This window comes from Rhopalosiphum padi, unplaced genomic scaffold, assembly GCF_020882245.1.
Source record: "Rhopalosiphum padi isolate XX-2018 unplaced genomic scaffold, ASM2088224v1 scaffold1, whole genome shotgun sequence".
In the NCBI taxonomy this organism is placed as follows: Eukaryota; Metazoa; Arthropoda; class Insecta; order Hemiptera; family Aphididae; genus Rhopalosiphum; species Rhopalosiphum padi.
The window spans coordinates 11,160,068-11,232,156 of NW_026869996.1; the positions used below are offsets into that span (position 1 = coordinate 11,160,068).

General features: G+C 25.5%; 2 protein-coding genes, 2 long non-coding RNA genes and 2 pseudogenes across 4 annotated transcripts; 4 read left to right on the forward strand and 2 right to left on the reverse strand.

The window, feature by feature from the left end:
- The first annotated feature begins 2,268 nt into the window (after positions 1 to 2,268).
- On the forward strand, positions 2,269 to 6,671 carry LOC132931368 (uncharacterized). Its single transcript, XR_009662536.1, has 3 exons — positions 2,269 to 2,332; positions 2,397 to 2,525; positions 6,321 to 6,671. It is a non-coding gene; the product is annotated as an uncharacterized LOC132931368 (long non-coding RNA).
- A 371-nt stretch (positions 6,672 to 7,042) lies between these two features.
- Positions 7,043 to 11,992, forward strand: LOC132931379 (uncharacterized). The gene is made up of 3 exons (XR_009662566.1): positions 7,043 to 7,106; positions 7,171 to 7,299; positions 11,642 to 11,992. It is a non-coding gene; the product is annotated as an uncharacterized LOC132931379 (long non-coding RNA).
- Positions 11,993 to 26,925: 14,933 nt separating this feature from the next.
- LOC132931159 (beta-1,3-galactosyltransferase 6-like) lies at positions 26,926 to 27,925 on the forward strand (annotated as a pseudogene).
- A 116-nt stretch (positions 27,926 to 28,041) lies between these two features.
- On the reverse strand, positions 28,042 to 29,673 carry LOC132931224 (inhibitor of growth protein 5-like). Its single transcript, XM_060997346.1, has 6 exons — positions 29,454 to 29,673; positions 29,159 to 29,397; positions 28,988 to 29,096; positions 28,808 to 28,912; positions 28,486 to 28,736; positions 28,042 to 28,306 (listed from the first exon to the last, which is right to left on the reverse strand). The coding sequence occupies exons 1-6, from the start codon at positions 29,488 to 29,490 to the stop codon at positions 28,205 to 28,207; spliced, it is 843 nt and encodes a 280-aa protein (XP_060853329.1). The 5' UTR covers positions 29,491 to 29,673; the 3' UTR covers positions 28,042 to 28,204.
- A 14,971-nt stretch (positions 29,674 to 44,644) lies between these two features.
- On the forward strand, positions 44,645 to 45,673 carry LOC132931156 (beta-1,3-galactosyltransferase 6-like; annotated as a pseudogene).
- A 112-nt stretch (positions 45,674 to 45,785) lies between these two features.
- On the reverse strand, positions 45,786 to 47,383 carry LOC132931222 (inhibitor of growth protein 5-like). The gene is made up of 6 exons (XM_060997344.1): positions 47,198 to 47,383; positions 46,903 to 47,141; positions 46,732 to 46,840; positions 46,552 to 46,656; positions 46,230 to 46,480; positions 45,786 to 46,050 (listed from the first exon to the last, which is right to left on the reverse strand). The coding sequence occupies exons 1-6, from the start codon at positions 47,232 to 47,234 to the stop codon at positions 45,949 to 45,951; spliced, it is 843 nt and encodes a 280-aa protein (XP_060853327.1). The 5' UTR covers positions 47,235 to 47,383; the 3' UTR covers positions 45,786 to 45,948.
- Between the last annotated feature and the right edge of the window lie 24,706 nt (positions 47,384 to 72,089).

Below are 72,089 nucleotides of genomic sequence, written 5' to 3' on the forward strand. Positions count from 1 at the left end.
TATTTTCTATTATGAGTGTAGTTTGTCTTTTAATTTTTGTTTGATTGTTTTAACTTCTAAATTATTCAGTGTAGTGTTTCCCACACACTAGTTGTCATAAAAAGATTTTCGTTCACCTTATGGTGTGTAGTAGTGACATTTTATCCTCCAATTATTTTACAAATTTAACTTACTAAATTTTTTCAGATGACAGTATAAAGAACACTCGATGCATGCTGAGACATGAATTCACATTTCTACCACTTAGGAAAGTATCAATGTCCTACGTGGAAAATGGACTAGAAAATACTGATAATATTAATGGTTTTATGCAATGTACGTTTAATGGTTATCGAATGTAATTGATAGTAAATTAACATTAGTGTAACAAAAAGTTAGTGCCAAGAAACTCTGACCATTAGATTAAGAAAATTATACAAATTTTCTATTATTAATTTTCATTAATTTCACTTAAGCTTATACTTCATAAACACCTTAATACGTGTTTTTATATGATAATTTAGACAAATATTAAAAATTCATATTTTTAACTCCTTATAGAACACTCAATTCTCATGTTAATGTTTTCAAGCTCAGACCATTAGATTAAGCAAGAAATTATAATTTATTATTATTAACTTTCATTAATTTCACTTAAGCTTATACTTCATAAACACCTTAATACGTGTTTTTATATGATAATTTAGACAAATATTAAAAATTCATATTTTTAACTCCTTATAGAACACTTAATTCTCATGTTAATGTTTCCAAGCTCAGACCATTAGATTAAGCAAGAAATTATAATTTTCTATTTTTTACATTCACTTATTTAATTAAAGCTTATACTTCATAACACTTTAATACGTGCTTTTATATGATAATTTAGACAAATATTAAAAATTCATATTTTTAACTCCTTATAGAACACTCAATTCTCATGTTAATGTTTTCAAGCTCAGACCATTAGATTAAGCAAGAAATTATAATTTTCTATTTTTTACATTCACTTATTTAATTAAAGCTTATACTTCATAACACTTTAATACGTGCTTTTATATGATAATTTAGACAAATATTAAAAATTCATATTTTTAACTGCTTATAAATCACTCAATTCTCATGTTAGTGTCATCATACTAAGACCATTAGATTAAGCAAGAAATTCAAATTTATTATTATTATCTTTCATTATTTCACTTAAGATTATACTTCATAAACATTATAAAACGTGTTTTTATATGATAATTTAGTCAAATATTACAAATCCATATTTTTACTGCTTATAAATCACTCAATTCTCATGTTAGTGTCATCATACTAAGACAATTAGATTAAGCTAGAAATTCTAATTTATTATTATTAACTTTCATTAATTTCACTTAAGCTTATACTTCATAAACAATATAAAACGTGTTTTTATATGATAATTTAGACAAATATTAAAAATTCATATGTATTTCATATTGAAAAAAAACATCTGGTAGATTTGTACTTTCTTTTATTATTTATCATAATTATTGTTTCTCCAACTATTATATTTATTTAATTGACTACTTTTTTTTAGATGGCAGTACAGCAGATCACTCAAGGCTTGCTGAGACATGACTTCGCATTCATACCACTTGGGAAAGTATCATCATCTTACATTGAAAATTAACTGGAAGATACTGATAATTATATAGGTTTTATGCAATGTACGTTAAATGATTATTGAATGTAATTGATAGTAAATTAATAGTAGTGTAACAATTGAAAATTTGTTAAAAGTCTGAATAAAGGTTTGGGAAACACCGTTAGCTTGTAATGTTAATTCATAATACTTGCCTTAGCTATAAAAATCTTTTAATATTATTTACTACGTTTAATTGGTTTTACTTTAACCATAACCCAAAGTGATTTAATTTAAATTGTCAAGTTTCAGTAGATGTGTTACGATGATTTATTCAATTATAATTTCATATTATTATGTTCAAATCAGAATTATTTATGAAGAATAGTAATGTCATATGATATTGCAAACAGTCAATTTTATATTATCCTATGATTGTATTTATATGATAAAATTATTTTACATTCAAAGTCAACAAAACATCTGGTAGATTTTTAATATCTTTGATTGCTTATCATAATTAATGTGTCTTATCATCTGTTTAATGATTATATTTCATATCTTTTTGCATTTATACATTTTATTTGTATTTATGTTTTAACTGTAAAATTTATTCAAATATTTTCTATTATGAGTGTAGTTTGTCTTTTAATTTTTGTTTGATTGTTTTAACTTCTAAATTATTCAGTGTAGTGTTTCCCACACACTAGTTGTCATAAAAAGATTTTCGTTCACCTTATGGTGTGTAGTAGTGACATTTTATCCTCCAATTATTTTACAAATTTAACTTACTAAATTTTTTCAGATGACAGTATAAAGAACACTCGATGCATGCTGAGACATGAATTCACATTTCTACCACTTCGGAAAGTATCAATATCCTACGTGGAAAATGGACTAGAAAATACTGATAATATTAATGGTTTTATGCAATGTACGTTTAATGGTTATCGAATGTAATTGATAGTAAATTAACATTAGTGTAACAAAAAGTTAGTGCCAAGAAACTCTGACCATTAGATTAAGAAAATTATACAAATTTTCTATTATTAATTTTCATTAATTTCACTTAAGCTTATACTTCATAAACACCTTAATACGTGTTTTTATATGATAATTTAGACAAATATTAAAAATTCATATTTTTAACTCCTTATAGAACACTCAATTCTCATGTTAATGTTTTCAAGCTCAGACCATTAGATTAAGCAAGAAATTATAATTTATTATTATTAACTTTCATTAATTTCACTTAAGCTTATACTTCATAAACACCTTAATACGTGTTTTTATATGATAATTTAGACAAATATTAAAAATTCATATTTTTAACTCCTTATAGAACACTTAATTCTCATGTTAGTGTCATCAAACTCTGACCATTAGATTCATAAAAGATTTCTAATTTTCTATTATTAACTTTCAATTATTTTATTTAAGCTTTTACTTCACTTACACTATAAAACATGTTTTTATATGATAATTTAGACAAAAATTACAAATTCATATTTTTAACTGCTTATGAATCACTCAATTCTCATGTTAGTGTCATCATACTAAGACCATTAGATTAAGCAAGAAATTATAATTTTCTATTTTTTACATTCACTTATTTAATTAAAGCTTATACTTAATAACACTTTAATACGTGTTTTTATATGATAATTTAGACAAATATTAAAAATTCATATTTTTAACTCCTTATAGAACACTTAATTCTCATGTTAATGTTTTCAAGCTAAGACCATTAGATTAAGCAAGAAATTCTAATTTTCTATTTTTTACATTCACTTATTTAATTAAAGCTTATACTTAATAACACCTTAATAGTTAATACGTGTTTTTATATGATAATTTAGACAAATATTAAAAATTCATATTTTTAACTCCTTATAGAACACTTAATTCTCATGTTAATGTTTCCAAGCTCAGACCATTAGATTAAGCAAGAAATTATAATTTTCTATTTTTTACATTCACTTATTTAATTAAAGCTTATACTTCATAACACTTTAATACGTGTTTTTATATGATAATTTAGTCAAATATTACAAATCCATATTTTTAACTGCTTATAAATCACTCAATTCTCATGTTAGTGTCATCATACTAAGACCATTAGATTAAGCAAGAAATTCAAATTTATTATTATTATCTTTCATTATTTCACTTAAGATTATACTTCATAAACATTATAAAACGTGTTTTTATATGATAATTTAGTCAAATATTACAAATCCATATTTTTACTGCTTATAAATCACTCAATTCTCATGTTAGTGTCATCATACTAAGACCAATAGATTAAGCAAGAAATTCTAATTTATTATTATTAACTTTCATTAATTTCACTTAAGCTTATACTTCATAAACAATATAAAACGTGTTTTTATATGATAATTTAGACAAATATTAAAAATTCATATTTTTAACTCCTTATAGAACACTTAATTCTCATGTTAGTGTCATCAAACTCTGACCATTAGATTCATAAAAGATTTCTAATTTTCTATTATTAACTTTCAATTATTTAATTTAAGCTTTTACTTCACTTACACTATAAAACATGTTTTTATATGATAATTTAGACAAAAATTACAAATTCATATTTTTAACTGCTTCTTAATCACTCAATTCTCATGTTAATGTTTTCAAGCTCAGACCATTAGATTAAGCAAGAAATTATAATTTATTATTATTAACTTTCATTAATTTCACTTAAGCTTATACTTCATAAACACCTTAATACGTGTTTTTATATGATAATTTAGACAAATATTAAAAATTCATATTTTTAACTCCTTATAGAACACTTAATTCTCATGTTAGTGTCATCAAACTCTGACCATTAGATTCATAAAAGATTTCTAATTTTCTATTATTAACTTTCAATTATTTTATTTAAGCTTTTACTTCACTTACACTATAAAACATGTTTTTATATGATAATTTAGACAAAAATTACAAATTCATATTTTTAACTGCTTATGAATCACTCAATTCTCATGTTAGTGTCATCATACTAAGACCATTAGATTAAGCAAGAAATTATAATTTTCTATTTTTTACATTCACTTATTTAATTAAAGCTTATACTTCATAAACACCTTAATACAAGTTTTTATATGATAATTTAGACAAATATTAAAAATTCATATTTTTAACTCCTTATAGAACACTTAATTCTCATGTTAATGTTTTCAAGCTCAGACCATTAGATTAAGCAAGAAATTCTAATTTTCTATTTTTTACATTCACTTATTTAATTAAAGCTTATACTTAATAACACTTTAATACGTGTTTTTATATGATAATTTAGACAAATATTAAAAATTCATATTTTTAACTCCTTATAGAACACTCAATTCTCATGTTAATGTTTTCAAGCTCATACCATTAGATTAAGCAAGAAATTATAATTAATTATTATTAACTTTCATTAATTTCACTTTAGCTTATACTTCATAAACACCTTAATACGTGTTTTTATATGATAATTTAGACAAATATTAAAAATTCATATTTTTTACTCCTTATAGAACACTCAATTCTCATGTTAATGTTTTCAAGCTCAGACCATTAGATTACGCAAGAAATTATAATTTATTATTATTAACTTTCATTAATTTCACTTAAGCTTATACTTCATAAACACCTTAATACGTGTTTTTATATGATAATTTAGTCAAATATTACAAATTCATATTTTTAACTACTTATAGAACACTCAATTCTCATGTTAATGTTTTCAAGCTCAGACCATTAGATTAAGCAAGAAATTATAATTTATTATTATTAACTTTCATTAATTTCACTTAAGCTTATACTTCATAAACACCTTAATACGTGTTTTTATATGATAATTTAGACAAATATTAAAAATTCATATTTTTAACTCCTTATAGAACACTCAATTCTCATGTTAATGTTTTCAAGCTCAGACCATTAGATTAAGCAAGAAATTATAATTTATTATTATTAACTTTCATTAATTTCACTTAAGCTTATACTTCATAAACACCTTAATACGTGTTTTTATATGATAATTTAGACAAATATTAAAAATTCATATTTTTAACTCCTTATAGAACACTTAATTCTCATGTTAATGTTTTCAAGCTCAGACCATTAGATTAAGCAAGAAATTATAATTTTCTATTTTTTACATTCACTTATTTAATTAAAGCTTATACTTCATAACACTTTAATACGTGCTTTTATATGATAATTTAGACAAATATTAAAAATTCATATTTTTAACTGCTTATAAATCACTCAATTCTCATGTTAGTGTCATCATACTAAGACCATTAGATTAAGCAAGAAATTCAAATTTATTATTATTATCTTTCATTATTTCACTTAAGATTATACTTCATAAACATTATAAAACGTGTTTTTATATGATAATTTAGTCAAATATTACAAATCCATATTTTTACTGCTTATAAATCACTCAATTCTCATGTTAGTGTCATCATACTAAGACAATTAGATTAAGCTAGAAATTCTAATTTATTATTATTAACTTTCATTAATTTCACTTAAGCTTATACTTCATAAACAATATAAAACGTGTTTTTATATGATAATTTAGACAAATATTAAAAATTCATATGTATTTCATATTGAAAAAAAACATCTGGTAGATTTGTACTTTCTTTTATTATTTATCATAATTATTGTTTCTCCAACTATTATATTTATTTAATTGACTACTTTTTTTTAGATGGCAGTACAGCAGATCACTCAAGGCTTGCTGAGACATGACTTCGCATTCATACCACTTGGGAAAGTATCATCATCTTACATTGAAAATTAACTGGAAGATACTGATAATTATATAGGTTTTATGCAATGTACGTTAAATGATTATTGAATGTAATTGATAGTAAATTAATAGTAGTGTAACAATTGAAAATTTGTTAAAAGTCTGAATAAAGGTTTGGGAAACACCGTTAGCTTGTAATGTTAATTCATAATACTTGCCTTAGCTATAAAAATCTTTTAATATTATTTACTACGTTTAATTGGTTTTACTTTAACCATAACCCAAAGTGATTTAATTTAAATTGTCAAGTTTCAGTAGATGTGTTACGATGATTTATTCAATTATAATTTCATATTATTATGTTCAAATCAGAATTATTTATGAAGAATAGTAATGTCATATGATATTGCAAACAGTCAATTTTATATTATCCTATGATTGTATTTATATGATAAAATTATTTTACATTCAAAGTCAACAAAACATCTGGTAGATTTTTAATATCTTTGATTGCTTATCATAATTAATGTGTCTTATCATCTGTTTAATGATTATATTTCATATCTTTTTGCATTTATACATTTTATTTGTATTTATGTTTTAACTGTAAAATTTATTCAAATATTTTCTATTATGAGTGTAGTTTGTCTTTTAATTTTTGTTTGATTGTTTTAACTTCTAAATTATTCAGTGTAGTGTTTCCCACACACTAGTTGTCATAAAAAGATTTTCGTTCACCTTATGGTGTGTAGTAGTGACATTTTATCCTCCAATTATTTTACAAATTTAACTTACTAAATTTTTTCAGATGACAGTATAAAGAACACTCGATGCATGCTGAGACATGAATTCACATTTCTACCACTTCGGAAAGTATCAATATCCTACGTGGAAAATGGACTAGAAAATACTGATAATATTAATGGTTTTATGCAATGTACGTTTAATGGTTATCGAATGTAATTGATAGTAAATTAACATTAGTGTAACAAAAAGTTAGTGCCAAGAAACTCTGACCATTAGATTAAGAAAATTATACAAATTTTCTATTATTAATTTTCATTAATTTCACTTAAGCTTATACTTCATAAACACCTTAATACGTGTTTTTATATGATAATTTAGACAAATATTAAAAATTCATATTTTTAACTCCTTATAGAACACTCAATTCTCATGTTAATGTTTTCAAGCTCAGACCATTAGATTAAGCAAGAAATTATAATTTATTATTATTAACTTTCATTAATTTCACTTAAGCTTATACTTCATAAACACCTTAATACGTGTTTTTATATGATAATTTAGACAAATATTAAAAATTCATATTTTTAACTCCTTATAGAACACTTAATTCTCATGTTAGTGTCATCAAACTCTGACCATTAGATTCATAAAAGATTTCTAATTTTCTATTATTAACTTTCAATTATTTTATTTAAGCTTTTACTTCACTTACACTATAAAACATGTTTTTATATGATAATTTAGACAAAAATTACAAATTCATATTTTTAACTGCTTATGAATCACTCAATTCTCATGTTAGTGTCATCATACTAAGACCATTAGATTAAGCAAGAAATTATAATTTTCTATTTTTTACATTCACTTATTTAATTAAAGCTTATACTTAATAACACTTTAATACGTGTTTTTATATGATAATTTAGACAAATATTAAAAATTCATATTTTTAACTCCTTATAGAACACTTAATTCTCATGTTAATGTTTTCAAGCTAAGACCATTAGATTAAGCAAGAAATTCTTATTTTCTATTTTTTACATTCACTTATTTAATTAAAGCTTATACTTAATAACACCTTAATAGTTAATACGTGTTTTTATATGATAATTTAGACAAATATTAAAAATTCATATTTTTAACTCCTTATAGAACACTTAATTCTCATGTTAATGTTTCCAAGCTCAGACCATTAGATTAAGCAAGAAATTATAATTTTCTATTTTTTACATTCACTTATTTAATTAAAGCTTATACTTCATAACACTTTAATACGTGTTTTTATATGATAATTTAGTCAAATATTACAAATCCATATTTTTAACTGCTTATAAATCACTCAATTCTCATGTTAGTGTCATCATACTAAGACCATTAGATTAAGCAAGAAATTCAAATTTATTATTATTATCTTTCATTATTTCACTTAAGATTATACTTCATAAACATTATAAAACGTGTTTTTATATGATAATTTAGTCAAATATTACAAATCCATATTTTTACTGCTTATAAATCACTCAATTCTCATGTTAGTGTCATCATACTAAGACCATTAGATTAAGCAAGAAATTCTAATTTATTATTATTAACTTTCATTAATTTCACTTAAGCTTATACTTCATAAACAATATAAAACGTGTTTTTATATGATAATTTAGACAAATATTAAAAATTCATATTTTTAACTCCTTATAGAACACTTAATTCTCATGTTAGTGTCATCAAACTCTGACCATTAGATTCATAAAAGATTTCTAATTTTCTATTATTAACTTTCAATTATTTAATTTAAGCTTTTACTTCACTTACACTATAAAACATGTTTTTATATGATAATTTAGACAAAAATTACAAATTCATATTTTTAACTGCTTCTTAATCACTCAATTCTCATGTTAGTGTCATCATACTAAGACCATTAGATTAAGCAAGAAATTATAATTTATTATTATTAACTTTCATTAATTTCACTTAAGCTTATACTTCATAAACACCTTAATACGTGTTTTATTATGATAATTTAGACAAATATTAAAAATTCATATTTTTAACTCCTTATAGAACACTTAATTCTCATGTTAATGTTTTCAAGCTCAGACCATTAGATTAAGCAAGAAATTCTAATTTTCTATTTTTTACATTCACTTATTTAATTAAAGCTTATACTTAATAACACTTTAATACGTGTTTTTATATGATAATTTAGACAAATATTAAAAATTCATATTTTTAACTCCTTATAGAACACTCAATTCTCATGTTAATGTTTTCAAGCTCAGACCATTAGATTAAGCAAGAAATTATAATTTATTATTATTAACTTTCATTAATTTCACTTAAGCTTATACTTCATAAACACCTTAATACGTGTTTTTATATGATAATTTAGACAAATATTAAAAATTCATATTTTTAACTCCTTATAGAACACTTAATTCTCATGTTAGTGTCATCAAACTCTGACCATTAGATTCATAAAAGATTTCTAATTTTCTATTATTAACTTTCAATTATTTAATTTAAGCTTTTACTTCACTTACACTATAAAACATGTTTTTATATGATAATTTAGACAAAAATTACAAATTCATATTTTTAACTGCTTATGAATCACTCAATTCTCATGTTAGTGTCATCATACTAAGACCATTAGATTAAGCAAGAAATTATAATTTTCTATTTTTTACATTCACTTATTTAATTAAAGCTTATACTTCATAAACACCTTAATACAAGTTTTTATATGATAATTTAGACAAATATTAAAAATTCATATTTTTAACTCCTTATAGAACACTTAATTCTCATGTTAATGTTTTCAAGCTCAGACCATTAGATTAAGCAAGAAATTCTAATTTTCTATTTTTTACATTCACTTATTTAATTAAAGCTTATACTTAATAACACTTTAATACGTGTTTTTATATGATAATTTAGACAAATATTAAAAATTCATATTTTTAACTCCTTATAGAACACTCAATTCTCATGTTAATGTTTTCAAGCTCATACCATTAGATTAAGCAAGAAATTATAATTAATTATTATTAACTTTCATTAATTTCACTTTAGCTTATACTTCATAAACACCTTAATACGTGTTTTTATATGATAATTTAGACAAATATTAAAAATTCATATTTTTTACTCCTTATAGAACACTCAATTCTCATGTTAATGTTTTCAAGCTCAGACCATTAGATTACGCAAGAAATTATAATTTATTATTATTAACTTTCATTAATTTCACTTAAGCTTATACTTCATAAACACCTTAATACGTGTTTTTATATGATAATTTAGTCAAATATTACAAATTCATATTTTTAACTACTTATAGAACACTCAATTCTCATGTTAATGTTTTCAAGCTCAGACCATTAGATTAAGCAAGAAATTATAATTTATTATTATTAACTTTCATTAATTTCACTTAAGCTTATACTTCATAAACACCTTAATACGTGTTTTTATATGATAATTTAGACAAATATTAAAAATTCATATTTTTAACTCCTTATAGAACACTCAATTCTCATGTTAATGTTTTCAAGCTCAGACCATTAGATTAAGCAAGAAATTATAATTTATTATTATTAACTTTCATTAATTTCACTTAAGCTTATACTTCATAAACACCTTAATACGTGTTTTTATATGATAATTTAGACAAATATTAAAAATTCATATTTTTAACTCCTTATAGAACACTTAATTCTCATGTTAATGTTTCCAAGCTCAGACCATTAGATTAAGCAAGAAATTATAATTTTCTATTTTTTACATTCACTTATTTAATTAAAGCTTATACTTCATAACACTTTAATACGTGCTTTTATATGATAATTTAGACAAATATTAAAAATTCATATTTTTAACTCCTTATAGAACACTCAATTCTCATGTTAATGTTTTCAAGCTCAGACCATTAGATTAAGCAAGAAATTATAATTTTCTATTTTTTACATTCACTTATTTAATTAAAGCTTATACTTCATAACACTTTAATACGTGCTTTTATATGATAATTTAGACAAATATTAAAAATTCATATTTTTAACTGCTTATAAATCACTCAATTCTCATGTTAGTGTCATCATACTAAGACCATTAGATTAAGCAAGAAATTCAAATTTATTATTATTATCTTTCATTATTTCACTTAAGATTATACTTCATAAACATTATAAAACGTGTTTTTATATGATAATTTAGTCAAATATTACAAATCCATATTTTTACTGCTTATAAATCACTCAATTCTCATGTTAGTGTCATCATACTAAGACAATTAGATTAAGCTAGAAATTCTAATTTATTATTATTAACTTTCATTAATTTCACTTAAGCTTATACTTCATAAACAATATAAAACGTGTTTTTATATGATAATTTAGACAAATATTAAAAATTCATATGTATTTCATATTGAAAAAAAACATCTGGTAGATTTGTACTTTCTTTTATTATTTATCATAATTATTGTTTCTCCAACTATTATATTTATTTAATTGACTACTTTTTTTTAGATGGCAGTACAGCAGATCACTCAAGGCTTGCTGAGACATGACTTCGCATTCATACCACTTGGGAAAGTATCATCATCTTACATTGAAAATTAACTGGAAGATACTGATAATTATATAGGTTTTATGCAATGTACGTTAAATGATTATTGAATGTAATTGATAGTAAATTAATAGTAGTGTAACAATTGAAAATTTGTTAAAAGTCTGAATAAAGGTTTGGGAAACACCGTTAGCTTGTAATGTTAATTCATAATACTTGCCTTAGCTATAAAAATCTTTTAATATTATTTACTACGTTTAATTGGTTTTACTTTAACCATAACCCAAAGTGATTTAATTTAAATTGTCAAGTTTCAGTAGATGTGTTACGATGATTTATTCAATTATAATTTCATATTATTATGTTCAAATCAGAATTATTTATGAAGAATAGTAATGTCATATGATATTGCAAACAGTCAATTTTATATTATCCTATGATTGTATTTATATGATAAAATTATTTTACATTCAAAGTCAACAAAACATCTGGTAGATTTTTAATATCTTTGATTGCTTATCATAATTAATGTGTCTTATCATCTGTTTAATGATTATATTTCATATCTTTTTGCATTTATACATTTTATTTGTATTTATGTTTTAACTGTAAAATTTATTCAAATATTTTCTATTATGAGTGTAGTTTGTCTTTTAATTTTTGTTTGATTGTTTTAACTTCTAAATTATTCAGTGTAGTGTTTCCCACACACTAGTTGTCATAAAAAGATTTTCGTTCACCTTATGGTGTGTAGTAGTGACATTTTATCCTCCAATTATTTTACAAATTTAACTTACTAAATTTTTTCAGATGACAGTATAAAGAACACTCGATGCATGCTGAGACATGAATTCACATTTCTACCACTTCGGAAAGTATCAATGTCCTACGTGGAAAATGGACTAGAAAATACTGATAATATTAATGGTTTTATGCAATGTACGTTTAATGGTTATCGAATGTAATTGATAGTAAATTAACATTAGTGTAACAAAAAGTTAGTGCCAAGAAACTCTGACCATTAGATTAAGAAAATTATACAAATTTTCTATTATTAATTTTCATTAATTTCACTTAAGCTTATACTTCATAAACACCTTAATACGTGTTTTTATATGATAATTTAGACAAATATTAAAAATTCATATTTTTAACTCCTTATAGAACACTCAATTCTCATGTTAATGTTTTCAAGCTCAGACCATTAGATTAAGCAAGAAATTATAATTTATTATTATTAACTTTCATTAATTTCACTTAAGCTTATACTTCATAAACACCTTAATACGTGTTTTTATATGATAATTTAGACAAATATTAAAAATTCATATTTTTAACTCCTTATAGAACACTTAATTCTCATGTTAATGTTTCCAAGCTCAGACCATTAGATTAAGCAAGAAATTATAATTTTCTATTTTTTACATTCACTTATTTAATTAAAGCTTATACTTCATAACACTTTAATACGTGCTTTTATATGATAATTTAGACAAATATTAAAAATTCATATTTTTAACTCCTTATAGAACACTCAATTCTCATGTTAATGTTTTCAAGCTCAGACCATTAGATTAAGCAAGAAATTATAATTTATTATTATTAACTTTCATTAATTTCACTTAAGCTTATACTTCATAAACACCTTAATACGTGTTTTTATATGATAATTTAGACAAATATTAAAAATTCATATTTTTAACTCCTTATAGAACACTTAATTCTCATGTTAATGTTTCCAAGCTCAGACCATTAGATTAAGCAAGAAATTATAATTTTCTATTTTTTACATTCACTTATTTAATTAAAGCTTATACTTCATAACACTTTAATACGTGCTTTTATATGATAATTTAGACAAATATTAAAAATTCATATTTTTAACTCCTTATAGAACACTCAATTCTCATGTTAATGTTTTCAAGCTCAGACCATTAGATTAAGCAAGAAATTATAATTTTCTATTTTTTACATTCACTTATTTAATTAAAGCTTATACTTCATAACACTTTAATACGTGCTTTTATATGATAATTTAGACAAATATTAAAAATTCATATTTTTAACTGCTTATAAATCACTCAATTCTCATGTTAGTGTCATCATACTAAGACCATTAGATTAAGCAAGAAATTCAAATTTATTATTATTATCTTTCATTATTTCACTTAAGATTATACTTCATAAACATTATAAAACGTGTTTTTATATGATAATTTAGTCAAATATTACAAATCCATATTTTTACTGCTTATAAATCACTCAATTCTCATGTTAGTGTCATCATACTAAGACAATTAGATTAAGCTAGAAATTCTAATTTATTATTATTAACTTTCATTAATTTCACTTAAGCTTATACTTCATAAACAATATAAAACGTGTTTTTATATGATAATTTAGACAAATATTAAAAATTCATATGTATTTCATATTGAAAAAAAACATCTGGTAGATTTGTACTTTCTTTTATTATTTATCATAATTATTGTTTCTCCAACTATTATATTTATTTAATTGACTACTTTTTTTTAGATGGCAGTACAGCAGATCACTCAAGGCTTGCTGAGACATGACTTCGCATTCATACCACTTGGGAAAGTATCATCATCTTACATTGAAAATTAACTGGAAGATACTGATAATTATATAGGTTTTATGCAATGTACGTTAAATGATTATTGAATGTAATTGATAGTAAATTAATAGTAGTGTAACAATTGAAAATTTGTTAAAAGTCTGAATAAAGGTTTGGGAAACACCGTTAGCTTGTAATGTTAATTCATAATACTTGCCTTAGCTATAAAAATCTTTTAATATTATTTACTACGTTTAATTGGTTTTACTTTAACCATAACCCAAAGTGATTTAATTTAAATTGTCAAGTTTCAGTAGATGTGTTACGATGATTTATTCAATTATAATTTCATATTATTATGTTCAAATCAGAATTATTTATGAAGAATAGTAATGTCATATGATATTGCAAACAGTCAATTTTATATTATCCTATGATTGTATTTATATGATAAAATTATTTTACATTCAAAGTCAACAAAACATCTGGTAGATTTTTAATATCTTTGATTGCTTATCATAATTAATGTGTCTTATCATCTGTTTAATGATTATATTTCATATCTTTTTGCATTTATACATTTTATTTGTATTTATGTTTTAACTGTAAAATTTATTCAAATATTTTCTATTATGAGTGTAGTTTGTCTTTTAATTTTTGTTTGATTGTTTTAACTTCTAAATTATTCAGTGTAGTGTTTCCCACACACTAGTTGTCATAAAAAGATTTTCGTTCACCTTATGGTGTGTAGTAGTGACATTTTATCCTCCAATTATTTTACAAATTTAACTTACTAAATTTTTTCAGATGACAGTATAAAGAACACTCGATGCATGCTGAGACATGAATTCACATTTCTACCACTTCGGAAAGTATCAATGTCCTACGTGGAAAATGGACTAGAAAATACTGATAATATTAATGGTTTTATGCAATGTACGTTTAATGGTTATCGAATGTAATTGATAGTAAATTAACATTAGTGTAACAAAAAGTTAGTGCCAAGAAACTCTGACCATTAGATTAAGAAAATTATACAAATTTTCTATTATTAATTTTCATTAATTTCACTTAAGCTTATACTTCATAAACACCTTAATACGTGTTTTTATATGATAATTTAGACAAATATTAAAAATTCATATTTTTAACTCCTTATAGAACACTCAATTCTCATGTTAATGTTTTCAAGCTCAGACCATTAGATTAAGCAAGAAATTATAATTTATTATTATTAACTTTCATTAATTTCACTTAAGCTTATACTTCATAAACACCTTAATACGTGTTTTTATATGATAATTTAGACAAATATTAAAAATTCATATTTTTAACTCCTTATAGAACACTTAATTCTCATGTTAATGTTTCCAAGCTCAGACCATTAGATTAAGCAAGAAATTATAATTTTCTATTTTTTACATTCACTTATTTAATTAAAGCTTATACTTCATAACACTTTAATACGTGCTTTTATATGATAATTTAGACAAATATTAAAAATTCATATTTTTAACTCCTTATAGAACACTCAATTCTCATGTTAATGTTTTCAAGCTCAGACCATTAGATTAAGCAAGAAATTATAATTTATTATTATTAACTTTCATTAATTTCACTTAAGCTTATACTTCATAAACACCTTAATACGTGTTTTTATATGATAATTTAGACAAATATTAAAAATTCATATTTTTAACTCCTTATAGAACACTTAATTCTCATGTTAGTGTCATCAAACTCTGACCATTAGATTCATAAAAGATTTCTAATTTTCTATTATTAACTTTCAATTATTTAATTTAAGCTTTTACTTCACTTACACTATAAAACATGTTTTTATATGATAATTTAGACAAAAATTACAAATTCATATTTTTAACCGCTTATTAATCACTCAATTCTCATGTTAGTGTCATCATACTAAGACCATTAGATTAAGCAAGAAATTCTAATTTTCTATTTTTTACATTCACTTATTTAATTAAAGCTTATACTTAATAACACTTTAATACGTGTTTTTATATGATAATTTAGACAAATATTAAAAATTCATATCTTTAACTCCTTATAGAACACTCAATTCTCATGTTAATGTTTTCAAGCTCATACCATTAGATTAAGCAAGAAATTATAATTAATTATTATTAACATTTATTAATTTCACTTTAGCTTATACTTCATAAACACCTTAATACAAGTTTTTATATGATAATTTAGACAAATATTAAAAATTCATATTTTTGACTCCTTATAGAACACTTAATTCTCATGTTAATGTTTTCAAGCTCAGACCATTAGATTAAGCAAGAAATTCTAATTTTCTATTTTTTACATTCACTTATTTAATTAAAGCTTATACTTAATAACACTTTAATACGTGTTTTTATATGATAATTTAGACAAATATTAAAAATTCATATTTTTAACTCCTTATAGAACACTTAATTCTCATGTTAATGTTTTCAAGCTCAGACCATTAGATTAAGCAAGAAATTCTAATTTTCTATTTTTTACATTCACTTATTTAATTAAAGCTTATACTTAATAACACTTTAATACGTGTTTTTATATGATAATTTTAGACAAATATTAAAAATTCATATTTTTAACTCCTTATAGAACACTCAATTCTCATGTTAATGTTTTCAAGCTCAGACCATTAGATTAAGCAAGAAATTATAATTTATTATTATTAACTTTCATTAATTTCACTTAAGCTTATACTTCATAAACACCTTAATACGTGTTTTTATATGATAATTTAGACAAATATTAAAAATTCATATTTTTAACTCCTTATAGAACACTTAATTCTCATGTTAGTGTCATCAAACTCTGACCATTAGATTCATAAAAGATTTCTAATTTTCTATTATTAACTTTCAATTATTTAATTTAAGCTTTTACTTCACTTACACTATAAAACATGTTTTTATATGATAATTTAGACAAAAATTACAAATTCATATTTTTAACTGCTTATTAATCACTCAATTCTCATGTTAGTGTCATCATACTAAGACCATTAGATTAAGCAAGAAATTCTAATTTTCTATTTTTTACATTCACTTATTTAATTAAAGCTTATACTTAATAACACTTTAATACGTGTTTTTATATGATAATTTAGACAAATATTAAAAATTCATATTTTTTACTCCTTATAGAACACTCAATTCTCATGTTAATGTTTTCAAGCTCAGACCATTAGATTACGCAAGAAATTATAATTTATTATTATTAACTTTCATTAATTTAACTTAAGCTTATACTTCATAAACACCTTAATACGTGTTTTTATATGATAATTTAGTCAAATATTACAAATTCATATTTTTAACTACTTATAGAACACTCAATTCTCATGTTAATGTTTTCAAGCTCAGACCATTAGATTAAGCAAGAAATTATAATTTATTATTATTAACTTTCATTAATTTCACTTAAGCTTATACTTCATAAACACCTTAATACGTGTTTTTATATGATAATTTAGACAAATATTAAAAATTCATATTTTTAACTCCTTATAGAACACTTAATTCTCATGTTAATGTTTCCAAGCTCAGACCATTAGATTAAGCAAGAAATTCTAATTTTCTATTTTTTACATTCACTTATTTAATTAAAGCTTATACTTCATAACACTTTAATACGTGCTTTTATATGATAATTTAGACAAATATTAAAAATTCATATTTTTAACTCCTTATAGAACACTCAATTCTCATGTTAATGTTTTCAAGCTCAGACCATTAGATTAAGCAAGAAATTATAATTTATTATTATTAACTTTCATTAATTTCACTTAAGCTTATACTTCATAAACACCTTAATACGTGTTTTTATATGATAATTTAGACAAATATTAAAAATTCATATTTTTAACTCCTTATAGAACACTTAATTCTCATGTTAGTGTCATCAAACTCTGACCATTAGATTCATAAAAGATTTCTAATTTTCTATTATTAACTTTCAATTATTTAATTTAAGCTTTTACTTCACTTACACTATAAAACATGTTTTTATATGATAATTTAGACAAAAATTACAAATTCATATTTTTAACTGCTTATTAATCACTCAATTCTCATGTTAGTGTCATCATACTAAGACCATTAGATTAAGCAAGAAATTCTAATTTTCTATTTTTTACATTCACTTATTTAATTAAAGCTTATACTTAATAACACTTTAATACGTGTTTTTATATGATAATTTAGACAAATATTAAAAATTCATATCTTTAACTCCTTATAGAACACTCAATTCTCATGTTAATGTTTTCAAGCTCATACCATTAGATTAAGCAAGAAATTATAATTAATTATTATTAACTTTCATTAATTTCACTTTAGCTTATACTTCATAAACACCTTAATACGTGTTTTTATATGATAATTTAGACAAATATTAAAAATTCATATTTTTAACTCCTTATAGAACACTTAATTCTCATGTTAGTGTCATCAAACTCTGACCATTAGATTCATAAAAGATTTCTAATTTTCTATTATTAACTTTCAATTATTTAATTTAAGCTTTTACTTCACTTACACTATAAAACATGTTTTTATATGATAATTTAGACAAAAATTACAAATTCATATTTTTAACCGCTTATTAATCACTCAATTCTCATGTTAGTGTCATCATACTAAGACCATTAGATTAAGCAAGAAATTCTAATTTTCTATTTTTTACATTCACTTATTTAATTAAAGCTTATACTTAATAACACTTTAATACGTGTTTTTATATGATAATTTAGACAAATATTAAAAATTCATATCTTTAACTCCTTATAGAACACTCAATTCTCATGTTAATGTTTTCAAGCTCATACCATTAGATTAAGCAAGAAATTATAATTAATTATTATTAACATTTATTAATTTCACTTTAGCTTATACTTCATAAACATTATAAAACGTGTTTTTATATGATAATTTAGACAAATATTAAAAATTCATATTTTTAACTCCTTATAGAACACTCAATTCTCATGTTAATGTTTTCAAGCTCAGACCATTAGATTAAGCAAGAAATTATAATTTATTATTATTAACTTTCATTAATTTCACTTAAGCTTATACTTCATAAACAATATAAAACGTGTTTTTATATGATAATTTAGACAAATATTAAAAATTCATATGTATTTCATATTGAAAAAAAACATCTGGTAGATTTGTACTTTCTTTTATTATTTATCATAATTATTGTTTCTCCAACTATTATATTTATTTAATCGACTACTTTTTTTTAGATGGCAGTACAGCAGATCACTCAAGGCTTGCTGAGACATGACTTCGCATTCATACCACTTGGGAAAGTATCATCATCTTACATTGAAAATTAACTGGAAGATACTGATAATTATATAGGTTTTATGCAATGTACGTTAAATGATTATTGAATGTAATTGATAGTAAATTAATAGTAGTGTAACAATTGAAAATTTGTTAAAAGTCTGAATAAAGGTTTGGGAAACACCGTTAGCTTGTAATGTTAATTCATAATACTTGCCTTAGCTATAAAAATCTTTTAATATTATTTACTACGTTTAATTGGTTTTACTTTAACCATAACCCAAAGTGATTTAATTTAAATTGTCAAGTTTCAGTAGATGTGTTACGATGATTTATTCAATTATAATTTCATATTATTATGTTCAAATCAGAATTATTTATGAAGAATAGTAATGTCATATGATATTGCAAACAGTCAATTTTATATTATCCTATGATTGTATTTATATGATAAAATTATTTTACATTCAAATTCAACAAAACATCTGGTAGATTTTTAATATCTTTGATTGCTTATCATAATTAATGTGTCTTATCATCTGTTTAATGATTATATTTCATATCTTTTTGCATTTATACATATTTATTTGTATTTATGTTTCAACTGTAAAATTTATTCAAATATTTTCTATTATGAGTGTAGTTTGTCTTTTAGTTTTTGTTTGATTGTTTTAACTTCTAAATTATTCAGTGTTTCCCACACACTAGTTGTCATAAAAAGATTTTCGTTCACCTTATGGTGTGTAGTAGTGACATTTTATCCTCCAATTATTTTACAAATTTAACTTACTAAATTTTTGCAGATGACAGTATAAAGAACACTCGATGCATGCTGAGACATGAATTCACATTTCTACCACTTCGGAAAGTATCAATGTCCTACGTGGAAAATGGACTAGAAAATACTGATAATATTAATGTTTTTATGCAATGTACGTTTAATGGTTATCGAATGTAATTGATAGTAAATTAACATTAGTGTAACAAAAAGTTAGTGCCAAGAAACTCTGACCATTAGATTAAGAAAATTATACAAATTTTCTATTATTAATTTTCATTAATTTCACTTAAGCTTATACTTCATAAACACCTTAATACGTGTTTTTATATGATAATTTAGACAAATATTAAAAATTCATATTTTTAACTCCTTATAGAACACTCAATTCTCATGTTAATGTTTTCAAGCTCAGACCATTAGATTAAGCAAGAAATTATAATTTATTATTATTAACTTTCATTAATTTCACTTAAGATTATACTTCATAAACATTATAAAACGTGTTTTTATATGATAATTTAGTCAAATATTACAAATCCATATTTTTAACTGCTTATAAATCACTCAATTCTCATGTTAGTGTCATCATACTAAGACCATTAGATTAAGCAAGAAATTCAAATTTATTATTATTATCTTTCATTATTTCACTTAAGATTATACTTCATAAACATTATAAAACGTGTTTTTATATGATAATTTAGTCAAATATTACAAATCCATATTTTTACTGCTTATAAATCACTCAATTCTCATGTTAGTGTCATCATACTAAGACCATTAGATTAAGCAAGAAATTCTAATTTATTATTATTAACTTTCATTAATTTCACTTAAGCTTATACTTCATAAACAATATAAAACGTGTTTTTATATGATAATTTAGACAAATATTAAAAATTCATATGTATTTCATATTGAAAAAAAACATCTGGTAGATTTGTACTTTCTTTTATTATTTATCATAATTATTGTTTCTCCAACTATTATATTTATTTAATCGACTACTTTTTTTTAGATGGCAGTACAGCAGATCACTCAAGGCTTGCTGAGACATGACTTCGCATTCATACCACTTGGGAAAGTATCATCATCTTACATTGAAAATTAACTGGAAGATACTGATAATTATATAGGTTTTATGCAATGTACGTTAAATGATTATTGAATGTAATTGATAGTAAATTAATAGTAGTGTAACAATTGAAAATTTGTTAAAAGTCTGAATAAAGGTTTGGAAAACACCGTTAGCTTGTAATGTTAATTCATAATACTTGCCTTAGCTATAAAAATCTTTTAATATTATTTACTACGTTTAATTGGTTTTACTTTAACCATAACCCAAAGTGATTTAATTTAAATTGTCAAGTTTCAGTAGATGTGTTACGATGATTTATTCAATTATAATTTCATATTATTATGTTCAAATCAGAATTATTTATGAAGAATAGTAATGTCATATGATATTGCAAACAGTCAATTTTATATTATCCTATGATTCTATTTATATGATAAAATTATTTTACATTCAAATTCAACAAAACATCTGGTAGATTTTTAATATCTTTGATTGCTTATCATAATTAATGTGTCTTATCATCTGTTTAATGATTATATTTCATATCTTTTTGCATTTATACATTTTTATTTGTATTTATGTTTCAACTGTAAAATTTATTCAAATATTTTCTATTATGAGTGTAGTTTTGTCTTTTAGTTTTTGTTTGATTGTTTTAAACTTCTAAATTATTCAGTGTTTCCCACACACTAGTTGTCATAAAAAGATTTTCGTTCACCTTATGGTGTGTAGTAGTGACATTTTATCCTCCAATTATTTTACAAATTTAACTTACTAAATTTTTTCAGATGACAGTATAAAGAACACTCGATGCATGCTGAGACATGAATTCACATTTCTACCACTTCGGAAAGTATCAATGTCCTACGTGGAAAATGGACTAGAAAATACTGATAATATTAATGGTGTTATGCAATGTACGTTTAATGGTTATCGAATGTAATTGATAGTAAATTAACATTAGTGTAACAAAAAGTTAGTGCCAAGAAACTCTGACTATTAGATTAATAAAATTATACCAAATTTTCTATTATTAATTTTCATTAATTTCACTTAAGCTTATACTTCATAAACACCTTAATACGTGTTTTTATATGATAATTTAGACAAATATTAAAAATTCATATTTTTAACTCCTTATAGAACACTCAATTCTCATGTTAATGTTTTCAAGCTCAGACCATTAGATTAAGCAAGAAATTATAATTTATTATTATTAACTTTTATTAATTTCACTTAAGCTTATACTTCATAAACACCATAATACGTGTTTTTATATGATAATTTAGACAAATATTAAAAATTCATATTTTAACTCCTTATAGAACACTTAATTCTCATGTTAGTGTCATCAAACTCTGACCATTAGATTAAGCAAGAAATTCTAATTTATTATTATTATCTTTCATTATTTCACTTAAGATTATACTTCATAAACATTATAAAACGTGTTTTTATATGATAATTTAGTCAAATATTACAAATCCATATTTTTAACTGCTTATAAAATCACTCAATTCTCATGTTAGTGTCATCATACTAAGACCATTAGATTAAGCAAGAAATTATAATTTATTATTATTAACTTTCATTAATTTCACTTAAGCTTATACTTCATAAACACCTTAATACGTGTTTTTATATGATAATTTAGACAAATATTAAAAATTCATATTTTTAACTCCTTATAGAACACTTAATTCTCATGTTAATGTTTCCAAGCTCAGACCATTAGATTAAGCAAGAAATTATAATTTTCTATTTTTTACATTCACTTATTTAATTAAAGCTTATACTTCATAAACACCTTAATACGTGTTTTTATATGATAATTTAGACAAATATTAAAAATTCATATTTTTAACTCCTTATAGAACACTTAATTCTCATGTTAATGTTTCCAAGCTCAGACCATTAGATTAAGCAAGAAATTATAATTTTCTATTTTTTACATTCACTTATTTAATTAAAGCTTATACTTCATAACACTTTAATACGTGCTTTTATATGATAATTTAGACAAATATTAAAAATTCATATTTTTAACTCCTTATAGAACACTCAATTCTCATGTTAATGTTTTCAAGCTCAGACCATTAGATTAAGCAAGAAATTATAATTTATTATTATTAACTTTTATTAATTTCACTTAAGCTTATACTTCATAAACACCTTAATACGTGTTTTTATATGATAATTTAGACAAATATTAAAAATTCATATTTTTAACTCCTTATAGAACACTTAATTCTCATGTTAGTGTCATCAAACTCTGACCATTAGATTAAGCAAGAAATTCTAATTTATTATTATTATCTTTCATTATTTCACTTAAGATTATACTTCATAAACATTATAAAACGTGTTTTTATATGATAATTTAGTCAAATATTACAAATCCATATTTTTAACTGCTTATAAATCACTCAATTCTCATGTTAGTGTCATCATACTAAGACCATTAGATTAAGCAAGAAATTATAATTTATTATTATTAACTTTCATTAATTTCACTTAAGCTTATACTTCATAAACACCTTAATACGTGTTTTTATATGATAATTTAGACAAATATTAAAAATTCATATTTTTAACTCCTTATAGAACACTTAATTCTCATGTTAATGTTTCCAAGCTCAGACCATTAGATTAAGCAAGAAATTATAATTTTCTATTTTTTACATTCACTTATTTAATTAAAGCTTATACTTCATAAACACCTTAATACGTGTTTTTATATGATAATTTAGACAAATATTAAAAATTCATATTTTTAACTCCTTATAGAACACTTAATTCTCATGTTAATGTTTCCAAGCTCAGACCATTAGATTAAGCAAGAAATTATAATTTTCTATTTTTTACATTCACTTATTTAATTAAAGCTTATACTTCATAACACTTTAATACGTGCTTTTATATGATAATTTAGACAAATATTAAAAATTCATATTTTTAACTCCTTATAGAACACTCAATTCTCATGTTAATGTTTTCAAGCTCAGACCATTAGATTAAGCAAGAAATTATAATTTATTATTATTAACTTTCATTAATTTCACTTAAGCTTATACTTCATAAACACCTTAATACGTGTTTTTATATGATAATTTAGACAAATATTAAAAATTCATATTTTTAACTCCTTATAGAACACTTAATTCTCATGTTAGTGTCATCAAACTCTGACCATTAGATTCATAAAAGATTTCTAATTTTCTATTATTAACTTTCAATTATTTAATTTAAGCTTTTACTTCAGTTACACTATAAAACATGTTTTTATATGATAATTTAGACAAAAATTACAAATTCATATTTTTAACTGCTTATTAATCACTCAATTCTCATGTTAGTGTCATCATACTAAGACCATTAGATTAAGCAAGAAATTCTAATTTTCTATTTTTTACATTCACTTATTTAATTAAAGCTTATACTTAATAACACTTTAATACGTGTTTTTATATGATAATTTAGACAAATATTAAAAATTCATATCTTTAACTCCTTATAGAACACTCAATTCTCATGTTAATGTTTTCAAGCTCATACCATTAGATTAAGCAAGAAATTATAATTAATTATTATTAACATTTATTAATTTCACTTTAGCTTATACTTCATAAACACCTTAATACGTGTTTTTATATGATAATTTAGACAAATATTAAAAATTCATATTTTTTACTCCTTATAGAACACTCAATTCTCATGTTAATGTTTTCAAGCTCAGACCATTAGATTACGCAAGAAATTATAATTTATTATTATTAACTTTCATTAATTTCACTTAAGCTTATACTTCATAAACACCTTAATACGTGTTTTTATATGATAATTTAGACAAATATTAAAAATTCATATTTTTAACTCCTTATAGAACACTTAATTCTCATGTTAGTGTCATCAAACTCTGACCATTAGATTCATAAAAGATTTCTAATTTTCTATTATTAACTTTCAATTATTTAATTTAAGCTTTTACTTCACATACACTATAAAACATGTTTTTATATGATAATTTAGACAAAACCTACAAATTCATATTTTTAACTGCTTATTAATCACTCAATTCTCATGTTAGTGTCATCATACTAAGACCATTAGATTAAGCAAGAAATTCTAATTTTCTATTTTTTACATTCACTTATTTAATTAAAGCTTATACTTAATAACACCTTAAAACGTGATTTTATAAGATAATTTAGTCAAATATTACAAATTCATATTTTTAACTGCTTATAGAACACTCAATTCTCATGTTAATGTTTTCAAGCTCAGACCATTAGATTAAGCAAGAAATTCTAATTTATTATTATTAACTTTCATTAATTTCACTTAAGCTTATACTTCATAAACAATATAAAACGTGTTTTTATATGATAATTTAGACAAATATTAAAAATTCATATGTATTTCATATTGAAAAAAAACATCTGGTAGATTTGTACTTTCTTTTATTATTTATCATAATTATTGTTTCTCCAACTATTATACTTATTTAATCGACTACTTTTTTTTAGATGGCAGTACAGCTGATCACTCAAGGCTTGCTGAGACATGACTTTGCATTCATACCACTTGGGAAAGTATCATCATCTTACATTGAAAATTAACTGGAAAATACTGATAATTATATAGGTTTTATGCAATGTACGTTAAATGATTATTGAATGTAATTGATAGTAAATTAATAGTAGTGTAACAATTGAAAATTTGTTAAAAGTCTGAATAAAGGTTTGGGAAAAACCATTAGCTTGTACTGTTAATTCATAATACTTGCCTTAGCTATATAAATCTTTTAATATTATTTACTACATTTATTTCATTAATAGGTTTTACTTTAACCATAACCCAAAGTGATTTAATTTAAATTGTCAAGTTTCAATAGATGTGTTACGATGATTTATTCAATTATAATTTCATATTATTATGTTCAAACACAGAATTATTTTTGAAGAATAGTAATGTCATACTATATTGAACAATACCTCTTTTTAGGTTGTTTGACGAAGATGGGAACATATTTTCTACTAGAAAAAGTTTTTGCGTTTCAATGTTTAAACAAAAAAATACAATTATACTAAAGAAGACTGTTTGTTATCACAACAGTGATAAATACATTTTGACATTTTTCGAGCATAATGTGCATTCAAGTGTAGATAAACAAGGAATTATTCGACATTTGTAGATATTACATTAAGATAGTACCTACTACCTATCATGATGGTAGAATAGATTTAAATTTTTCCATCCATTTAATATTCATTTCACACTTTTCACAGTGCTCAATGCTCATAGCTCATAATTTGTTAATTACTCTTACATACTTTTAATTAATTTTTTTTGGTCCCTTAATTTTTATGTCAAACACCTCAATGTTATGAAACACCTCATTTTTATTTTTTTTAATGTTTTGTTATTTATTATTTTGAATATTTTTTGATTTTAGTTAAATATTTTAAGTGGGCATTACTTAGAAACAAATGTTACTGCATAAAAAACGCCTTACATACTATTTCCAGGCAAGTTTTTCATTCATTCTAGGATACATATTAATGTTGTTCTTTTTAAAAACATTTCTCTAAATGTATTTTAGAATTAAGTTGCTTTTACTTGTCATATCTGCGGTAAAAAAATATTTATCGTAAAGATGCTATATGTGAAACACGGGCTCAAACAAAAGGAGACTTTAAAATACTTTTTTTTGTATCAAAAGACAAATCTATAAATGTTGAAAAGCTAGTTCATGAAGACTTATTGAAAAGAATGAGTATAAACTTCTCACTCATAAATTAATAGCATCATTTTCTGGTGAATATATCATAATATAAACTTTGATTATCTGTTAAAATGTGATGGTGATTCTTTTTGACAATGTGTTATTAATTGTCAATGAGGTAGAACATAAGCCTAAAAAAAGGTTCTACTGGGGATATTTTGATGGTAATGCAAATATTAAAAATAAGAGGTTAATTTAAATAAACTGATTGGATTGCATGTGATAGATATTTACTGTATGCTTTGGGAGGAGGCTATGTTTTATCCAAAGATCTTAACTTCTAAATATTGAAGAATCGCGATTACTTAAGGTAAGTTGATCATAGTAGCATAATATAAAGTAATAAGAGAAAATATTGATATTAAGTTTAGCAAATTCATTATGTAATAGCTAACCAATTATAATGGTTTTATTAAAATGATTGATTAACTATCCTAAAAAGAGAAGGTGTTTCGGTTGGCGCTTTGGTAAGTCCATTAAATATTACTAGAAAACATGACCGGTGATTAGACACACAATGATGTCAAAATGATTATTTATTAACACATAAACATAGTCCTGAAATGATGAGACTGCACTGGTCAAACATTATTCAGACTGGAGAACTATGTGATAGAGAGTTAAAAAATATGGCTTCCTACAAATATAACTGGTCAGTGATGCCATCTAAATGTTGTGTTAGAAATTTGTCTTTAATTCCATGAATACATTTTTCAACATAAAAAGACTGATGTAATTATTAATATAATACATTTGAACATTGGAGTTTGTTTTCAGTTTTGAATAAAATATATATATATATATATATTAACAACACCAATTTTATATTGAAATTAAATTTTATTCTTATTATGTTTTCAATTCATGAAAATATTACAAATTACAATAATTTGTTCTTATACCGTAAGAAAATGAACATAACATTATACATTATATGTATGTATAAATAAAATAAAAAAAACTTATATCATTTTTAATATGTGTTATTTTTTCTTCCTGTCTGTTATACATTTAGGACAGAACCATTTTCCTTTAGGCTTGGTAGTTAATTTGACACATGCAAAGTGGAACCATTCAATAGGACACTAAAATAATAAAAGTACACAATTAATAAAATATGATAAAAAATTGAAACAATATTTACAATAAAAATTAAGATTGTTATTATTTTTTCAATGGTTTAAGTAGGTATTTAATAAATTGTTTTATAAAATAAAAAAGATAAATACATAAATAATTAATAAATTAAAATTAAAGTTCTTACATCAGGATTATCACAGCCAATCATTTCACCATAAGAAACTTGGTTGCATAAACAATACGTTGGCTCATTTGGATCAACGGGCATATCTAATACTTCAGCCGAGTGTGCACCTCCGGCACCAACTAATGCACCAGTAAGGGAACTAGTTTCTACTGTAACGCTGGATACACTATTTGTAGGGTTTGTTGGATTAGTGACAACATTAATTAAAGGTGTTTTACTAGGTGCTGCACTTGTTGTTTTTGTAACTCCTGAAAAATGTTGGTAATTATTATATAAAGAAATCAACTTAAATATGACTAAAATTTTGTTGTATACAAACCTTTTTTCAGTTGTTTCTTTTTAGATGTTTTTATTGGAGCTGTTTCTTCTTCACTCGATGCACTCTTCTTTTTAATTTCTTTGTCTTTCATCTTTTTACATTCTCCTGGAAGCAATACACATAAAGAAATGACCAAATACATTATTGGAATAATAATATGAAATAATGCAGAACACCTACGTTTTTGTGAATTTTCTTCTATATTTCTTGTAGCACTAATGACTCTGTCTTGAATTTCAGCTTCAAAGCGTGCTAAATCTGAATCAAATTCTCTAATATGTTTATCTACCTGTAAGATACAATGGAATAGAACATTTTTACGGTAATGTTAATAATTCAAAATCAACATACCATTTCATAAGTTTGTATAGACAATTGAACTTTATCATCGCTATATTCTTTCGCTTTGTCAAACTGACATTGTATGCTGGTCATCATTTCGCGTTTTTTATCTGCTGTGTATCCCTTGGAATTTGACATATAATCGTCTGTCAGTTTGTCAACGTTGCGCATTAATTCTTGAACTCTGGAGTCAAGATCTCGCATCAGAGTGAAGTTTCGTTGTAACTCAACAGGAAGATTCTCTAAATCTAAAATATAACTTTGATAGTACATCGTTTAATTGCAACAACAAAAAAAAACTTACTGTTCAGATAGTGTTCCAAGTTAAGAGCAGAAGTCATTTTTGTTATTTTATGATTCGGCTGAGAATTATTGAAGAAAAAATAAGTATAAGTATACTTATACTTGTATACTTGTATACTAAAACAAACGGGAATTTTATGTGTTTGATCAACTTTTACAGAAAGTGCCTTATAAAATATAAATTTCTTCTGTTTATATTTTTGATAATATTTTTAGTGAATAAGACGTGAATCACACCATTTTGATATAACAATGATATTATGTAACTGCCCGATGACCGTATAAACAATAAACGTACAAATAAATATGCCAAGTTTGGCAACACTGTACGAATACAACATTTCAAACATTTCTAATTTTCAAATAAGCCAATTATTAGTCGAGTCAAACGACATTTATATTTTATTTATTTAGACGGTTTATACTTTATACCCAAACACCTAATTAAATAATATTATATATATATATGTTACGGTAAATTATGTTAAATGAAAATTAACATTATTCACATGTTATTAACGTTATTTACCAAATACACAAGTGATTATCGTTATAAACCGGATAATCACGTTAATGATTAAATACACAGGTATTTGTTGTTATAGATCATCAGATATGCAAGTGAATCTCAAGTAGGTTGTATTTTTAAAAAGAGAAAAAATGCATTATTATTTTTTATTTATTTTTACAAGTTATACTGCCATGACATTTACTATTACATAATTGTTCAGCCCCACGGCAAGCACAATGCTTATTATTATAACCAGTCTTGCAATAGCAACGCTGGTACTTTCAAGGGCCCGCAACCGAATAATTACTAGCTGCTTCTCTCAGACCTCAGTGTCAACTGTAGTCTACCATCAGCTAATTTTATCACATTGTCCATGTCCAATAGATTTTCTTCGTAAACAGCTATTTCTTGGCGTGTGTAATTGTATTTAATAAAACCATATTCCCGGTGGCGTAGTTTAGAATTGGTTCTGGGGTGGAATTGGGATATAAGTTTATACTATCATTCTTAGTCTTCACAAGAAAATAACGATAATTCCCTCATTCGTACACACACACACACACACACACACAAATAAATATAAATGCGTAAATATATTATTAATTAAAAAAAAGAAACATTGACCATTTAAGACCTAGAAATATTATAAATAAACCTACCTATTAATATATATGTTTAGTGGCTGTAACCTTATATGTTGCAAAAATACGATTTTATTGGTAGGTATTCAATAGTTGATCGTTTTTAGCTAGTTGTTTATAAAATGATTTTTTTATTTTCATCGTGTACTAGCTAGCACTTATGTGCATGCATTTACGAAATAACTATAGGAACCTACTCAGTCTGCGCGCGATGTAATCTCTATTATAGTATTATTCGTATTTCGTACATGAATTTTATTGTCGTTAACTATTTATTTTATACCTACTTATTTTAGGCTATTTTAAATGTTTGACATTGTTAGGAACCCTTGCACACACACTTTAGATTAGTAAGCATATTATACAATAATATAGTAGTGTAAGCAATATGTGTATTCTTTTTGCAAGCGACTGCGTCGCCAAGACAAAAAACGTAGAATAAGCAAGTAAGTCGTGAATAAGTAGCCGATTCGTATGATACTGTGTTATTTAAATATTCTTATAATAAAATAATTAATAAAATATTTTCTTAAAGTTAAACAGATTTTGTGTAGTGTTTTGAATACAAACCGTAAGTGAACGAACTCTTTTACAACATATATATACCTTTTGGCCTTAACCGAAAGAGTATATAACAACATGTCATTTTTGATATTATAAACGAATTGTTCATATTTTATGCCCCAAGTTAACACAAGTAAGTGTCTTGATCCTTGACTACTCGATTAAGAAAATGATTCTAATTTATCATTTTTAACTTGCACACGTTTCATTTAACCTGATATTTTTACTTCTTAAAAACTATAAAATATGATTTTATAAGTTAATTTTGACGAATAATACAAATTAATATTTTTAGATTTTGAACGGAGTGATGAATGTAATGATTTCACAATGATGTTTGTATTATTTTTGTGTCCGTCCTCACTTTTTGGAGTAGTAATAATGCTTCGTTTTTGACTTCAGCCCCTCTTTGAAAAGACAAAATCGATTTTTTGATTTTGCCGTAAGTCAAAAACGAATCATTGTAAATACTTGAAATTTTCAACAAACGTTTATATTAGCGTTATCGATTTGCGATTAAATTTTCAAAATATTTCGACATTTTTTAAGCTACTTATAGACAATTGAAACTTATCGTGGTAAAAAATAAATCAAAAATCGTTAGTCACAATTTTTGTTTATAAGCATTTAAAGTTCAAATGTTTAGAAAAATATATCAAAATCACGAAAATTTGCAAAGAATTTTGAAGTTGAAAATTCGTAAAATCTTTATGATTTATACTTAAGGTTCAAAAATCCAATACTAGGTTATCCATAAGTTTTCCTTCAAGTAACCGTAAAAAAAAAAAATCCATTGTCAATATAGAAAACATTTTATGTGCGTATGAAATATAATTTTTTACGAAATCGCGTAAAATAACGATATATTACAATTTAAATATAGGTAATAATATAATATATCCAACTAATTATCATTGACTGACAAATCATCTCCGTTCAGAATCGTTTTTCGTATACAATGCTACCCGTCGTTGCATTCAAATTTAACACATCCATTATAGTGAACAGTGACCTACTCTCCATCTCTACTATACACCGGAACGATACCCACTTATTTAATATTGAAAAGGAGCAAATTTTCAGTTGTACAATTAATAGGTACATTTATATTCTACAAAACATTCTGGTATATTAGTAGGTACTATCTTTTATGGCTTATCATAATTATTATTTCTTATCGTCTGTTTATATATTATGTCTATATTTCATATCAATTTACAGTTTTACATTCGTATTTGTATTTGAGTTTCAGCTGTCAATTGTTTTCAATAATTTTGTAAAAAATGAAGTTTGTCTGTTAGTTTATGTTTTGATTGTTTCCATTTCAAAATTATTCAGTGTTGTCCACGTACTAGTTGTTATATAAAAATTGTTGTCCTCCTTACGGTGTCTAGTAGCGACATTTTATCCTCCAAACATTATACATATTAAACTTACAATTTTTTTTTTAGATGGCAGTACAGCAGATCAATCAATACATGCTGAGACATGAATTCACATTTCTACCACTATGCTAAATATCAACATCCTACGTTGAAAATGTACTAGACGATACTGCTAATAATAATGGTTTTGTGCAACGTGAGTGTAATGGGTATTAAATTTAATTGATATTAAATTAATAGTAGTGTAACAAAAAGTCAGTGTCATGAAACCCTGACCATTAGATTATAAGCAAATGATTCTAATTTTCCATAATTGACATTCAAATATTACATTTAAGATGATACTTCATAAACACAATTAAAAATGATTTAATATCATAATTTTGATATTATAATTTTAAAGAATATTACAAAGTCATACTTTGAACTGCTTGTAAAACACTGTATTCTCAAGTTATTCTCCAAACACTATACATATTTAACTGACCATTTTTTATTTTTAGATGGCAGTACAGCAGATCACTCAATACATGCTGAGACATGAATTCACATTTCTATCACTATGCAAAATATCAACATCCTACGTTGAAAATGTACTAGACGATACTGCTAATAATAAGGGTTTTGTGCAACGTGCGTGTAATGGGTATTGAATTTAATTGATATTAAATTAATAGTAGTGTAACAAAAAGTCAGTGTCATGAAACCCTGACCATTAGATTATAAGCAAATGATTCTAATTTTCAATAATTGACATTCAAATATTACATTTAAGCTGATACTTCATAAACACAATAAAACATGATTTTACATGGTAATTTTAACAAATATTACAGAGTCATATTTTTAACTGCTTATAAATCACTCAATTCTCATGTTAGTGTTTAGACTACTAGATTATGACAATGACTCTTATTGTATAATGTATACAAGTATTACAAACTCTTATTATTTTAATATTGAAAATCAGCAATTTTATGTTAATGTACAAGTGTATTCTTTACTTATGTTTTGTTTTACATTAAAACTGAACAAAACATTCTGGTAGATTTGTACTATCTCTTTTGTTGCTAAGCATTATAATTATTTCTTTAACCTTTATACATATATAACTGACTACTTTGTGTTTTAGATGGCAGTACAGCAGATCACTCGAGGCATGCTGAGACCATGAATTCACATTTCTATCACTTGGGAAAGTTACAACATCTTCCGTTGTAAATGGAATAGAAGGTACTGCTAATATTAATGGTTTTATGCAACGTGTGTGTAATGGGTATTGAATGTAATTGATATTCAATTAATAGTAGTGTTACAAAAAGTTAGTGTCACAAAACCCTAACCATTATATTAAGTAAATGGTTCTTATTTACCATTATTAACTTCCATATATTTCATTTAGGCTCATACTTAATAATAAACACTATAAAACGTGCTTATATATCATAATTTTGACGAATATTACAAATTCATATTTTTAGCTGCTCATAAAAATCTCAATTATCAAGTTAGTGTCATGAAACCTAGACAATTAGATTAAGTAAACGATTCTTATTTACCATTACTAACATCCATATTTGTCATTTAAGCTGATACTTCATAAACACTATAAAACATGTTTTTTATATGATAATATTGACTAATATTACAAATTCATACTTTGAACTGCCTGTAAAACACTGTATTCTCAAGTTATTCTCCAACCGTTATACATTATTAACTTACTACATTTTTTCAGATGGCAGTATATCAGATCAATCAAGGCACGCTGAGACACGAATTCACATTTCTACCACCAAGGAAAGTATCAACATCCTATGTTGAAAATGGACTAGAAGATACTGATAATAATATTGGATTTATGCAATGTGCGTGCAATGGTTATTGAATATAATTGATACTAAATTAATACCTGTGAAACAATTGAGATTTGTTAAATATCTGAATAAAATAATAGTAAACACCTTTAGCTTGTATTGTTTATTCTTAAAATTTACCTATGCTATAAATATATTTTATTTTTACTATATTTAAATGATCATTATAAAACATTTATAAAACACTCAAATATTAAGTTAATGTTTAGTAACTTGAACAATAGTTTAAGAAATTTACCATTATTATCTTTCACGTGTTTCATTTAACCTGGTATTTTGAATACACTATAATACACGTTTTTATATGATAATTTTGACTAATTTCTATTTTAAACTGCTTATAAAACACTCAAAATTATTAAATGTATGCACCGACAGAGGGCGGTAGTGGGGACGACATCCGTCGGCCGATGCCCGATCGCCTCAGAGAAAAACTAGTTGGTTGTGTGCCGTTCACCGGACGGGCGTTTAACGTAACTGGTCTTTGTTTTTACTTAGCTTTTGCGTGTAGTTGTTGTTCATTTAATAAAGATTTTTGATATTATAAACGAATTGTTCATATTTTATGCCCCAAGTTAACACAAGTAAGTGTCTTGATCCTTGACTACTCGATTAAGAAAATGATTCTAATTTATCATTTTTAACTTGCACACGTTTCATTTAACCTGATATTTTTACTTCTTAAAAACTATAAAATATGATTTTATAAGTTAATTTTGACGAATAATACAAATTAATATTTTTAGATTTTGAACGGACTGATGAATGTAATGATTTCACAATGATGTTTGTATTATTTTTGTGTCCGTCGTCACTTTTTGGAGTAGTAATAATGCAAAAACGAATCATTGTAAATACTTGAAATTTTCAACAAACGTTTATATTAGCGTTATCGATTTGCGATTAAATTTTCAAAATATTTCGACATTTTTTAAGCTACTTATAGACAATTGACACTTATCGTGGTAAAAAATAAATCAAAAATCGTTAGTCACAATTTTTGTTTATAAGCATTTAAAGTTCAAATGTTTAGAAAATATATCAAAATCACGAAAATTTGCAAAGAATTTTGAAGTTGAAAATTCGTAAAATCTTTATGATTTATACTTAAGGTTCAAAAATCCAATACTAGGTTATCCATAAGTTTTCCTTCAAGTAACCGTAAAAAAAAAAAATCCATTGTCAATATAGAAAACATTTTATGTGCGTATGAAATATAATTTTTTACGAAATCGCGTAAAATAACGATATATTACAATTTAAATATAGGTAATAATATAATATATCCAACTAATTATCATTGACTGACAAATAATCTCCGTTCAGAATCGTTTTTCGTATACAATGCTACCCGTCGTTGCATTCAAATTTAACACATCCATTATAGTGAACAGTGACCTACTCTCCATCTCTACTATACACCGGAACGATACCCACTTATTTAATATTGAAAAGGAGCAAATTTTCAGTTGTACAATTAATAGGTACATTTATATTCTACAAAACATTCTGGTATATTAGTAGGTACTATCTTTTATGGCTTATCATAATTATTATTTCTTATCGTCTGTTTATATATTATGTCTATATTTCATATCAATTTACAGTTTTACATTCGTATTTGTATTTGAGTTTCAGCTGTCAATTGTTTTCAATAATTTTGTAAAAAATGAAGTTTGTCTGTTAGTTTATGTTTTGATTGTTTCCATTTCAAAATTATTCAGTGTTGTCCACGTACTAGTTGTTATATAAAAATTGTTGTCCTCCTTACGGTGTCTAGTAGCGACATTTTATCCTCCAAACATTATACATATTAAACTTACAATTTTTTTTTTAGATGGCAGTACAGCAGATCAATCAATACATGCTGAGACATGAATTCACATTTCTACCACTATGCTAAATATCAACATCCTACGTTGAAAATGTACTAGACGATACTGCTAATAATAATGGTTTTGTGCAACGTGAGTGTAATGGGTATTAAATTTAATTGATATTAAATTAATAGTAGTGTAACAAAAAGTCAGTGTCATGAAACCCTGACCATTAGATTATAAGCAAATGATTCTAATTTTCCATAATTGACATTCAAATATTACATTTAAGATGATACTTCATAAACACAATTAAAAATGATTTAATATTAACTGGAAGATACTGATAATTATATAGGTTTTATGCAATGTACGTTAAATGATTATTGAATGTAATTGATAGTAAATTAATAGTAGTGTAACAATTGAAAATTTGTTAAAAGTCTGAATAAAGGTTTGGGAAACACCGTTAGCTTGTAATGTTAATTCATAATACTTGCCTTAGCTATAAAAATCTTTTAATATTATTTACTACGTTTAATTGGTTTTACTTTAACCATAACCCAAAGTGATTTAATTTAAATTGTCAAGTTTCAGTAGATGTGTTACGATGATTTATTCAATTATAATTTCATATTATTATGTTCAAATCAGAATTATTTATGAAGAATAGTAATGTCATATGATATTGCAAACAGTCAATTTTATATTATCCTATGATTGTATTTATATGATAAAATTATTTTACATTCAAATTCAACAAAACATCTGGTAGATTTTTAATATCTTTGATTGCTTATCATAATTAATGTGTCTTATCATCTGTTTAATGATAATATTTCATATCTTTTTGCATTTATACATATTTATTTGTATTTATGTTTCAACTGTAAAATTTATTCAAATATTTTCTATTATGAGTGTAGTTTGTCTTTAAGTTTTTGTTTGATTGTTTTAAATTCTAAATTATTCAGTGTTTCCCACACACTAGTTGTCATAAAAAGATTTTCGTTCACCTTATGGTGTGTAGTAGTGACATTTTATCCTCCAATTATTTTACAAATTTAACTTACTAAATTTTTTCAGATGACAGTATAAAGAACACTCGATGCATGCTGAGACATGAATTCACATTTCTACCACTTCGGAAAGTATCAATGTCCTACGTGGAAAATGGACTAGAAAATACTGATAATATTAATGGTTTTATGCAATGTACGTTTAATGGTTATCGAATGTAATTGATAGTAAATTAACATTAGTGTAACAAAAAGTTAGTGCCAAGAAACTCTGACCATTAGATTAAGAAAATTATACAAATTTTCTATTATTAATTTTCATTAATATCATTTAACCTTATACTTCATAAACACTATAAAACATGTTTTTATAAGATAATTTATTCAAATATTACAAATTCATATTTTTCACTGCTTATAAATCACTCAATTCTCAAGTAAGTGTCATCATACTAAGACCATTAGATTAAGCAAGAAATTCTAATTTATTATTATTAACTTTCATTAATTTCACTTAAGCTTATACTTCATAAACACCTTAATACGTGTTTTTATATGATAATTTAGACAAATATTAAAAATTCATATTTTTAACTCCTTATAGAACACTCAATTCTCATGTTAATGTTTTCAAGCTCAGACCATCAGATTAAGCAAGAAATTATAATTAATTATTATTAACTTTCATTAATTTCACTTAAGCTTATACTTCATAAACACCTTAATACAAGTTTTTATATGATAATTTAGACAAATATTAAAAATTCATATTTTTAACTCCTTATAGAACACTTAATTCTCATGTTAATGTTTTCAAGCTCAGACCATTAGATTAAGCAAGAAATTCTAATTTTCTATTTTTTACATTCACTTATTTAATTAAAGCTTATACTTAATAACACTTTAATACGTGTTTTTATATGATAATTTAGACAAATATTAAAAATTCATATCTTTAACTCCTTATAGAACACTCAATTCTCATGTTAATGTTTTCAAGCTCATACCATTAGATTAAGCAAGAAATTATAATTTATTATTATTAACTTTCATTAATTTCACTTAAGCTTATACTTCATAAACACCTTAATACGTGTTTTTATATGATAATTTAGACAAATATTAAAAATTCAAATGTATTTCATATTGAAAAAAAACATCTGGTAGATTTGTACTTTCTTTTATTATTTATCATAATTATTGTTTCTCCAACTATTATATTTATTTAATCGACTACTTTTTTTTAGATGGCAGTACAGCAGATCACTCAAGGCTTGCTGAGACATGACTTCGCATTCATACCACTTGGGAAAGTATCATCATCTTACATTGAAAATTAACTGGAAGATACTGATAATTATATAGGTTTTATGCAATGTACGTTAAATGATTATTGAATGTTATTGATAGTAAATTAATAGTAGTGTAACAATTGAAAATTTGTTAAAAGTCTGAATAAAGGTTTGGGAAACACCGTTAGCTTGTAATGTTAATTCATAATACTTGCCTTAGCTATAAAAATCTTTTAATATTATTTACTACGTTTAATTGGTTTTACTTTAACCATAACCCAAAGTGATTTAATTTAAATTGTCAAGTTTCAGTAGATGTGTTACGATGATTTATTCAATTATAATTTCATATTATTATGTTCAAATCAGAATTATTTATGAAGAATAGTAATGTCATATGATATTGCAAACAGTCAATTTTATATTATCCTATGATTGTATTTATATGATAAAATTATTTTACATTCAAATTCAACAAAACATCTGGTAGATTTTTAATGTCTTTGATTGCTTATCATAATTAATGTGTCTTATCATCTGTTTAATGATTATATTTCATATCTTTTTGCATTTATACATTTTTATTAGTATTTATGTTTCAACTGTAAAATTTATTCAAATATTTTCTATTATGAGTGTAGTTTGTCTTTTAGTTTTTGTTTGATTGTTTTAAATTCTAAATTATTCAGTGTTTCCCACACACTAGTTGTCATAAAAAGATTTTCGTTCACCTTATGGTGTGTAGTAGTGACATTTTATCCTCCAATTATTTTACAAATTTAACTTACTAAATTTTTTCAGATGACAGTATAAAGAACACTCGATGCATGCTGAGACATGAATTCACATTTCTACCACTTCGGAGAGTATCAATGTACTACGTGGAAAATGGACTAGAAAATACTGATAATATTAATGGTTTTATGCAATGTACGTTTAATGGTTATCGAATGTAATTGATAGTAAATTAACATTAGTGTAACAAAAAGTTAGTGCCAAGAAACTCTGACCATTAGATTAAGAAAATTATACAAATTTTCTATTATTAATTTTCATTAATATCATTTAACCTTATACTTCATAAACACTATAAAACATGTTTTTATAAGATAATTTATTCAAATATTACAAATTCATATTTTTCACTGCTTATAAATCACTCAATTCTCAAGTAAGTGTCATCATACTAAGACCATTAGATTAAGCAAGAAATTCTAATTTATTATTATTAACTTTCATTAATTTCACTTAAGCTTATACTTCATAAACACCTTAATACGTGTTTTTATATGATAATTTAGACAAATATTAAAAATTCATATTTTTAACTCCTTATAGAACACTCAATTCTCATGTTAATGTTTTCAAGCTCAGACCATCAGATTAAGCAAGAAATTATAATTTATTATTATTAACTTTCATTAATTTCACTTAAGCTTATACTTCATAAACACCTTAATACGTGTTTTTATATGATAATTTAGACAAATATTAAAAATTCATATTTTTAACTCCTTATAGAACACTTAATTCTCATGTTAGTGTCATCAAACTCTGACCATTAGATTCATAAAAGATTTCTAATTTTCTATTATTAACTTTCAATTATTTAATTTAAGCTTTTACTTCACATACACTATAAAACATGTTTTTATATGATAATTTAGACAAAACCTACAAATTCATATTTTTAACTGCTTATTAATCACTCAATTCTCATGTTAGTGTCATCATACTAAGACCATTAGATTAAGCAAGAAATTCTAATTTATTATTATTAACTTTCATTAATTTCACTTAAGCTTATACTTCATAAACACCTTAATACGTGTTTTTATATGATAATTTAGACAAATATTAAAAATTCAAATGTATTTCATATTGAAAAAAAACATCTGGTAGATTTGTACTTTCTTTTATTATTTATCATAATTATTGTTTCTCCAACTATTATATTTATTTAATCGACTACTTTTTTTTAGATGGCAGTACAGCAGATCACTCAAGGCTTGCTGAGACATGACTTCGCATTCATACCACTTGGGAAAGTATCATCATCTTACATTGAAAATTAACTGGAAGATACTGATAATTATATAGGTTTTATGCAATGTACGTTAAATGATTATTGAATGTAATTGATAGAAATTATAATTTATTATTATTAACTTTCATTAATTTCACTTAAGCTTATACTTCATAAACACTTTAACACAAGTTTTTATATGATAATTTAGACAAATATTAAAAATTCATATTTTTAACTCCTTATAGAACACTTAATTCTCATGTTAATGTTTTCAAGCTCAGACCATTAGATTAAGCAAGAAATTCTAATTTTCTATTTTTTACATTCACTTATTTAATTAAAGCTTATACTTAATAACACTTTAATACGTGTTTTTATATGATAATTTAGACAAATATTAAAAATTCATATTTTTAACTCCTTATAGAACACTTAATTCTCATGTTAATGTTTTCAAGCTCAGACCATTAGATTAAGCAAGAAATTCTAATTTATTATTATTATCTTTCATTATTTCATTAAGATTATACTTCATAAACATTATAAAACGTGTTTTTATATGATAATTTAGTCAAATATTACAAATCCATATTTTTAACTGCTTATAAATCACTCAATTCTCATGTTAGTGTCATCATACTAAGACCATTAGATTAAGCAAGAAATTCTAATTTATTATTATTAACTTTCATTAATTTCACTTAAGCTTATATTTCATAAACAATATAAAACGTGTTTTTATATGATAATTTAGACAAATATTAAAAATTCAAATGTATTTCATATTGAAAAAAAACATCTGGTAGATTTGTACTTTCTTTTATTATTTATCATAATTATTGTTTCTCCAACTATTATATTTATTTAATCGACTACTTTTTTTTAGATGGCAGTACAGCAGATCACTCAAGGCTTGCTGAGACATGACTTCGCATTCATACCATTCGGGAAAGTATCATCATCTTACATTGAAAATTAACTGGAAGATACTGATAATTATATAGGTTTTATGCAATGTACGTTAAATGATTATTGAATGTAATTGATAGTAAATTAATAGTAGTGTAACAATTGAAAATTTGTTAAAAGTCTGAATAAAGGTTTGGGAAACACCGTTAGCTTGTAATGTTAATTCATAATACTTGCCTTAGCTATAAAAATCTTTTAATATTATTTACTACGTTTAATTGGTTTTACTTTAACCATAACCCAAAGTGATTTAATTTAAATTGTCAAGTTTCAGTAGATGTGTTACGATGATTTATTCAATTATAATTTCATATTATTATGTTCAAATCAGAATTATTTATGAAGAATAGTAATGTCATATGATATTGCAAACAGTCAATTTTATATTATCCTATGATTGTATTTATATGATAAAATTATTTTACATTCAAATTCAACAAAACATCTGGTAGATTTTTAATATCTTTGATTGCTTATCATAATTAATGTGTCTTATCATCTGTTTAATGATTATATTTCATATCTTTTTGCATTTATACATTTTTATTAGTATTTATGTTTCAACTGTAAAATTTATTCAAATATTTTCTATTATGAGTGTAGTTTGTCTTTTAGTTTTTGTTTGATTGTTTTAAATTCTAAATTATTCAGTGTTTCCCACACAGTAGTTGTCATAAAAAGATTTTCGTTCACCTTATGGTGTGTAGTAGTGACATTTTATCCTCCAATTATTTTACAAATTTAACTTACTAAATTTTTTCAGATGACAGTATAAAGAACACTCGATGCATGCTGAGACATGAATTCACATTTCTACCACTTCGGAGAGTATCAATGTACTACGTGGAAAATGGACTAGAAAATACTGATAATATTAATGGTTTTATGCAATGTACGTTTAATGGTTATCGAATGTAATTGATAGTAAATTAACATTAGTGTAACAAAAAGTTAGTGCCAAGAAACTCTGACCATTAGATTAAGAAAATTATACAAATTTTCTATTATTAATTTTCATTAATATCATTTAACCTTATACTTCATAAACACTATAAAACATGTTTTTATAAGATAATTTATTCAAATATTACAAATTCATATTTTTCACTGCTTATAAATCACTCAATTCTCAAGTAAGTGTCATCATACTAAGACCATTAGATTAAGCAAGAAATTCTAATTTATTATTATTAACTTTCATTAATTTCACTTAAGCTTATACTTCATAAACACCTTAATACGTGTTTTTATATGATAATTTAGACAAATATTAAAAATTCATATTTTTAACTCCTTATAGAACACTTAATTCTCATGTTAATGTTTTCAAGCTCAGACCATTAGATTAAGCAAGAAATTCTAATTTTCTATTTTTTACATTCACTTATTTAATTAAAGCTTATACTTAATAACACTTTAATACGTGTTTTTATATGATAATTTAGACAAAAATTACAAATTCATATTTTTAACTGCTTATTAATCACTCAATTCTCATGTTAGTGTCATCATACTAAGACCATTAGATTAAGCAAGAAATTATAATTTATTATTATTAACTTTCATTAATTTCACTTAAGCTTATACTTCATAAACACCTTAATACGTGTTTTTATATGATAATTTAGACAAATATTAAAAATTCATATTTTTAACTCCTTATAGAACACTTAATTCTCATGTTAATGTTTTCAAGCTCAGACCATTAGATTAAGCAAGAAATTCTAATTTATTATTATTATCTTTCATTATTTCACTTAAGATTATACTTCATAAACATTATAAAACGTGTTTTTATATGATAATTTAGTCAAATATTACAAATCCATATTTTTAACTGCTTATAAATCACTCAATTCTCATGTTAGTGTCATCATACTAAGACCATTAGATTAAGCAAGAAATTCTAATTTATTATTATTAACTTTCATTAATTTCACTTAAGCTTATATTTCATAAACAATATAAAACGTGTTTTTATATGATAATTTAGACAAATATTAAAAATTCAAATGTATTTCATATTGAAAAAAAACATCTGGTAGATTTGTACTTTCTTTTATTATTTATCATAATTATTGTTTCTCCAACTATTATATTTATTTAATCGACTACTTTTTTTTAGATGGCAGTACAGCAGATCACTCAAGGCTTGCTGAGACATGACTTCGCATTCATACCACTTGGGAAAGTATCATCATCTTACATTGAAAATTAATTGGAAGATACTGATAATTATATAGGTTTTATGCAATGTACGTTAAATGATTATTGAATGTAATTGATAGTAAATTAATAGTAGTGTAACAATTGAAAATTTGTTAAAAGTCTGAATAAAGGTTTGGGAAACACCGTTAGCTTGTAATGTTAATTCATAATACTTGCCTTAGCTATAAAAATCTTTTAATATTATTTACTACATTTATTTCATTAATAGGTTTTACTTTAACCATAACCCAAAGTGATTTAATTTAAATTGTCAAGTTTCAATAGATGTGTTACGATGATTTATTCAATTATAATTTCATATTATTATGTTCAAACACAGAATTATTTTTGAAGAATAGTAATGTCATACTATATTGAACAATACCTCTTTTTAGGTTGTTTGACGAAGATGGGAACATATTTTCTACTAGAAAAAGTTTTTGCGTTTCAATGTTTAAACAAAAAAATACAATTATACTAAAGAAGACTGTTTGTTATCACAACAGTGATAAATACATTTTGACATTTTTCGAGCATAATGTGCATTCAAGTGTAGATAAACAAGGAATTATTCGACATTTGTAGATATTACATTAAGATAGTACCTACTACCTATTATGATGGTAGAATAGATTTAAATTTTTCCATCCATTTAATATTCATTTCACACTTTTCACAGTGCTCAATGCTCATTGCTCATAATTTGTTAATTACTGTTACATACTTTTAATTAATTATTTTTGGTCCCTTAATTTTTATGTCAAACACCTCAATATTATGAAACACTTTATTTTTATTTTTTTTAATGTTTTGTTATTTATTATTTTGAATATTTTTTGATTTTAGTTAAATATTTTAAGTGGGCATTACTTAGAAACAAATGTTACTGCATAAAAAACGCCTTACATACTATTTCCAGGCAAGTTTTTCATTCATTCTAGGATACATATTAATGTTGTTCTTTTTAAAAACATTTCTCTAAATGTATTTTAGAATTAAGTTGCTTTTACTTGTCATATCTGCGGTAAAAAAATATTTATCGTAAAGATGCTATATGTGAAACACGGGCTCAAACAAAAGGAGACTTTAAAATACTTTTTTTTGTATCAAAAGACAAATCTATAAATGTTGAAAAGCTAGTTCATGAAGACTTATTGAAAAGAATGAGTATAAACTTCTCACTCATAAATTAATAGCATCATTTTCTGGTGAATATATCATAATATAAACTTTGATTATCTGTTAAAATGTGATGGTGATTCTTTTTGACAATGTGTTATTAATTGTCAATGAGGTAGAACATAAGCCTAAAAAAAGGTTCTACTGGGGATATTTTGATGGTAATGCAAATATTAAAAATAAGAGGTTAATTTAAATAAACTGATTGGATTGCATGTGATAGATATTTACTGTATGCTTTGGGAGGAGGCTATGTTTTATCCAAAGATCTTAACTTCTAAATATTGAAGAATCGCGATTACTTAAGGTAAGTTGATCATAGTAGCATAATATAAAGTAATAAGAGAAAATATTGATATTAAGTTTAGCAAATTTTTTATGTAATAGCATTGATTATCTATAATCAATGGTAATAGCTAACTAATTATAACGGTTTTATTAAAATGATTGATTAACTATCCTTAAAAAAGAAGATGTTTCGGTTGGCGCTTTGGTAAGTCCATTAAATATTACTAGAAAACATGACCGGTGATTAGACACACAATGATGTCAAAATGATTATTTATTAACACATAAACGTAGTCCTGAAATGATGAGACTGCACTGGTCAAACATTATTCAGACTGGAAAACTATGTGATAGAGAGTTAAAAAATATGGCTTCCTACAAATATAACTGGTCAGTGATGCCATCTAAATGTTGTGTTAGAAATTTGTCTTTAATTCCATGAATACATTTTTCAACATAAAAAGACTGATGTAATTATTAATATAATACATTTGAACATTGGAGTTTGTTTTCAGTTTTGAATAAAATATATATATATATATTAACAACACCAATTTTATATTGAAATTAAATTTTATTCTTATTATGTTTTCAATTCATGAAAATATTACAAATTACAATAATTTGTTCTTATACCGTAAGAAAATGAACATAACATTATACATTATATGTATGTATAAATAAAATAAAAAAAAATTATATCATTTTTAATATGTGTTATTTTTTCTTCCTGTCTGTTATACATTTAGGACAGAACCATTTTCCTTTAGGCTTGGTAGTTAATTTGACACATGCAAAGTGGAACCATTCAATAGGACACTAAAATAATAAAAGTACACAATTAATTAAATATGATAAAAAATTGAAACAATATTTACAATAAAAATTAAGATTGTTATTATTTTTTCAATGGTTTAAGTAGGTATTTAATAAATTGTTTTATAAAATAAAAAAGATAAATACATAAATAATTAATAAATTAAAATTAAAGTTCTTACATCAGGATTATCACAGCCAATCATTTCTCCATAAGAAACTTGGTTGCATAAACAATACGTTGGCTCATTTGGATCAACGGGCATATCTAATACTTCAGCCGAGTGTGCACCTCCGGCACCAACTAATGCACCAGTAAGGGAACTAGTTTCTACTGTAACGCTGGTTACACTATTTGTAGGGTTTGTTGGATTAGTGACAACATTAATTAAAGGTGTTTTACTAGGTGCTGCACTTGTTGTTTTTGTAACTCCTGAAAAATGTTGGTAATTATTATATAAAGAAATCAACTTAAATATGACTAAAATTTTGTTGTATACAAACCTTTTTTCAGTTGTTTCTTTTTAGATGTTTTTATTGGAGCTGTTTCTTCTTCACTCGATGCACTCTTCTTTTTAATTTCTTTGTCTTTCATCTTTTTACATTCTCCTGGAAGCAATACACATAAAGAAATGACCAAATACATTATTGGAATAATAATATGAAATAATGCAGAACACCTACGTTTTTGTGAATTTTCTTCTATATTTCTTGTAGCACTAATGACTCTGTCTTGAATTTCAGCTTCAAAGCGTGCTAAATCTGAATCAAATTCTCTAATATGTTTATCTACCTGTAAGATACAATGGAATAGAACATTTTTACGGTAATGTTAATAATTCAAAATCAACATACCATTTCATAAGTTTGTATAGACAATTGAACTTTATCATCGCTATATTCTTTCGCTTTGTCAAACTGACATTGTATGCTGGTCATCATTTCGCGTTTTTTATCTGCTGTGTATCCCTTGGAATTTGACATATAATCGTCTGTCAGTTTGTCAACGTTGCGCATTAATTCTTGAACTCTGGAGTCAAGATCTCGCATCAGAGTGAAGTTTCGTTGTAACTCAACAGGAAGATTCTCTAAATCTAAAATATAACTTTGATAGTACATCGTTTAATTGCAACAACAAAAAAAAACTTACTGTTCAGATAGTGTTCCAAGTTAAGAGCAGAAGTCATTTTTGTTATTTTATGATTCGGCTGAGAATTATTGAAGAAAAAATAAGTATAAGATACTTGTATACAAAAACAAACGGGAATTTTATGTGTTTGATCAACTTTTAAAAATATAAAAAGTGCCTCATAAATTTCTTGTTTATATTTTTGATAATATTTATAGTGAATAAGACGTGAATCACACCATTTTGATATAACAATGATATTATGTAACTGCCCGATGACTGTATAAACAATAAACGTACAAATAAATATGCCAAGTTTGGCAACACTGTACGAATACAACATTTCAAACATTTCTAATTTTCAAATAAGCCAATTATTAGTCGAGTCAAACGACATTTATATTTTATTTATTTAGACGGTTTATACTTTATACCCAAATACCTAATTAAATAAAATTATATATATATATATGTTACGGTAAATTATGTTAAATGAAAATTAACATTATTCACATGTTATTAACGTTATTTACCAAATACACAAGTGATTATCGTTATAAACCGGATAATCACGTTAATGATTAAATACACAGGTATTTGTTGTTATAGATCATCAGAAATGCAAGTGAATCTCAAGTAGGTTGTATTTTTAAAAAGAGAAAAAATGCATTATTATTTTTTATTTATTTTTACAAGTTATACTGCCATGACATTTACTATTACATAATTGTTCAGCCCCACGGCAAGCACAATGCTTATTATTATAACCAGTCTTGCAATAGCAACGCTGGTACTTTCAAGGGCCCGCAACCGAATAATTACTAGCTGCTTCTCTCAGACCTCAGTGTCAACTGTAGTCTACCATCAGCTAATTTTATCACATTGTCCATGTCCAATAGATTTTCTTCGTAAACAGCTATTTCTTGGCGTGTGTAATTGTATTTAATAAAACCATATTCCCGGTGGCGTAGTTTAGAATTGGTTCTGGGGTGGAATTGGGATATAAGTTTATACTATCATTCTTAGTCTTCACAAGAAAATAACGATAATTCCCTCATTTGTACACACACACACACACACACACACAAATAAATATAAATGCGTAAATATATTATTAATTAAAAAAAAGAAACATTGACCATTTAAGACCTAGAAATATTATACATAAACCTACCTATTAATATATATGTTTAGTGGCTGTAACCTTATATGTTGCAATAATACGATTTTATTGGTAGGTATTCAATAGTTGATCGTTTTTAGCTAGTTGTTTATAAAATGATTTTTTTATTTTCATCGTGTACTAGCTAGCACTTATGTGCATGCTTTTACGAAATAACTATAGGAACCTACTCAGTCTGCGCGCGATGTAATCTCTATTATAGTATTGTTCGTATTTCGTACATGAATTTTATTGTCGTTAACTATTTATTTTATACCTTCTTATTTTAGGCTATTTTAAATGTTTGACATTGTTAGGAACCCTTGCACAAACACTTTAGATTAGTAAGCATATTATACAATAATATAGTAGTGTAAGCAATATGTGTATTCTTTTTGCAAGCGACTGCGTCGCCAAGACAAGAACGTAGAATAAGCAAGTAAGTCGTGAATAAGTAGCCGATTCGTATGATACTGTGTTATTTAAATATTCTTATAATAAAATAATTAATAAAATATATTCTTAAAGTTAAACAGATTTTGTGTAGTGTTTTGAATACAAACCGTAAGTGAACGAACTCTTTTACAACATATATATACCTTTTGGCCTTAACCGAAGGAGTATATAACAACATGTCATTCTGTAATAAAACAAATTAATTTGTGTCTACATGAGACGGTGGTGTACCGTGTACCTAATGAGCAGGCAAGTAGCTAAAATATTTCTACAAGGGGAAGGCCAATAATTTTTGGACCGTTTATCATTTTTCATAATTTTTCCCAATGAAATACTTGTAGGGGGCTTATCTCTCACATTCGTCATTAGGCGGTATGCCATATAAAGAAAATCTTATTAATTTATATTAATAATTTACTTTTGGTTAGTAATTGATTAAAAAGAAATGTTTTTTCAACAAGTATACCTAGACCCGGACCTTACTGCCTAAGCAGTGTAGGCTACACAACCACGGATTTAAGGGCACGGGCACTACTTACTATCCTCATATTTTTTTTTTTAAACTAGAAAAATTGCTACCCGTCATTGCATTCAAATTTAACACATCCATTATAGTGACCAGTGACCTACTCTCCATCTCTACTATACACCGGAACGATACCCACTTATTTAATATTGAAAAGGAGCAAATTTTCAGTTGTACAATTAATAGTCACACTTATAATAGGTACATTTAAATTCTACAAAACATTCTGGTATATTAGTAGGTACTATCTTTTATGGCTTATCATAATTATTATTTCTTATCGTCTGTTTATATATTATGCCTATATTTCATATCAATTTACAGTTTTACATTCGTATTTGTATTTGAGTTTCAACTGTCAATTGTTTTCAATAATTTTGTAAAAAAATGAAGTTTGTCTGTTAGTTTATGTTTTGATTGTTTCCATTTCAAAATTATTCAGTGTTGTCCACGTACTAGTTGTTATATAAAAATTGTTGTCCTCCTTACGGTGTCTAGTAGCGACATTTTATCCTCCAAACATTATACATATTTAACTGACCATTTTTTTTTTTTAGATGGCAGTACAGCAGATCATTCAATACATGCTGAGACATGAATTCACATTTCTACCACTATGCTAAATATCAACATCCTACGTTGAAAATGTACTAGACGATACTGCTAATAATAAGGGTTTTGTGCAACGTGCGTGTAATGGGTATTGAATTTAATTGATATTAAATTAATAGTAGTGTAACAAAAAGTCAGTGTCATGAAACCCTGACCATTAGATTATAAGCAAATGATTCTAATTTTCAATAATTGACATTCAAATATTACATTTAAGCTGATACTTCATAAACACAATAAAACATGATTTTACATGGTAATTTTAACAAATATTACAGAGTCATATTTTTAACTGCTTATAAATCACTCAATTCTCATGTTAGTGTTTAGACTACTAGATTATGACAATGACTCTTATTGTATAATGTATACAAGTATTACAAACTCTTATTATTTTAATATTGAAAATCAGCAATTTTATGTTAATGTACAAGTGTATTCTTTACTTATATTTTGTTTTACATTAAAACTGAACAAAACATTCTGGTAGATTTGTACTATCTCTTTTGTTGCTAAGCATTATAATTATTTCTTTAACCTTTATACATATATAACTGACTACTTTGTGTTTTAGATGGCAGTACAGCAGATCACTCGAGGCATGCTGAGACCATGAATTCACATTTCTATCACTTGGGAAAGTTACAACATCTTCCGTTGTAAATGGAATAGAAGGTACTGCTAATATTAATGGTTTTATGCAACGTGTGTGTAATGGGTATTGAATGTAATTGATATTCAATTAATAGTAGTGTTACAAAAAGTTAGTGTCACAAAACCCTAACCATTATATTAAGTAAATGGTTCTTATTTACCATTATTAACTTCCATATATTTCATTTAGGCTCATACTTAATAATAAACACTATAAAACGTGCTTATATATCATAATTTTGACGAATATTACAAATTCATATTTTTAGCTGCTCATAAAAATCTCAATTATCAAGTTAGTGTCATGAAACCTAGACAATTAGATTAAGTAAACGATTCTTATTTACCATTACTAACATCCATATTTGTCATTTAAGCTGATACTTCATAAACACTATAAAACATGTTTTTTATATGATAATATTGACTAATATTACAAATTCATACTTTGAACTGCCTGTAAAACACTGTATTCTCAAGTTATTCTCCAACCGTTATACATTATTAACTTACTACATTTTTTCAGATGGCAGTATATCAGATCAATCAAGGCACGCTGAGACACGAATTCACATTTCTACCACCAAGGAAAGTATCAACATCCTATGTTAAAAATGGACTAGAAGATACTGATAATAATATTGGATTTATGCAATGTGCGTGCAATGGTTATTGAATATAATTGATACTAAATTAATACCTGTGAAACAATTGAGATTTGTTAAATATCTGAATAAAATAATAGTAAACACCTTTAGCTTGTATTGTTTATTCTTAAAATTTACCCATGCTATAAATATATTTTATTTTTACTATATTTAAATGATCATTATAAAACATTTATAAAACACTCAAATATTAAGTTAATGTTTAGTAACTTGAACAATAGTTTAAGAAATTTACCATTATTATCTTTCACGTGTTTCATTTAACCTGGTATTTTGAATACACTATAATACATGTTTTTATATGATAATTTTGACTAATTTCTATTTTAAACTGCTTATAAAACACTCAAAATTATTAAATGTATGCACCGACAGAGGGCGGTAGTGGGGACGACATCCGTCGGCCGATGCCCGATCGCCTCAGAGAAAAACTAGTTGGTTGTGTGCCGTTCACCGGACGGGCGTTTAACGTAACTGGTCTTTGTTTTTACTTAGCTTTTGCGTGTAGTTGTTGTTCATTTAATAAAGATTTTTGATATTATAAACGAATTGTTCATATTTTATGCCCCAAGTTAACACAAGTAAGTGTCTTGATCCTTGACTACTCGATTAAGAAAATGATTCTAATTTATCATTTTTAACTTGCACACGTTTCATTTAACCTGATATTTTTACTTCTTAAAAACTATAAAATATGATTTTATAAGTTAATTTTGACGAATAATACAAATTAATATTTTTAGATTTTGAACGGACTGATGAATGTAATGATTTCACAATGATGTTTGTATTATTTTTGTGTCCGTCGTCACTTTTTGGAGTAGTAATAATGCTTCGTTTTTGACTTCAGCCCCTCTTTGAAAAGACAAAATCGATTTTTTGATTTTGCCGTAAGTCAAAAACGAATCATTGTAAATACTTGAAATTTTCAACAAACGTTTATATTAGCGTTATCGATTTGCGATTAAATTTTCAAAATATTTCGACATTTTTTAAGCTACTTATAGACAATTGAAACTTATCGTGGTAAAAAATAAATCAAAAATCGTTAGTCACAATTTTTGTTTATAAGCATTTAAAGTTCAAATGTTTAGAAAATATATCAAAATCACGAAAATTTGCAAAGAATTTTGAAGTTGAAAATTCGTAAAATTTTTGTGATTTATACTTAAGGTTCAAAAATCCAATACTAGGTTATCCATAAGTTTTCCTTCAAGTAACCGTAAAAAAAAAAAATCCATTGTCAATATAGAAAACATTTTATGTGCGTATGAAATATAATTTTTTACGAAATCGCGTAAAATAACGATATATTACAATTTAAATATAGGTAATAATATAATATATCCAACTAATTATCATTGACTGACAAATCATCTCCGTTCAGAATCGTTTTTCGTATACAATGCTACCCGTCGTTGCATTCAAATTTAACACATCCATTATAGTGACCAGTGACCTACTCTCCATCTCTACTATACACCGGAACGATACCCACTTATTTAATATTGAAAAGGAGCAAATTTTCAGTTGTACAATTAATAGTCACACTTATAATAGGTACATTTAAATTCTACAAAACATTCTGGTATATTAGTAGGTACTATCTTTTATGGCTTATCATAATTATTATTTCTTATCGTCTGTTTATATATTATGCCTATATTTCATATCAATTTACAGTTTTACATTCGTATTTGTATTTGAGTTTCAACTGTCAATTGTTTTCAATAATTTTGTAAAAAAATGAAGTTTGTCTGTTAGTTTATGTTTTGATTGTTTCCATTTCAAAATTATTCAGTGTTGTCCACGTACTAGTTGTTATATAAAAATTGTTGTCCTCCTTACGGTGTCTAGTAGCGACATTTTATCCTCCAAACATTATACATATTTAACTTACAATTTTTTTTTTTAGATGGCAGTACAGCAGATCATTCAATACATGCTGAGACATGAATTCACATTTCTACCACTATGCTAAATATCAACATCCTACGTTGAAAATGTACTAGACGATACTGCTAATAATAAGGGTTTTGTGCAACGTGCGTGTAATGGGTATTGAATTTAATTGATATTAAATTAATAGTAGTGTAACAAAAAGTCAGTGTCATGAAACCCTGACCATTAGATTATAAGCAAATGATTCTAATTTTCAATAATTGACATTCAAATATTACATTTAAGCTGATACTTCATAAACACAATAAAACATGATTTTACATGGTAATTTTAACAAATATTACAGAGTCATATTTTTAACTGCTTATAAATCACTCAATTCTCATGTTAGTGTTTAGACTACTAGATTATGACAATGACTCTTATTGTATAATGTATACAAGTATTACAAACTCTTATTATTTTAATATTGAAAATCAGCAATTTTATGTTAATGTACAAGTGTATTCTTTACTTATATTTTGTTTTACATTAAAACTGAACAAAACATTCTGGTAGATTTGTACTATCTCTTTTGTTGCTAAGCATTATAATTATTTCTTTAACCTTTATACATATATAACTGACTACTTTGTGTTTTAGATGGCAGTACAGCAGATCACTCGAGGCATGCTGAGACCATGAATTCACATTTCTATCACTTGGGAAAGTTACAACATCTTCCGTTGTAAATGGAATAGAAGGTACTGCTAATATTAATGGTTTTATGCAACGTGTGTGTAATGGGTATTGAATGTAATTGATATTCAATTAATAGTAGTGTTACAAAAAGTTAGTGTCACAAAACCCTAACCATTATATTAAGTAAATGGTTCTTATTTACCATTATTAACTTCCATATATTTCATTTAGGCTCATACTTAATAATAAACACTATAAAACGTGCTTATATATCATAATTTTGACGAATATTACAAATTCATATTTTTAGCTGCTCATAAAAATCTCAATTATCAAGTTAGTGTCATGAAACCTAGACAATTAGATTAAGTAAACGATTCTTATTTACCATTACTAACATCCATATTTGTCATTTAAGCTGATACTTCATAAACACTATAAAACATGTTTTTTATATGATAATATTGACTAATATTACAAATTCATACTTTGAACTGCCTGTAAAACACTGTATTCTCAAGTTATTCTCCAACCGTTATACATTATTAACTTACTACATTTTTTCAGATGGCAGTATATCAGATCAATCAAGGCACGCTGAGACACGAATTCACATTTCTACCACCAAGGAAAGTATCAACATCCTATGTTAAAAATGGACTAGAAGATACTGATAATAATATTGGATTTATGCAATGTGCGTGCAATGGTTATTGAATATAATTGATACTAAATTAATACCTGTGAAACAATTGAGATTTGTTAAATATCTGAATAAAATAATAGTAAACACCTTTAGCTTGTATTGTTTATTCTTAAAATTTACCCATGCTATAAATATATTTTATTTTTACTATATTTAAATGATCATTATAAAACATTTATAAAACACTCAAATATTAAGTTAATGTTTAGTAACTTGAACAATAGTTTAAGAAATTTACCATTATTATCTTTCACGTGTTTCATTTAACCTGGTATTTTGAATACACTATAATACATGTTTTTATATGATAATTTTGACTAATTTCTATTTTAAACTGCTTATAAAACACTCAAAATTATTAAATGTATGCACCGACAGAGGGCGGTAGTGGGGACGACATCCGTCGGCCGATGCCCGATCGCCTCAGAGAAAAACTAGTTGGTTGTGTGCCGTTCACCGGACGGGCGTTTAACGTAACTGGTCTTTGTTTTTACTTAGCTTTTGCGTGTAGTTGTTGTTCATTTAATAAAGATTTTTGATATTATAAACGAATTGTTCATATTTTATGCCCCAAGTTAACACAAGTAAGTGTCTTGATCCTTGACTACTCGATTAAGAAAATGATTCTAATTTATCATTTTTAACTTGCACACGTTTCATTTAACCTGATATTTTTACTTCTTAAAAACTATAAAATATGATTTTATAAGTTAATTTTGACGAATAATACAAATTAATATTTTTAGATTTTGAACGGACTGATGAATGTAATGATTTCACAATGATGTTTGTATTATTTTTGTGTCCGTCGTCACTTTTTGGAGTAGTAATAATGCTTCGTTTTTGACTTCAGCCCCTCTTTGAAAAGACAAAATCGATTTTTTGATTTTGCCGTAAGTCAAAAACGAATCATTGTAAATACTTGAAATTTTCAACAAACGTTTATATTAGCGTTATCGATTTGCGATTAAATTTTCAAAATATTTCGACATTTTTTAAGCTACTTATAGACAATTGAAACTTATCGTGGTAAAAAATAAATCAAAAATCGTTAGTCACAATTTTTGTTTATAAGCATTTAAAGTTCAAATGTTTAGAAAATATATCAAAATCACGAAAATTTGCAAAGAATTTTGAAGTTGAAAATTCGTAAAATTTTTGTGATTTATACTTAAGGTTCAAAAATCCAATACTAGGTTATCCATAAGTTTTCCTTCAAGTAACCGTAAAAAAAAAAAATCCATTGTCAATATAGAAAACATTTTATGTGCGTATGAAATATAATTTTTTACGAAATCGCGTAAAATAACGATATATTACAATTTAAATATAGGTAATAATATAATATATCCAACTAATTATCATTGACTGACAAATCATCTCCGTTCAGAATCGTTTTTCGTATACAATGCTACCCGTCGTTGCATTCAAATTTAACACATCCATTATAGTGACCAGTGACCTACTCTCCATCTCTACTATACACCGGAACGATACCCACTTATTTAATATTGAAAAGGAGCAAATTTTCAGTTGTACAATTAATAGTCACACTTATAATAGGTACATTTAAATTCTACAAAACATTCTGGTATATTAGTAGGTACTATCTTTTATGGCTTATCATAATTATTATTTCTTATCGTCTGTTTATATATTATGCCTATATTTCATATCAATTTACAGTTTTACATTCGTATTTGTATTTGAGTTTCAACTGTCAATTGTTTTCAATAATTTTGTAAAAAAATGAAGTTTGTCTGTTAGTTTATGTTTTGATTGTTTCCATTTCAAAATTATTCAGTGTTGTCCACGTACTAGTTGTTATATAAAAATTGTTGTCCTCCTTACGGTGTCTAGTAGCGACATTTTATCCTCCAAACATTATACATATTTAACTTACAATTTTTTTTTTAGATGGCAGTACAGCAGATCATTCAATACATGCTGAGACATGAATTCACATTTCTACCACTATGCTAAATATCAACATCCTACGTTGAAAATGTACTAGACGATACTGCTAATAATAAGGGTTTTGTGCAACGTGCGTGTAATGGGTATTGAATTTAATTGATATTAAATTAATAGTAGTGTAACAAAAAGTCAGTGTCATGAAACCCTGACCATTAGATTATAAGCAAATGATTCTAATTTTCAATAATTGACATTCAAATATTACATTTAAGCTGATACTTCATAAACACAATAAAACATGATTTTAAATGGTAATTTTAACAAATATTACAGAGTCATATTTTTAACTGCTTATAAATCACTCAATTCTCATGTTAGTGTTTAGACTACTAGATTATGACAATGACTCTTATTGTATAATGTATACAAGTATTACAAACTCTTATTATTTTAATATTGAAAATCAGCAATTTTATGTTAATGTACAAGTGTATTCTTTACTTATATTTTGTTTTACATTAAAACTGAACAAAACATTCTGGTAGATTTGTACTATCTCTTTTGTTGCTAAGCATTATAATTATTTCTTTAACCTTTATACATATATAACTGACTACTTTGTGTTTTAGATGGCAGTACAGCAGATCACTCGAGGCATGCTGAGACCATGAATTCACATTTCTATCACTTGGGAAAGTTACAACATCTTCCGTTGTAAATGGAATAGAAGGTACTGCTAATATTAATGGTTTTATGCAACGTGTGTGTAATGGGTATTGAATGTAATTGATATTCAATTAATAGTAGTGTTACAAAAAGTTAGTGTCACAAAACCCTAACCATTATATTAAGTAAATGGTTCTTATTTACCATTATTAACTTCCATATATTTCATTTAGGCTCATACTTAATAATAAACACTATAAAACGTGCTTATATATCATAATTTTGACGAATATTACAAATTCATATTTTTAGCTGCTCATAAAAATCTCAATTATCAAGTTAGTGTCATGAAACCTAGACAATTAGATTAAGTAAACGATTCTTATTTACCATTACTAACATCCATATTTGTCATTTAAGCTGATACTTCATAAACACTATAAAACATGTTTTTTATATGATAATATTGACTAATATTACAAATTCATACTTTGAACTGCCTGTAAAACACTGTATTCTCAAGTTATTCTCCAACCGTTATACATTATTAACTTACTACATTTTTTCAGATGGCAGTATATCAGATCAATCAAGGCACGCTGAGACACGAATTCACATTTCTACCACCAAGGAAAGTATCAACATCCTATGTTAAAAATGGACTAGAAGATACTGATAATAATATTGGATTTATGCAATGTGCGTGCAATGGTTATTGAATATAATTGATACTAAATTAATACCTGTGAAACAATTGAGATTTGTTAAATATCTGAATAAAATAATAGTAAACACCTTTAGCTTGTATTGTTTATTCTTAAAATTTACCCATGCTATAAATATATTTTATTTTTACTATATTTAAATGATCATTATAAAACATTTATAAAACACTCAAATATTAAGTTAATGTTTAGTAACTTGAACAATAGTTTAAGAAATTTACCATTATTATCTTTCACGTGTTTCATTTAACCTGGTATTTTGAATACACTATAATACATGTTTTTATATGATAATTTTGACTAATTTCTATTTTAAACTGCTTATAAAACACTCAAAATTATTAAATGTATGCACCGACAGAGGGCGGTAGTGGGGACGACATCCGTCGGCCGATGCCCGATCGCCTCAGAGAAAAACTAGTTGGTTGTGTGCCGTTCACCGGACGGGCGTTTAACGTAACTGGTCTTTGTTTTTACTTAGCTTTTGCGTGTAGTTGTTGTTCATTTAATAAAGATTTTTGATATTATAAACGAATTGTTCATATTTTATGCCCCAAGTTAACACAAGTAAGTGTCTTGATCCTTGACTACTCGATTAAGAAAATGATTCTAATTTATCATTTTTAACTTGCACACGTTTCATTTAACCTGATATTTTTACTTCTTAAAAACTATAAAATATGATTTTATAAGTTAATTTTGACGAATAATACAAATTAATATTTTTAGATTTTGAACGGACTGATGAATGTAATGATTTCACAATGATGTTTGTATTATTTTTGTGTCCGTCGTCACTTTTTGGAGTAGTAATAATGCTTCGTTTTTGACTTCAGCCCCTCTTTGAAAAGACAAAATCGATTTTTTGATTTTGCCGTAAGTCAAAAACGAATCATTGTAAATACTTGAAATTTTCAACAAACGTTTATATTAGCGTTATCGATTTGCGATTAAATTTTCAAAATATTTCGACATTTTTTAAGCTACTTATAGACAATTGAAACTTATCGTGGTAAAAAATAAATCAAAAATCGTTAGTCACAATTTTTGTTTATAAGCATTTAAAGTTCAAATGTTTAGAAAATATATCAAAATCACGAAAATTTGCAAAGAATTTTGAAGTTGAAAATTCGTAAAATTTTTGTGATTTATACTTAAGGTTCAAAAATCCAATACTAGGTTATCCATAAGTTTTCCTTCAAGTAACCGTAAAAAAAAAAAAATCCATTGTCAATATAGAAAACATTTTATGTGCGTATGAAATATAATTTTTTACGAAATCGCGTAAAATAACGATATATTACAATTTAAATATAGGTAATAATATAATATATCCAACTAATTATCATTGACTGACAAATCATCTCCGTTCAGAATCGTTTTTCGTATACAATGCTACCCGTCGTTGCATTCAAATTTAACACATCCATTATAGTGACCAGTGACCTACTCTCCATCTCTACTATACACCGGAACGATACCCACTTATTTAATATTGAAAAGGAGCAAATTTTCAGTTGTACAATTAATAGTCACACTTATAATAGGTACATTTAAATTCTACAAAACATTCTGGTATATTAGTAGGTACTATCTTTTATGGCTTATCATAATTATTATTTCTTATCGTCTGTTTATATATTATGCCTATATTTCATATCAATTTACAGTTTTACATTCGTATTTGTATTTGAGTTTCAACTGTCAATTGTTTTCAATAATTTTGTAAAAAAATGAAGTTTGTCTGTTAGTTTATGTTTTGATTGTTTCCATTTCAAAATTATTCAGTGTTGTCCACGTACTAGTTGTTATATAAAAATTGTTGTCCTCCTTACGGTGTCTAGTAGCGACATTTTATCCTCCAAACATTATACATATTTAACTTACAATTTTTTTTTTAGATGGCAGTACAGCAGATCATTCAATACATGCTGAGACATGAATTCACATTTCTACCACTATGCTAAATATCAACATCCTACGTTGAAAATGTACTAGACGATACTGCTAATAATAAGGGTTTTGTGCAACGTGCGTGTAATGGGTATTGAATTTAATTGATATTAAATTAATAGTAGTGTAACAAAAAGTCAGTGTCATGAAACCCTGACCATTAGATTATAAGCAAATGATTCTAATTTTCAATAATTGACATTCAAATATTACATTTAAGCTGATACTTCATAAACACAATAAAACATGATTTTACATGGTAATTTTAACAAATATTACAGAGTCATATTTTTAACTGCTTATAAATCACTCAATTCTCATGTTAGTGTTTAGACTACTAGATTATGACAATGACTCTTATTGTATAATGTATACAAGTATTACAAACTCTTATTATTTTAATATTGAAAATCAGCAATTTTATGTTAATGTACAAGTGTATTCTTTACTTATATTTTGTTTTACATTAAAACTGAACAAAACATTCTGGTAGATTTGTACTATCTCTTTTGTTGCTAAGCATTATAATTATTTCTTTAACCTTTATACATATATAACTGACTACTTTGTGTTTTAGATGGCAGTACAGCAGATCACTCGAGGCATGCTGAGACCATGAATTCACATTTCTATCACTTGGGAAAGTTACAACATCTTCCGTTGTAAATGGAATAGAAGGTACTGCTAATATTAATGGTTTTATGCAACGTGTGTGTAATGGGTATTGAATGTAATTGATATTCAATTAATAGTAGTGTTACAAAAAGTTAGTGTCACAAAACCCTAACCATTATATTAAGTAAATGGTTCTTATTTACCATTATTAACTTCCATATATTTCATTTAGGCTCATACTTAATAATAAACACTATAAAACGTGCTTATATATCATAATTTTGACGAATATTACAAATTCATATTTTTAGCTGCTCATAAAAATCTCAATTATCAAGTTAGTGTCATGAAACCTAGACAATTAGATTAAGTAAACGATTCTTATTTACCATTACTAACATCCATATTTGTCATTTAAGCTGATACTTCATAAACACTATAAAACATGTTTTTTATATGATAATATTGACTAATATTACAAATTCATACTTTGAACTGCCTGTAAAACACTGTATTCTCAAGTTATTCTCCAACCGTTATACATTATTAACTTACTACATTTTTTCAGATGGCAGTATATCAGATCAATCAAGGCACGCTGAGACACGAATTCACATTTCTACCACCAAGGAAAGTATCAACATCCTATGTTAAAAATGGACTAGAAGATACTGATAATAATATTGGATTTATGCAATGTGCGTGCAATGGTTATTGAATATAATTGATACTAAATTAATACCTGTGAAACAATTGAGATTTGTTAAATATCTGAATAAAATAATAGTAAACACCTTTAGCTTGTATTGTTTATTCTTAAAATTTACCCATGCTATAAATATATTTTATTTTTACTATATTTAAATGATCATTATAAAACATTTATAAAACACTCAAATATTAAGTTAATGTTTAGTAACTTGAACAATAGTTTAAGAAATTTACCATTATTATCTTTCACGTGTTTCATTTAACCTGGTATTTTGAATACACTATAATACATGTTTTTATATGATAATTTTGACTAATTTCTATTTTAAACTGCTTATAAAACACTCAAAATTATTAAATGTATGCACCGACAGAGGGCGGTAGTGGGGACGACATCCGTCGGCCGATGCCCGATCGCCTCAGAGAAAAACTAGTTGGTTGTGTGCCGTTCACCGGACGGGCGTTTAACGTAACTGGTCTTTGTTTTTACTTAGCTTTTGCGTGTAGTTGTTGTTCATTTAATAAAGATTTTTGATATTATAAACGAATTGTTCATATTTTATGCCCCAAGTTAACACAAGTAAGTGTCTTGATCCTTGACTACTCGATTAAGAAAATGATTCTAATTTATCATTTTTAACTTGCACACGTTTCATTTAACCTGATATTTTTACTTCTTAAAAACTATAAAATATGATTTTATAAGTTAATTTTGACGAATAATACAAATTAATATTTTTAGATTTTGAACGGACTGATGAATGTAATGATTTCACAATGATGTTTGTATTATTTTTGTGTCCGTCGTCACTTTTTGGAGTAGTAATAATGCTTCGTTTTTGACTTCAGCCCCTCTTTGAAAAGACAAAATCGATTTTTTGATTTTGCCGTAAGTCAAAAACGAATCATTGTAAATACTTGAAATTTTCAACAAACGTTTATATTAGCGTTATCGATTTGCGATTAAATTTTCAAAATATTTCGACATTTTTTAAGCTACTTATAGACAATTGAAACTTATCGTGGTAAAAAATAAATCAAAAATCGTTAGTCACAATTTTTGTTTATAAGCATTTAAAGTTCAAATGTTTAGAAAATATATCAAAATCACGAAAATTTGCAAAGAATTTTGAAGTTGAAAATTCGTAAAATTTTTGTGATTTATACTTAAGGTTCAAAAATCCAATACTAGGTTATCCATAAGTTTTCCTTCAAGTAACCGTAAAAAAAAAAAATCCATTGTCAATATAGAAAACATTTTATGTGCGTATGAAATATAATTTTTTACGAAATCGCGTAAAATAACGATATATTACAATTTAAATATAGGTAATAATATAATATATCCAACTAATTATCATTGACTGACAAATCATCTCCGTTCAGAATCGTTTTTCGTATACAATGCTACCCGTCGTTGCATTCAAATTTAACACATCCATTATAGTGACCAGTGACCTACTCTCCATCTCTACTATACACCGGAACGATACCCACTTATTTAATATTGAAAAGGAGCAAATTTTCAGTTGTACAATTAATAGTCACACTTATAATAGGTACATTTAAATTCTACAAAACATTCTGGTATATTAGTAGGTACTATCTTTTATGGCTTATCATAATTATTATTTCTTATCGTCTGTTTATATATTATGCCTATATTTCATATCAATTTACAGTTTTACATTCGTATTTGTATTTGAGTTTCAACTGTCAATTGTTTTCAATAATTTTGTAAAAAAATGAAGTTTGTCTGTTAGTTTATGTTTTGATTGTTTCCATTTCAAAATTATTCAGTGTTGTCCACGTACTAGTTGTTATATAAAAATTGTTGTCCTCCTTACGGTGTCTAGTAGCGACATTTTATCCTCCAAACATTATACATATTTAACTTACAATTTTTTTTTTAGATGGCAGTACAGCAGATCATTCAATACATGCTGAGACATGAATTCACATTTCTACCACTATGCTAAATATCAACATCCTACGTTGAAAATGTACTAGACGATACTGCTAATAATAAGGGTTTTGTGCAACGTGCGTGTAATGGGTATTGAATTTAATTGATATTAAATTAATAGTAGTGTAACAAAAAGTCAGTGTCATGAAACCCTGACCATTAGATTATAAGCAAATGATTCTAATTTTCAATAATTGACATTCAAATATTACATTTAAGCTGATACTTCATAAACACAATAAAACATGATTTTAAATGGTAATTTTAACAAATATTACAGAGTCATATTTTTAACTGCTTATAAATCACTCAATTCTCATGTTAGTGTTTAGACTACTAGATTATGACAATGACTCTTATTGTATAATGTATACAAGTATTACAAACTCTTATTATTTTAATATTGAAAATCAGCAATTTTATGTTAATGTACAAGTGTATTCTTTACTTATATTTTGTTTTACATTAAAACTGAACAAAACATTCTGGTAGATTTGTACTATCTCTTTTGTTGCTAAGCATTATAATTATTTCTTTAACCTTTATACATATATAACTGACTACTTTGTGTTTTAGATGGCAGTACAGCAGATCACTCGAGGCATGCTGAGACCATGAATTCACATTTCTATCACTTGGGAAAGTTACAACATCTTCCGTTGTAAATGGAATAGAAGGTACTGCTAATATTAATGGTTTTATGCAACGTGTGTGTAATGGGTATTGAATGTAATTGATATTCAATTAATAGTAGTGTTACAAAAAGTTAGTGTCACAAAACCCTAACCATTATATTAAGTAAATGGTTCTTATTTACCATTATTAACTTCCATATATTTCATTTAGGCTCATACTTAATAATAAACACTATAAAACGTGCTTATATATCATAATTTTGACGAATATTACAAATTCATATTTTTAGCTGCTCATAAAAATCTCAATTATCAAGTTAGTGTCATGAAACCTAGACAATTAGATTAAGTAAACGATTCTTATTTACCATTACTAACATCCATATTTGTCATTTAAGCTGATACTTCATAAACACTATAAAACATGTTTTTTATATGATAATATTGACTAATATTACAAATTCATACTTTGAACTGCCTGTAAAACACTGTATTCTCAAGTTATTCTCCAACCGTTATACATTATTAACTTACTACATTTTTTCAGATGGCAGTATATCAGATCAATCAAGGCACGCTGAGACACGAATTCACATTTCTACCACCAAGGAAAGTATCAACATCCTATGTTAAAAATGGACTAGAAGATACTGATAATAATATTGGATTTATGCAATGTGCGTGCAATGGTTATTGAATATAATTGATACTAAATTAATACCTGTGAAACAATTGAGATTTGTTAAATATCTGAATAAAATAATAGTAAACACCTTTAGCTTGTATTGTTTATTCTTAAAATTTACCCATGCTATAAATATATTTTATTTTTACTATATTTAAATGATCATTATAAAACATTTATAAAACACTCAAATATTAAGTTAATGTTTAGTAACTTGAACAATAGTTTAAGAAATTTACCATTATTATCTTTCACGTGTTTCATTTAACCTGGTATTTTGAATACACTATAATACATGTTTTTATATGATAATTTTGACTAATTTCTATTTTAAACTGCTTATAAAACACTCAAAATTATTAAATGTATGCACCGACAGAGGGCGGTAGTGGGGACGACATCCGTCGGCCGATGCCCGATCGCCTCAGAGAAAAACTAGTTGGTTGTGTGCCGTTCACCGGACGGGCGTTTAACGTAACTGGTCTTTGTTTTTACTTAGCTTTTGCGTGTAGTTGTTGTTCATTTAATAAAGATTTTTGATATTATAAACGAATTGTTCATATTTTATGCCCCAAGTTAACACAAGTAAGTGTCTTGATCCTTGACTACTCGATTAAGAAAATGATTCTAATTTATCATTTTTAACTTGCACACGTTTCATTTAACCTGATATTTTTACTTCTTAAAAACTATAAAATATGATTTTATAAGTTAATTTTGACGAATAATACAAATTAATATTTTTAGATTTTGAACGGACTGATGAATGTAATGATTTCACAATGATGTTTGTATTATTTTTGTGTCCGTCGTCACTTTTTGGAGTAGTAATAATGCTTCGTTTTTGACTTCAGCCCCTCTTTGAAAAGACAAAATCGATTTTTTGATTTTGCCGTAAGTCAAAAACGAATCATTGTAAATACTTGAAATTTTCAACAAACGTTTATATTAGCGTTATCGATTTGCGATTAAATTTTCAAAATATTTCGACATTTTTTAAGCTACTTATAGACAATTGAAACTTATCGTGGTAAAAAATAAATCAAAAATCGTTAGTCACAATTTTTGTTTATAAGCATTTAAAGTTCAAATGTTTAGAAAATATATCAAAATCACGAAAATTTGCAAAGAATTTTGAAGTTGAAAATTCGTAAAATTTTTGTGATTTATACTTAAGGTTCAAAAATCCAATACTAGGTTATCCATAAGTTTTCCTTCAAGTAACCGTAAAAAAAAAAAATCCATTGTCAATATAGAAAACATTTTATGTGCGTATGAAATATAATTTTTTACGAAATCGCGTAAAATAACGATATATTACAATTTAAATATAGGTAATAATATAATATATCCAACTAATTATCATTGACTGACAAATCATCTCCGTTCAGAATCGTTTTTCGTATACAATGCTACCCGTCGTTGCATTCAAATTTAACACATCCATTATAGTGACCAGTGACCTACTCTCCATCTCTACTATACACCGGAACGATACCCACTTATTTAATATTGAAAAGGAGCAAATTTTCAGTTGTACAATTAATAGTCACACTTATAATAGGTACATTTAAATTCTACAAAACATTCTGGTATATTAGTAGGTACTATCTTTTATGGCTTATCATAATTATTATTTCTTATCGTCTGTTTATATATTATGCCTATATTTCATATCAATTTACAGTTTTACATTCGTATTTGTATTTGAGTTTCAACTGTCAATTGTTTTCAATAATTTTGTAAAAAAATGAAGTTTGTCTGTTAGTTTATGTTTTGATTGTTTCCATTTCAAAATTATTCAGTGTTGTCCACGTACTAGTTGTTATATAAAAATTGTTGTCCTCCTTACGGTGTCTAGTAGCGACATTTTATCCTCCAAACATTATACATATTTAACTTACAATTTTTTTTTTAGATGGCAGTACAGCAGATCATTCAATACATGCTGAGACATGAATTCACATTTCTACCACTATGCTAAATATCAACATCCTACGTTGAAAATGTACTAGACGATACTGCTAATAATAAGGGTTTTGTGCAACGTGCGTGTAATGGGTATTGAATTTAATTGATATTAAATTAATAGTAGTGTAACAAAAAGTCAGTGTCATGAAACCCTGACCATTAGATTATAAGCAAATGATTCTAATTTTCAATAATTGACATTCAAATATTACATTTAAGCTGATACTTCATAAACACAATAAAACATGATTTTAAATGGTAATTTTAACAAATATTACAGAGTCATATTTTTAACTGCTTATAAATCACTCAATTCTCATGTTAGTGTTTAGACTACTAGATTATGACAATGACTCTTATTGTATAATGTATACAAGTATTACAAACTCTTATTATTTTAATATTGAAAATCAGCAATTTTATGTTAATGTACAAGTGTATTCTTTACTTATATTTTGTTTTACATTAAAACTGAACAAAACATTCTGGTAGATTTGTACTATCTCTTTTGTTGCTAAGCATTATAATTATTTCTTTAACCTTTATACATATATAACTGACTACTTTGTGTTTTAGATGGCAGTACAGCAGATCACTCGAGGCATGCTGAGACCATGAATTCACATTTCTATCACTTGGGAAAGTTACAACATCTTCCGTTGTAAATGGAATAGAAGGTACTGCTAATATTAATGGTTTTATGCAACGTGTGTGTAATGGGTATTGAATGTAATTGATATTCAATTAATAGTAGTGTTACAAAAAGTTAGTGTCACAAAACCCTAACCATTATATTAAGTAAATGGTTCTTATTTACCATTATTAACTTCCATATATTTCATTTAGGCTCATACTTAATAATAAACACTATAAAACGTGCTTATATATCATAATTTTGACGAATATTACAAATTCATATTTTTAGCTGCTCATAAAAATCTCAATTATCAAGTTAGTGTCATGAAACCTAGACAATTAGATTAAGTAAACGATTCTTATTTACCATTACTAACATCCATATTTGTCATTTAAGCTGATACTTCATAAACACTATAAAACATGTTTTTTATATGATAATATTGACTAATATTACAAATTCATACTTTGAACTGCCTGTAAAACACTGTATTCTCAAGTTATTCTCCAACCGTTATACATTATTAACTTACTACATTTTTTCAGATGGCAGTATATCAGATCAATCAAGGCACGCTGAGACACGAATTCACATTTCTACCACCAAGGAAAGTATCAACATCCTATGTTGAAAATGGACTAGAAGATACTGATAATAATATTGGATTTATGCAATGTGCGTGCAATGGTTATTGAATATAATTGATACTAAATTAATACCTGTGAAACAATTGAGATTTGTTAAATATCTGAATAAAATAATAGTAAACACCTTTAGCTTGTATTGTTTATTCTTAAAATTTACCTATGCTATAAATATATTTTATTTTTACTATATTTAAATGATCATTATAAAACATTTATAAAACACTCAAATATTAAGTTAATGTTTAGTAACTTGAACAATAGTTTAAGAAATTTACCATTATTATCTTTCACGTGTTTCATTTAACCTGGTATTTTGAATACACTATAATACATGTTTTTATATGATAATTTTGACTAATTTCTATTTTAAACTGCTTATAAAACACTCAAAATTATTAAATGTATGCACCGACAGAGGGCGGTAGTGGGGACGACATCCGTCGGCCGATGCCCGATCGCCTCAGAGAAAAACTAGTTGGTTGTGTGCCGTTCACCGGACGGGCGTTTAACGTAACTGGTCTTTGTTTTTACTTAGCTTTTGCGTGTAGTTGTTGTTCATTTAATAAAGATTTTTGATATTATAAACGAATTGTTCATATTTTATGCCCCAAGTTAACACAAGTAAGTGTCTTGATCCTTGACTACTCGATTAAGAAAATGATTCTAATTTATCATTTTTAACTTGCACACGTTTCATTTAACCTGATATTTTTACTTCTTAAAAACTATAAAATATGATTTTATAAGTCAATTTTGACGAATAATACAAATTAATATTTTTAGATTTTGAACGGACTGATGAATGTAATGATTTCACAATGATGTTTGTATTATTTTTGTGTCCGTCGTCACTTTTTGGAGTAGTAATAATGCTTCGTTTTTGACTTCAGCCCCTCTTTGAAAAGACAAAATCGATTTTTTGATTTTGCCGTAAGTCAAAAACGAATCATTGTAAATACTTGAAATTTTCAACAAACGTTTATATTAGCGTTATCGATTTGCGATTAAATTTTCAAAATATTTCGACATTTTTTAAGCTACTTATAGACAATTGAAACTTATCGTGGTAAAAAATAAATCAAAAATCGTTAGTCACAATTTTTGTTTATAAGCATTTAAAGTTCAAATGTTTAGAAAATATATCGAAATCACGAAAATTTGCAAAGAATTTTGAAGTTGAAAATTCGTAAAATCTTTGTGATTTATACTTAAGGTTCAAAAATCCAATACTAGGTTATCCATAAGTTTTCCTTCAAGTAACCGTAAAAAAAAAAAATCCATTGTCAATATAGAAAACATTTTATGTGCGTATGAAATATAATTTTTTACGAAATCGCGTAAAATAACGATATATTACAATTTAAATATAGGTAATAATATAATATATCCAACTAATTATCATTGACTGACAAATCATCTCCGTTCAGAATCGTTTTTCGTATACAATGCTACCCGTCGTTGCATTCAAATTTAACACATCCATTATAGTGACCAGTGACCTACTCTCCATCTCTACTATACACCGGAACGATATCCGCTTATTTAATATTGAAAAGGAGCAAATTTTCAGTTGTACAATTAATAGTCACACTTATAATAGGTACATTTATATTCTACAAAACATTCTGGTATATTAGTAGGTACTATCTTTTATGGCTTATCATAATTATTATTTCTTATCGTCTGTTTATATATTATGTCTATATTTCATATCAATTTACAGTTTTACATTCGTATTTGTATTTGAGTTTCAGCTGTCAATTGTTTTCAATAATTTTGTAAAAAATGAAGTTTGTCTGTTAGTTTATGTTTTGATTGTTTCCATTTCAAAATTATTCAGTGTTGTCCACGTACTAGTTGTTATATAAAAATTGTTGTCCTCCTTACGGTGTCTAGTAGCGACATTTTATCCTCCAAACATTATACATATTAAACTTACAATTTTTTTTTTAGATGGCAGTACAGCAGATCAATCAATACATGCTGAGACATGAATTCACATTTCTACCACTATGCTAAATATCAACATCCTACGTTGAAAATGTACTAGACGATACTGCTAATAATAATGGTTTTGTGCAACGTGAGTGTAATGGGTATTAAATTTAATTGATATTAAATTAATAGTAGTGTAACAAAAAGTCAGTGTCATGAAACCCTGACCATTAGATTATAAGCAAATGATTCTAATTTTCCATAATTGACATTCAAATATTACATTTAAGATGATACTTCATAAACACAATTAAAAATGATTTAATATCATAATTTTGATATTATAATTTTAAAGAATATTACAAAGTCATACTTTGAACTGCTTGTAAAACACTGTATTCTCAAGTTATTCTCCAAACACTATACATATTTAACTGACCATTTTTTATTTTTAGATGGCAGTACAGCAGATCACTCAATACATGCTGAGACATGAATTCACATTTCTATCACTATGCAAAATATCAACATCCTACGTTGAAAATGTACTAGACGATACTGCTAATAATAAGGGTTTTGTGCAACGTGCGTGTAATGGGTATTGAATTTAATTGATATTAAATTAATAGTAGTGTAACAAAAAGTCAGTGTCATGAAACCCTGACCATTAGATTATAAGCAAATGATTCTAATTTTCAATAATTGACATTCAAATATTACATTTAAGCTGATACTTCATAAACACAATAAAACATGATTTTACATGGTAATTTTAACAAATATTACAGAGTCATATTTTTAACTGCTTATAAATCACTCAATTCTCATGTTAGTGTTTAGACTACTAGATTATGACAATGACTCTTATTGTATAATGTATACAAGTATTACAAACTCTTATTATTTTAATATTGAAAATCAGCAATTTTATGTTAATGTACAAGTGTATTCTTTACTTATGTTTTGTTTTACATTAAAACTGAACAAAACATTCTGGTAGATTTGTACTATCTCTTTTGTTGCTAAGCATTATAATTATTTCTTTAACCTTTATACATATATAACTGACTACTTTGTGTTTTAGATGGCAGTACAGCAGATCACTCGAGGCATGCTGAGACCATGAATTCACATTTCTATCACTTGGGAAAGTTACAACATCTTCCGTTGTAAATGGAATAGAAGGTACTGCTAATATTAATGGTTTTATGCAACGTGTGTGTAATGGGTATTGAATGTAATTGATATTCAATTAATAGTAGTGTTACAAAAAGTTAGTGTCACAAAACCCTAACCATTATATTAAGTAAATGGTTCTTATTTACCATTATTAACTTCCATATATTTCATTTAGGCTCATACTTAATAATAAACACTATAAAACGTGCTTATATATCATAATTTTGACGAATATTACAAATTCATATTTTTAGCTGCTCATAAAAATCTCAATTATCAAGTTAGTGTCATGAAACCTAGACAATTAGATTAAGTAAACGATTCTTATTTACCATTACTAACATCCATATTTGTCATTTAAGCTGATACTTCATAAACACTATAAAACATGTTTTTTATATGATAATATTGACTAATATTACAAATTCATACTTTGAACTGCCTGTAAAACACTGTATTCTCAAGTTATTCTCCAACCGTTATACATTATTAACTTACTACATTTTTTCAGATGGCAGTATATCAGATCAATCAAGGCACGCTGAGACACGAATTCACATTTCTACCACCAAGGAAAGTATCAACATCCTATGTTGAAAATGGACTAGAAGATACTGATAATAATATTGGATTTATGCAATGTGCGTGCAATGGTTATTGAATATAATTGATACTAAATTAATACCTGTGAAACAATTGAGATTTGTTAAATATCTGAATAAAATAATAGTAAACACCTTTAGCTTGTATTGTTTATTCTTAAAATTTACCTATGCTATAAATATATTTTATTTTTACTATATTTAAATGATCATTATAAAACATTTATAAAACACTCAAATATTAAGTTAATGTTTAGTAACTTGAACAATAGTTTAAGAAATTTACCATTATTATCTTTCACGTGTTTCATTTAACCTGGTATTTTGAATACACTATAATACACGTTTTTATATGATAATTTTGACTAATTTCTATTTTAAACTGCTTATAAAACACTCAAAATTATTAAATGTATGCACCGACAGAGGGCGGTAGTGGGGACGACATCCGTCGGCCGATGCCCGATCGCCTCAGAGAAAAACTAGTTGGTTGTGTGCCGTTCACCGGACGGGCGTTTAACGTAACTGGTCTTTGTTTTTACTTAGCTTTTGCGTGTAGTTGTTGTTCATTTAATAAAGATTTTTGATATTATAAACGAATTGTTCATATTTTATGCCCCAAGTTAACACAAGTAAGTGTCTTGATCCTTGACTACTCGATTAAGAAAATGATTCTAATTTATCATTTTTAACTTGCACACG

Bases quoted from the DNA above. Each gene is read 5' to 3' on its own strand.
- LOC132931224 (XM_060997346.1), bottom strand. From the start codon at position 29,490: ATGACTTCTGCTCTTAACTTGGAACACTATCTGAACA. The intron at 28,913-28,987 runs GTAGGTGTTCTG...TATTGCTTCCAG, and splicing joins AGAAGAAAATTCACAAAAAC to GAGAATGTAAAAAGATGAAA. The intron at 28,737-28,807 runs GTTTGTATACAA...AACATTTTTCAG, and splicing joins AAAGAAACAACTGAAAAAAG to GAGTTACAAAAACAACAAGT.
- LOC132931222 (XM_060997344.1), bottom strand. From the start codon at position 47,234: ATGACTTCTGCTCTTAACTTGGAACACTATCTGAACA. The intron at 47,142-47,197 runs GTAAGTTTTTTT...GTTATATTTTAG, and splicing joins CTTGGAACACTATCTGAACA to ATTTAGAGAATCTTCCTGTT. The intron at 46,841-46,902 runs GTATGTTGATTT...TGTATCTTACAG, and splicing joins CTATACAAACTTATGAAATG to GTAGATAAACATATTAGAGA.